Below are 72,089 nucleotides of genomic sequence, written 5' to 3' on the forward strand. Positions count from 1 at the left end.
CTGGGTGTCACCCAGTGGGGTTGGGGCCGGCCAGGTCTGTGTCTCCTGTGTTTTCCAAGTGTGTGTGGGTGGTGGGTGGAGACTTGACTCTAGGTCCTGCAGCATGCCCCAGACTCTGACAGGCAGGAGATTTTCATATACATTTTACTAATTTTCTTTCATCTATGACACTTCTATTATAGAGACAGGGCAAATAGCAATATTAAAATGTTTCCTCCAATTAATTCCCTTTTAATGTGCATGAATTTCATGCACCAGGCCACTAATCTATATATATAAAAGCCTAAGCGACTGTTACAACTGGAACGAATGGTCGTCAGTGCATTCCTGGGGAGTGCCTACTCAACCAGAAGCTGGGCTCGTGACTGGTGATCACAGCGGTGGTGGTGGGAGCCTCTTCCGACTCCGCAGCAGCACTACCAAGTGGCAGTGGCAGGTACATTGGGCTGGGATGTGCATGAGCAGTGGAGCGCTGGCTCGGGCTCCTTCCTGGCTGCCTACTGCTTGGCACACTGCTACATCCCTCAGGGGATGTCCAACTGCCAGTTTAGGCCTGATCCCTGCAGGCCTGGCCTAAACAGGTAGTCAGACTTCCCCCGAGGGGACCTGGATTACAAGAGGGTACAGGCCAGGCTGAAGAGACCCCCTCCCCCCTAATGCATGAATTTGTACACTGGGCCTCTAGTAAGTATATAAAAAGTAAAGTTTGGTTATAAAATGTAAAATAATATTTCTAGGAGTTATACTTTTTGGAAATTAAATCGTCAGCATGTTTCAAATTTTCTTTATATATAGTCCCATTTAGGAAAAATAAAATATATAGGTCCCAAAACTTTTTTAAAAAATATACTTTTTTTTATTTCAGAGAGGGAGAGAGAGATAGAAAAATCAATGATGACAGAGAATCACCGATCAACAGCCTCCTACACGCCCCCTACTGGGGATTAAACCTGCAACTCAGGCATGTGCCATGAACAGGAATTGAACTGTGACCTCCTGCCCACTGAGCCACACCAGCTGGGCAGCCCCAAACTCTTTTTTTAAAGCCAATCAGAGAAAGACAAATATCACTTGATCTTATTTGTATGTGGAATCTAATGAACAAAATACACTGACAAATAAATAGAACCAAAAGCATGCAAACATGAAACAAATTGATGAATCTCAGAGGGAAGAGAGAAAGTGGAGGTCAGGGGGAGGGCAGGAAGAGATTAACCAAAGAATTTATATGCATATATGCATAGCCCATGAACACAGACAATAGTGTGATGAAGGCCTGGGACAGGGCAAGAACTAGCAGGTTGGGGGCAATGCAATAGGAAAAATGGTGGTGGGGGGGGGGTCGGGGGGGAAGACATTTGTAAAACTCTCAACACTAAAGATTTTTAAAATGCATTATATCATTAAACCTCAAAATATCCCCTTAAGATAGGAATTATCATCTCCATTTCACATCTGGGGAACCTGGGTTTCAATAAGCTATGGCGAATTGTCCAGGCTGTTTCAAGGTAATCCAGTCAAGGTCAGAAGTGGGCTAGAATTAGTTCACTCCACTGGCACAACAGAATGCTCCTTCTGTGCCAGATGCTGTCAATGGTGATATGTGATTTTTGGACTGGAATACACTGTATTCCCCGAATTCTTTGTCGGTCAGAGTTGAAAAATGAATACACAGACTGAAGATGCTATAGCAAAGGTGGAGATTTATTGAAGAACAAGTACAGACTCCCACATGGGGAAGGGGAAAGAATCTCACAGCAAAGACACCCACGTGGGGCGGGGGGGGGGGGGGGGGGGGGAGGGGGAGTCCCATCGACTTCCTGTTTCCATGGTTTATAAAGGCTGCAGTTCCTGTGTCCTGATATCCCTTCTGATTAATCAATATTCCCTTTCGAATTGGTTACTATAGTAACTCCCAAAGCCCTCCTCCCTCATTGTCCTCTTATTCCTTCTGGGCTTTCTTCCTTCTTCTTTATTTTGTAAATATAAACATTTTGGCTACTCCCAGTTCCCTTGTCTTATGTAAATGTAACTGTTGCTGCTCCCTTTTCTTATGGAAATGTACCTTCTCCCACCTCTCTTGTGTTATGGAAATGTAACTTCTCCCAGTCTATAGTCTTGTGTCTTTTCCATAAACCCCCAATTCTAAAAATTCCCTAAACCTACCTATATCCCCCTAAAATTCCTATTTCAATGGTGCTGAAGACGCAAAAATAAGTAAGATGTGGACCTCTGTTCTTCCTTATCTTGGGTTTCCTCCTATGCTTGTAGAATTTTCTTTCTCACTTAGCCCACCACAGGTAGAAAGTTTTAAACCCAGAGCAGCACAATGGACTGAAAGGACCACTACATTCCTAGACAACTAGAGAGCCCATGGTTGTTTCACTCAGCAAAGCTCAATGAATTTCCAAACTGCTATGGGACTCATAGAACCCAGAGCCACTTATTGGTTCACTCAGTGATCACCTACAACCAGCTTTTGAGAAAAAATCCTAAAACTGATTTCTAGGATTTTTATTATATTGTTCTTAATCTCAGTGCCTTGTACAAGATAAAAATTTGCAATTAAAATTTGCTAGATGAGTCTTGGGTTGTTCATCACTGATTTAGACTTCAGACTCTGAAAACAGACTATAAACTCTATTATTTTTCTTAGAAGTTACTCTTTAAAAACAAGCAAACAAACAAAAATCACAAGCCAAGTCAAAGGTTATTTCACATATATACTAAGCATCATGCACTTTGGATATATCAGTGTAGAAAGGATTGCTTTCTACATCCCTGCAGTAAAAGGCATTTATGGTCCCACAACTATTCCAAGGAAATGCATTCATGTGATGATAAAAAGTATATCATCTTTTAAAAATTCATGCATACCATTTAAAAGTGATTGAGATATAGTTATCAATTTTAGAACAGTTTAGTTATGGGGCAAATGTGCATTTAAAAAGATTTATCAAAGGTTGCCAAGATTTATCTCCAACCACAATTTAAAATTGATTTTATAAAATTAATCCCAAATTAAATAGCATTTGGGATTCAGCAACCTATCATAGAATACGTTAGTAGCATTTTTCTGAAAATCTGATATAACAAATAAAATCAAAAGGTAATTTTCATTTAATGATCACTTAGGTCTCAGAGTCTGTGAAATAGGTATAAAAAACAAACAAACAAACAAAAACTTCCCCGGGGCTTAAACCATAAAATATCTTAGGCAATGAGGTACTAAAGTTAACAAACCACATAGTCACATCTTCCTTTGTAGTGAGAACCAAAAATGACACAAAATCTATTCTGTGATAATAATATCTTTCAGCTTTTTCATTATTCCCTGAAGATCTAAATATCTGTCATTCTCATACTTGCTAGAATCTTTCCATCAAATTAAAGCTATATATATATATATATACCTTTTCCACTTTATAATATTGCTCCTGTCAATCACACCTACCCCACTACCACAAATAAGTCAACAGGGGCCTCTGAAATAAACTGAGTCATTCAGGTAAGAACGAATAAGAAACATATGTAAGTTTTCAACACAAGAGTGTCTTTAGGATGTTCACACACACTCCTTATGAACATCAATTGAAGAGCCTGCAACCTGTAAAATTCTATTCAGAATTGATAAAAGTAGCACTGGTTACTAGTGAAGTTATCTTCATTTTCAGAGCTGGCATTTGCTTTCCTGTCAAATCTATTAGATTGTTTTGATTTAACACAATTGTTAGCATTTTAAAAATAACTATAAATTCCAAATTTTATTACAAGTTATTTAAGTAATGAGGAAAAATACCTACATGGTTAGGATGCTAAGAGGTTTAAATAGTAATATGCTAAATCCAAACTAAGTTCAATAAAATCGATAAACTTTAGACAGCATTATCAAGAAACAAAAGAGAAATAGGCCATAGATTACCAATATGAAAAAATGAAAGAAAGGACATAATTATAGCCCCTACAACTATTAAAAGGGGGATATTATGAAAAATTTATGCTAATGCACTTTTTAACTTAAAAAAATAAATGGACAAATTCCTTCCAAAATACAAACTACCTGAGTTTACTTGAGGAAATAAAAAAGGATAACCTAAAAAGTCTTATATTTATTGAAGAAAAAAATATATAATAAAATATTTTGGCAAAAAAAATCATCATCTTCAACAATAAAACTCCAGGCTTAAATGGTTTAATTGGTGAATTCTGCCAAATATTTAAGGATTAAAAAATATGCATACACCACAAGCTGTTCCAGAAAACAGGAGAGAAGGGACAACTTCCCAATTCACTTTGTAAAACCTGGTATTATTTTGATAACAAAACCAGATTGTGCTGCAGAATTTACCAGGCAACCAGAAAATACACGAGTACTGGAGATTCAAGAAAAACCCTTTATTTAAAGCAGCGGTGCTGGCTTAAGGGATTTGAAGATCCAAAGCCTGAACTTCCTATACAATGAGATTACTTCTTATATATATTTCTAAGTTTCTTTGTTTCCTAACTACCAAGCTTTTGTGGCGGGCTTTCACAGCCCCTACTGAGTGGGTTAGAATGGGGAAATTAGATTGTATCTAAATGCCTGGCCTGGGTGACACCAGCCAACACCCCCCCCCCCCCACAACCAAGCTGCCAATTCCCGACCTGTGGCCCCTACAAACTGGGAGCACCCAGGAAAACAGACTATTGCCTAAGGAAAGGGCAGTGACTTCATTATAGGCTAACAAGAATGTGCACTAGAACACCGGTCACTGGCACAGATTCAGATTGCTACCCCTCCCCCCACCCTGGGTTGCCCCCTATATTCCTCCTCAATTGAAGAGATTAAAAAGAAAGAACACTACATCAACATGTTAAGCTAATGATATTTAAGTATCCTTCATGAACATCAATGCAAAAAAATTCTTCAAAAATTTTAGCAAACATTCAGTATATACATGGAATATAGGAACCAAATGCAAAAGCAGATTATAAATCCACTAAAAGAAAATTTGAGAAAATCTTTGTGACCTTTGGTTAGGCAAAAATTTCTTAAGTAAGAAATAAAAAACACAAACCATAAAAAAGTTGATAAATTTCCTTCAAATTAAATATTTTTTCTTCAAAGGATATTTTTAAGAAAATGAAAAGATAAGTCAGAGATAACTCATAAAAGACTTGTATACAAACTATATAAATAAATCTTATAAGCCAATAAGAAGACGACAAACCACCTTATGAAAATTGGCAAAATATTTGAATACTTACATCATCAACTATATATATGAATGGCAAATAAGCACATGAAATATGTTCTATATTATTAGTTATTATGAAAATGTAAAGAAAGCCACAATTAACTATCAGTATATACTAGCGGCTACATTTTTTAAAAATCACTATGCCAAGTGTTGATGAAGACAGAGAACTCTCATAGATTTCTGTTGAGAATGAAAAACGGTACAGCCACTTACACATGTCATATGACCCAGGAATCTTACTCCTAGGTATTTATTTAAGAGAAATGAAAACATGTTCATATGAAGACATGTATCTTAATGTTCATGACAGCTTTGCTTATATTACTCCCAAACTCAGAACAACCCAAATGTAAATGAACTGCTAAATGGATAAGCAAATTGTGGTCTTGCCATACAATATAATACTGTTCAACCATTAAAAGGTATAAATTACTGATACATGCAATGACATAGATTAATCTCTAAAGTATTGTTAAGTAAAAGTAGACACAAATTCTGTATACCATATGATTCCATTTACATGAAATTTTCAAGAAAGAAAATTTATAGTGACAGAAAACAGGTCAATAACTGAGAGAAATGGTTTGGAAAAAGGATTGATTATAGAGGGGCAGCAGGCAAGATTCTGGGTTGATGGAAATGTTCTGTATCTTGACTGGTGATTACATAGGTATATGCATTTGTCAAAACTCATCAAATTATACACTTTAAATTGCTGAATTTTATTTTGTGTAAATTATACCTAAATAGAGTAGACTTTTCAGACTTTTTGAATAATAAATGCATTATTTAAAGGTCCCTGAGGTTGTCAAAAGTGAAATATTAGGTTAATGATATTTAAAATAAAAGGTAATAACCCTCCAAAAAAGTTGCAGAAATCATAAAGGATAGTTCATAAACATGTGGGACAAAGGGAACTTGCATAGAATTGAAGTTACAATTGGAAAATTAAATCACGGGGAATTTTGAAGGTAGGGCAATTAAAAAATGAGAGAGATCGGATGGGGAGTAAGACTGAGCAATAGAAATAAGAAAAATAAAGGATGGAAAGAGAAGATGAATTGAAGGTCCTCAACACTGTCACATAGTGAAGTTTGTAAAGCTGCTTCTAAATCCACTTTCTTGCATATTAATTATGTATAGATTCCAGGGGCAGGATATGGATTCCTTGATTTGGGTGGTTCTTGTTCTTTTCTGAAACAACAGGGCAAACTTCAGAGGATGCCAAATCTCTCTGCTTGTGTCAAAGTTCAAACAATGCTTAATTGTTTTACAGCTGAATGGATTTCAGGGAATGTTTCAGAATTAAAGGCAAGAAGTGCTCAGTGAAGGGCAAGCTTCAGATTCCACCTGCCCGTGTTGATAGATTGGAGGAATGGAATGCTTTGCTGAAGAGAAAAGATTGTTCAAAAATGGAAATAAGCGATTTTAAAATAGAATGTAGTGAAGAAAATGGTAGAAGGGAAGGCATCAAAGTGTCTAAAAAGAAAAACAGGAAAATATTTTGTCCAGCAATTTCAAAAGAGATCTATATTTTCAAAATAAAAAATAACTGGTCTGAGGATGAGCTCATTTAAAAGATCCTTAACTAGCTTCTAGAAATAGAAACCGCGAGACCAAGTAGAGAAGTCATGAGGAATGTCTCACAAACCAGGCAGTTGGTGAGAGCTAACATCTTTAGGGGCAGAGGTGAGAACGCACCCAGGAGAAGGGATGGGGTGGACAGGGCTGTAGGAAGGAATGTGGGAGTGGGAGAATGATAATGTTTAACCTCCTAAAGACCACAATAGAAGGCTTTTGGAACTATTTGTCACCCATTATAGGTGACAGGTTAAGGTGGAGGAGGGGTGTGGAGGTCAACTATAGTTATAGAAAACAGCTATAGTTATCAAGCTATCATTATAAAGAATGAGTCCATAAATTTGATTGTTTTGCTGTGGCACATAAACTTGATGCTCTGCCCCACTCAGTGTTCACGTGCTCACATCTTGCCAGTTTCTTCCCACCTCTATGCATTCTGTGGCCAGCGAAACCCAAACTCACTAACTTGTTTGTTCCTTCCCATATGTCATTTTGTCTTCTGCCTTGAATATATTTCCCTTTCAACTGTCACCTTTAGGGGGAAAAATGTCCAGATGTACCTTTACTCCAAAATAAATTATTTTGAGTTACTGTAATTCTTCCAATAAATATAATAAGTAACAACACTTCTATTGAGCATATGTTATGTTCTGAAACTGTAGTTGTTGCTTTACATATGTTATTCCTAATCTTTGTAAAAAACTGATAAGGTGGGTACAGTAATCTTTAAAGCAATCTGGGACACAGGGAGCTCTTGTAAAGTGCCTGAGGTTGCACACTTGGTAATAGTTGAGATGTGAGCACAGATCTGGCTTTAGCGAGCACATTCCTTTTCCATTTCACTGGGCTACAATTGGCACTAATCGTATATATCATAATTATTTTTTTACATGTCTACTGTGAGTTCTTCCTGGTTAGGACATGACTATACATTTTTGTCTCTCCCACACCAAATATAGTATCTACTCAGTGTTTAATAAATGTTTGATAATATATGAATAAAATAATGAATGAATGAGAGATGAATGAGAAGTTTCCATGAAAACAAAGCAGGAGATGTCAGTTATGTAATTAAAATGTGTAACAGCCTCAAGCTTTAAAAATCTAACTTAGTGTTTAAATCTTTTTGCAATCAGTTTAAAATAGAACACACAAATGTGCATATATCAAAATCCAACACAGGTAAACCACTTTCGCATAAACCTATGCTGCCAGTTAGACTTGTTTTGTTTTAGATCTTAGCAGAAAGCTTCTCCTGACACACCTGTGCCTTTGTTTGAACTTCACTGTATATGTGTCATTGGTTTTGAAGAAGGTTGCTTGGCATATTGATTTGATATTTCTACTTTTATGAAAACTCCAAATATGTACATGGTTCCAAATGACAGAGAGAGTGAACTGAATCACTGGGGTAATGAATCAGCAATTTGGGAAAAAACAGCAACATGATTTATCCAGACAAACTGTTACAGGCCCAAGGTTTGTGTTCCTGATGCTAAAAATAAAAAAGAAAAAAAAGCCAATACACAACAGATAAAGAGTTTGGAGCAAGGAAAGGTTTATTGATTGAGAAGGCCTAGCTCCAGAAGAAGGGAGAACTAATTCTCAAATCCATTTCAAGCAAGTCTGGACTCCAGGCATCTTTTATTGTCAAGGGAAGGTAGGAAGGGCAAGACAAGGAGTGCTGGCCCTAGACAGGTGGTCATGGAAAGAGATCAAAGGCAGAGTGCGACTTTCTCAGTCCCCTTGCTCCCCCATTGGTACATTGAACCCTGTTGATCTGAGTCCAGTTATAGAAACTCCTGTGAATCTTTGAAAAACAGTCATCGTGCTGTGAATATTTCCCCATCACTTTGTTGTCAAGTGGGCTATGCAAACCTCAAGGAAAATTTCTCCAATTAATTAGCTTATTGATAGCAGGAGCTATTAGCCTGCAGGCCATCAGAGAGGGGAAACTTTTCATTCTGTTATAGAACTAGCATAGTTCTTTATCTGTATGGATGGGAGCTAGGCTTTTTGAAATGAGCAGCCAACAGCAGCCTGTGTTATGTTGTATTATTATTTCCAATACCCACCTTCTCTTTACCTGTAAGAAGATCCTATATCTCAGCCCATTGCTGTCCTCTTTGTAGTTATTACATGTTTCCCTGCAGTTTTGACATCAGGCTTAGCCATTGGACTTGCTCTGGCCAATGACCTGAGAGAAGACATGCTATTTGCCAAGTACGAGCAGAAGCGTTAGGGCACATCATTTGTCTCCACTAGCTTTTTTGCTCTTCCCAAGCTGTGCAAATGGCATGTCCCATAAAGGGGTTGGAATAAGAAGCCACTTGGTCTTTTACCTCCTTAGTTAAGTTTATTCCTAGGTATCTTAATTTTTTTGGTGTGATGGTAAATAGGATTTCTTTTTTAGTCTCTCTTTCTGTAAGTTCACTATTGGTATATAGAAATGCCATAGATTTCTTGGGGTTAATTTTGTATCTTACTACATTGCCGAATTCATTTATTAAGTCTAATAACTTTTTGATGGAGTCTTTAGGGTTTTCTATGTACAGTATCATGTCATACGCAGAAAACTACAAGAGACTGAAAAAAGAGATAGAGGAAAACATAAACAGATGGAAGAACATACCGTGTTCATGGATTGATAGAATCAACATCATTAAAATGTCCATACTACCCAAAGCAATCTATAGATTCAATGCACTCCCCATTAAAATACCAACGGCATATTTCACAGACCTAGAACAAACTTTCCAAAAATTTATCTGGAATAAAACAAAAACAAAACAAAACAAAAAAGCACCAAATAGCTGCAGCAATCCTGAGAAAGAAGAAAAAAATAGGTGGGATCTCAGTACCAGACATCAAACTATATTACAAAGTCACTGTTCTCAAAACTGCCTGGTACTGACAAATGAACAGACATATGGATCAATGGAATAGAATAGAGAACCCAGAAGTCAACCCAAACCACTATGCTCAATTAATATATGACAAAGGAGGCAAGATAGTCTCTTCAATAAATGGTGCTGGGAAAATTGGACAGGTACATGCAAAAAAAAATGAAACTAGACCACCAATTTACACCATACATAAAAATAAACTCAAAATGGATAAAGAACTTAAACATAAGAAGGGAAACCATAAAAATACTTGAGGAATCCACAAGCAGCAAAATCTCAGACATATGCCGAAGCAATTTCTTCACTGATACCGCTCCTAGGGCAATGGAAACTAAGAGAAAATAAACAAATGGGACTACATCAAAATAAAAAGCTTGTGCAAAGCAAAAGAAACCATCAACAAAACAAGAAAGCCCACTGCATGGGAGAACATATTTGCCAATATTATTAGTGATATGCTGATAAGGGTTTAATCTCCAACATTTACAGGGAACTCATACAACTTAACAAAGAGGAAGATAAACGACCCAATCAAAAATGGGCAATGGACCTAAATAGATACTTTTCAAAAGAGGACATAAGGAAGTCCAAGAAACATATGAAAACATGTTCAAAGTCACTAATTATCCAAGAGATGCAAATCAAAACAACAATGCGGTACCATCTCACAACTGTCAGAATAGCTATCATCAACAACTCAACAAACGACAAGTGCTGGTGAGGATGCAGAAAAAAAGGCACCCTCCTGCACTGCTGATGGGATGCAGACTGTGCAGCCACTGTGGGGAACAGTATGGAGTTTCCTCAAAAAACTAAAAATGGAACTCCCATTTGACCCAGTAATCCCACTTCTAGGAATATATCCCAAGAAACTAGAAACACTAATCAGAAAGGATATATGCACCCCTATGTTCATAGCAGCACAATTCACCATAGCTAAGATTTGGAAACAGCCTAAGTGCCCATCAGCAGATGAGTGGATTAAAAGACTGTGGTACATCTATACCAGCGGTTCTCAACCTGTGGGTCGAGAACCCTTTGGGAGTCGAACAACCCTCTCACAGGGGTCGCCTAAGACCATCAGAAAACACATATATAATTACATATTGGTTTTGTGATTAATCACTATGCTTTAATTATGTTCAATTTGTAACAATGAAAATACAACCTGCATATCAGATATTTACATTACGATTCATAACAGTAGCAAAATTACAGTTATGAAGTAGCAACAAAAATAATTTTATGGTTGGGGGTCACCACAACATGAGGAACTATATTAAAGGGTTGCAGCATTAGGAAGGTTGAGAACCACTGATCTACTTAATAGAATACTACCCTGCTGTAAAACAGAAGGAATTCTTACCATTTGCAATAGCATGGATGGAACTGGAGAGCATTAGGCTAAGTGAAATAAACCAGTCAGAGAAAGATATATATCACATGATCTCACTCGTTTATGGAATATAATGAACAACATAAACTGATGAACAAAAACAGATCCAGAGACCGAGAAGCATCAATCAGACCTTCAAACCTCAGAGGGAAAGTAGGGGAGGGTGGGAGTAAGAGGAAGAGATCAACCAAAGGACTTGTATGCATGCCTATAAGCCTAACCAATGGACACAGACAACAGGGGAGTGAGGGCATGAGTGGGGTGGGAGGGGGGGATAACGGGAGGATAAGGACATATATGTAATACCTTAATCAATAAAGAAATTTAAAAAAAGAGAAGCCACTTGGATCTGAGCCAAGCAGAGCCAAATGCTGATCCACAAATGCTGACATGTAACTTGAGCAATAAATAAATGTTTGTTTTTGTGAACCACTGAGGATTGGAGTTTGCTTGTTACTGCAGCAAAGCTGACTAATAGGTAGGAATTTAATAAAAATAAAAGAACAGTGTTTTGGGTTTTTTTTAGGCAAATGGGAAGAATAGCCCTCAATAATGCTGGATAGAATTTAGAATTTTTTTTCTTTTTGTCCCAAGGAGCACTGCTTGGACCCAGAGTCTGAAATAAATCACTGCAGCCTTATCAGTACTTTATATGTCATTTCAAGGAGACAATGGCTTTCAGATCATTTATTGTTCTCAAATGACAGAACTCAAAAATCACTACCAAAACAAACAACAGAAAACCTCCCCCAGTCATCACTTGCCAAACAATACCAATGCATTTCAATTTAAGTCAGTAGGAAACAGGAGTGGGTCACCAACCCACTAGTTCTGCAGACAGCTAGATTCTGTAACCTATCCAGAGATAGTCTAGGGTACCCTGCTCTATCCTTTCTTTTATGGCTGAGGAAACTGAATTTCAGAGTGATTGACATGGTAAATTTCCAACATCACTGTAAATGGGTAAAGTCCTATCCCCTCCAAATTCGTATGTTGTAGCCCTATTCCCTAGTCCCTCAGAATGTAAATTGTATTTAAAGAGGTCATTACTTTAAAGTGAGGCCATTAAGATGAGCCCTAGTTCAATCTGACTGGTATCCTTATAGGAATCTGGATACACAAAGAGATACCATGGAAAGACCATGTGAGGACAGAGCAAGAAAGGGACCATCTAAAGCCAGAGAAAGAGGCTTCAGAAGAAATTAAACCTGCTGACACCTTGATCTTGGGCTTCTAGCCTCCAAAACTGTAAGACAATAAAATTCTGTTGTTTTAGACTGCTAGTCTGTAGTATTATCTTACGACAGCCCTAGTAAACTAATACAGTCAGAGTTAATAAGGAGCTGAGGTACATTTTAAATTTGATTTATTGAACTCTAAAGTTTTGGTCTTTTCTCACTAATGATTTCTGCCTCTTTTTAACCAATAGTAACTTATTATTTGTGTATATCTATATAGAAATAGTAATCTATTGATAATTATAGCTCAGTCAGTCCTATTGAGCATTTCCTGTGTGTTACTTAGTGAATGTAAACAAGCTTTGCATGCAAACAAGCTGGATCATACTATGAGAAGCAAATAAATTGCTATGCAAGGGAGCTCAACTGTTTTTTTGAAGTCCTATTTACCACTTCAGTTAAACTGCATTTTCTTTTGGAAAGATACAGACTCTACTCAAATGTGGAAACCCCGCCAAAGATCTATGAGTCTTGGGTTTATTTCTATCTTGATTCTTATCAATTTTTAAATTGCTTCTATCTGTCCCCATACTTGATACTGATTTCTTAAATTATATATATATGAACCTGTTTCCATTTCTTTATTCTCACTATCCTTCATAGTATCTGGCACATCATAAGCACTAAGGTTTTTTTTTCTTTTTTTCTTGAATTAAGGCTTTATAGCTGTTTACCATTTCTTACCAAAGAAAACTGACTTGATCAAAGATGATATAATTGACTTGAAATAGTTCTTCATTAAATGCATCATCCCAGAGTGAGCATTTCTCTTTCCTTGGAAAAGACAGGTCCACCTCAGGGTGTACCAAATAATTTTGAGCAATTTTTGAGGAAAGTTTTACAGAAATATAAAATATTATGAGTTAGATATCAGTGATCTTATTTCCACCACATTTTTGCCACCTGCATGGACTTTCTTTATATTATTTTTATTTTTAAAAATCTGTTATCACCACTCTTATCTGGGAATCAAGGAACGGTGAAAGTAGATTTTTTTTAAAAAAATTTAAGGACTAACATGACATAACATATAGTCATCTTTGGATAAATACTTGATGAATGAGTGATCAGAGTTAAATATATCAGGTAGTTTTTGCCGCTCCTTTTGTACCATAATTCCTTCTAGCAACCCTGTTTCTTTACTTATCTTCATCTAAAGTCTTCTTAAGTAAGTTTTCATCTTCACTGTCTCCACCTGACCATCTCCAATTTAGTCTTTTTCCACTCCAGACAGACATCCAAACTCACCACTGCACTAAAGCCTCTCATTAAGGTTATCAATGATTCCATGTTGCCAAATTCAATGAACACTTCTAATCTTTTTCATCTTCCAATGGCTTTTCACACAGTTAACTACTTCACCCTTTTTGAAACACCTTCTCTCATAGTCTCATAGGCTTCTGTAATAGTCATGTCTCTTCTTATTGTAAGTAATAGAAACACAACTCAAACCAACTTGTTTAAACATAAAAGGAATTTATTGGCCTTTTTTTTAAATCCAGGAATTTCAAAGAATGATGCTGGCTTTAGGCACCATTGGGTCTAGAGGTTCAAACAATATTATCAGAAATCTATTTATTTTTCTCTATCTTACATTTCCGCTCTTATCTTGTTTATTAGGCAGGTCAATTCACGTGGCAACAAAGAAGGCTCTTGGTAGTTCTAGACTTATATCAATCATTCTTCCCTTTACTGGTCTTAATTAAGGGTGTGAAAACCATGAATCTTTTTCATGAGTATTAGCAGAAGTCACGGAAAAGCTTCAACTGAGCAAACCTGCTGCCACATCCAACGTAGAATTGGTAAGGAGAGACGTGTTAGGAGAGAATCAGCTCCACCTGAATTGCATGGGTTGAGATGTAGAGAAAAATATTCAACCTAAAACTAAACAAAACAAAACACACATGTATCATAGCATCTATAACATTCCCCTCTCTCTCTCTTTTTCCTTCTTATATCCCTGGCTGTTCTTTTTTAGTCTCCTATATTGGTTTTACTTTCAAGTGTCTCACTAACTCTGAGCTTTGTTATGAGTCCTCTTTTCTTCTCTCTTCCTAGCTGTTGACTAGAATTCTCCTAGGTCTACAGTTTAAATTTACTCATGAAGCTGATGACTCTTCCAAGTTATGCCTCCAGAAACAATCTTTCCTCTGAGTATCAAATACAGGCTTCTAAGTGCTTATTTGAAATGTTCACATGCATCTCAAATGATGCTCTTGATTCCCTCCCCCCAAACTGTTTATTTTTCCCACTCTTTCAGGTCTTCTTAAATGACATCAACATCCACCAATTAGTTGTTCAATCCAAAAATGTAGAAAACACTCTTGTCTCCTATCTTTCCTTTAATTCCTATATCTAATACATCAGTAGATCACTACAAATTTTAGCTCCACAATACATTCAAATACATCCATCTACACTGCCATCAACTTTCGAAGCTACACTAATGTCTCACTTAGACAATAGCAATAGCCTACTAAATTAAATTGTAGCTTCTTCTATTCTCCTCTGTCTGTAACCCACTTTTCTACTCAACAATTGGAGTGGGTGTTTTTAGCATTGAAAGGGCCGGCGGGGCACGTGGCCCCGCAGGCATCCGGCAGGGAGGATGACGGGCAGCCATGGCCGAGGCAGCGCCTGACCAGATAGGTGCAGGCCCGCGGACGCCCAGAAGGACCCGGGCCGCCCTCCTCGGCCTCCAAGTCACTTTCGGGCCGAGCAGCGGGAGACCCAAGGGCCAGGCGGGGTGGTGGGCGGCCCGCCTCCCGGTGACGCCCACGGCGGCAGGCCTTGCATGGGAGCCGAGTGGCTGGCTTCCCATCCATTAAGGGACCTCCATTTTGTATGGAACCATGTGCTCAGCGAAGGCTCCTTCCCCCTCGGAAGGAGCCTCTGCTAGCCACACCCACCATTTCTCTGGACTAACCAATGGTAATCAAGGGAAGTGCACGCCATCGCTATGACCACATCCTGTGTAATGGGTCACCAGCTCGCACCTGGCCAATCGGCGGGGGGCACAGCCCCCTCTCCCACCCCTACTCCAACCCTCTATAAAACCCCTGGTTCGAGCAGACTGCTCTCTCTTTGCCACCTGCTGCTGCGTCAGTAAGGAAGGTAGAGGAGCTAAGCCCGGGCTTAAAATAAAAGACTCTTTGCTTTTGCATCGGACTGGCTGGCTCCCTGGTGGCTTCTTGGGAATCTTGAAATCTGGGCATAACATTTGGGGGCTCGCCCGGGGTTCCCAAGACCATCGAGGGACTCCCCATCCGTGAGTCTGACTGACCGCGGTAGGTGTCTGTGTCGTGTGTCTGTGTTGTTGTGTGATCTGTGTGAGCTCGTTTCTGGAATCTAAGTGCCTGAGGGGTCTGGCGGACGCGCCGTGTACGACCACAGGCCGGGGAGAGTTAGAAGACGTTCTGCTCCCCATGAGGGATGTGTATCCCCCTCATGAGAGATGTGTATTCCTCTCGCGGATTTGAGACGAGGCGGGTAGCTTCCGCCGGTTTGGCATAAGGCCATTGTCTAGCTTTCGGGTTTGGCCTCCATGGAATTGGAAGCCTGTTTTGGTTCTGCGTCCATGGAGTTGGAAGACTGTATTTCTGGGCCCGTTTGTTGTTTGTGTTTGTGTTTTCTTGGTTTTATTTTGTGGACTTACTGGACAGACGTTATGGGACAGACTCAAATTACTCCTTTAAGCATTATGGTCTACCATTTTAAAGAGGTAAGGGAAAGAGCCAGCGACCTCAGTGCGGAGGTTCGGAAAGACCGGTGGCAGACTTTTTGTTCCAGGGAGTGGCCGACCTTTGACGTCGGGTGGCCGCCGGAGGGGACTTTCGACCTCCCCACCATCCGCCGGGTCAGGGATGTCGTCTCCCGACTTAGGGGGGGACATCCTGGTCAACTCTCTTACATTGTTACTTGGCAGGACCTCGTGGAAGACCCACCATCTTGGCTCAGGCCCTTCCTACCTCCACGTTCTCCTGGGCCGAAGCCCATTCTTGCCTTGCAGAGAACGGAAAAGGAGGAGAAAAAGAAGAATCTTACCCAGCCTTCAGCCCCCCCGTATCCTGTCCTGCAAGGGGGGACTGAAGAAGAACTAATCTTTCCTCCCCCATATAGCCCATGGGGCGATCCTTCCACGCCGGGAGTGGCTGGGGGCGGAATTCTGGAAGGGGCTGGGGGCGGAGTTCTGGGAGGGGCTGGGGGCGGAGTTCTGGGAGGGGCTGGGGGCGGAGTTCTGGGAGTGGCCGAGATTCCGGTAGGAGGCCCGCCTCTCACCCGGCAGAGAGCTCAGCGGGAACTGTCTGCTGCAGCACCCGACTCCACCATCAAGACCCTGCCCTTACGGGCCGCTGGACCCCCGGATGCGGACGGCAACCAGCCCCATCATTACTGGCCTTTCTCAACATGCGATCTCTATAACTGGAGGGCACAAAACCCTAAGTTTTCTGAAAAGCCGGGGGGGCTTATTGACTTGCTGGATTCTGTTCTTTTCACCCATCAGCCCACATGGGACGACTGTCAGCAGCTTTTACAGGTTCTGTTCACGACGGAAGAGAGAGAAAGGATCCTCAATGAGGCTCGGAAAGTGGTTCCAGGCGTGGACGGAAACCCAACTGCCAACCAGGTCCAAATAGATGTCTCTTTTCCCTTAACTAGGCCTGAATGGGATTTCAACACGGCAGAGGGTAAGGCGAGGCTTTCGGTCTACCGTCAGACCCTAATGAAGGGTCTCAGAATGGCTGCTAGAAAGCCAACTAATTTGGCCAAGGTGGGGAATGTTCAGCAGGAAAGGGATGAGTCTCCAGCTGCCTTTTTAGAACGGATCATGGAGGCTTACCGCACCTACACCCCCATGAATCCAGAAGCTCCTGAAAACAAGGCAGCTGTGATCATAAGCTTTGTAAACCAATCGGCCGCAGATATTAAAAGGAAACTACAAAAAGTAGATAGGTTGGGAGAGAAGAGTTTACAGGATTTACTGGCAGTGGCAGAGAAGGTGTACAATAACCGAGAGTCTCCAGAAGACAGGCAGGCTCGCGTCGTGGCTGCCACTAGCAGTAGGCAAACTCGGGACCTGGCTAGAGTACTGCTGGCTACGACCATGGACTCCCCCAAGGAGCGAGACTGTCGCCTCCGACAGCTTGCAAGCAATAAAGGAAGAGGTAAGCAGACCACCCGAGAAGGGAGGCGGGGGCTTCGGAAGGATCAGTGTAGATTTTGCATGGGAATAGGGCACTGGGCTCGAGAGTGTCCGGAGAAGGCCGGTGAGAAGGGAGACAGGACCGACCGAGTTAAGGTCTTAGAGCTGGGTGAACTGAGTGATTAGGGGAGTCAGGGTTCGGACCCCCTCCCCGAGCCCAGGATAACTCTCAGAGTGGAGGGGACTCCTGTTAACTTCCTTGTTGACACCGGGGCACAACATTCGGTCCTCCGCACCCCGCAAGGAAAACTGGCAAACAGAAAGTCCTGGGTGCAAGGGGCAACTGGTATAAGCCAGTATTCATGGACTACCCAAAGAACAGTAGATTTAGGAACGGGCCGGGTATCCCACTCTTTCATGGTGATACCGGAATGCCCCTACCCACTATTGGGACGGGACCTACTGACCAAAATTGGAGCTCAGATAACTTTCAGACAAGGGGGGCCTCAGGTCACCGATGGGGAGGGCCGCCCCATTCAGGTCCTGACCATGAGGCTAGAGGATGAGTATCGCCTCTACCAGAAGGCTTCCCCAGTAGAGGGCAGTATGGACAAATGGCTACAAGAATTCCCAACAGCTTGGGCAGAGACAGGGGGGGTGGGGCTGGCTGCCCACAGGGCCCCAGTCCTGGTAGAACTAAAACCAGGAGAAGGTCCAGTAAGAATCAAGCAGTACCCCATGCCTCAGGAGGCACGGAAGGGAATTCAGCCTCATATCAGGAGACTGAAGAGCTTGGGGGTGTTAGTCCCCTGCCAGTCCGCGTGGAACACTCCCCTACTGCCGGTTAAAAAGCCACAGACAAACGACTACAGGCCAGTACAGGACCTCCGAGAAGTAAATAAAAGAGTTATGGATATACACCCAACAGTCCCAAACCCGTACACTCTCTTGAGCTCCTTGGCGCCCTCTAAAGTCTGGTACACGGTATTAGATCTGAAAGATGCCTTCTTCAGTCTACCGCTAGCACCTCAAAGTCAGCCCCTGTTCGCCTTTGAGTGGCATGACCCAGAGGAGGGCTTCAGTGGACAGCTGACCTGGACGCGCCTACCCCAGGGGTTCAAAAACTCGCCCACCATCTTCGACGAGGCACTGCATGAGGACCTGGGTGAGTACAGAAGGGAACACCCCAACCTGACCCTCCTCCAGTACGTAGATGACATCCTGATTGCTGCCGACACAGCCAAGGACTGTGAGCGGGGAACCCAAGATCTATTGGCCACCCTGGGGGCCTTAGGGTACCGGGCATCCGCGAGGAAAGCTCAGTTATGCCAAGAAAGGGTGAGTTATCTGGGATACATCTTAGAGGGCGGGCAGCGGCGGTTATCGGATGCCAGAAAAGAGACTGTTTTGAAAATCCCTACTCCCACCTCTCGAAGAGAAGTGAGGGAATTCCTAGGATCGGCCGGCTACTGCCGCCTCTGGATACCGGGTTTTGCCGAAATCGCCAGGCCCCTATATGAAGCTACGAAAGAGGGAAGGGCGTTTAACTGGACTGAGACAGATGAAGCTGCCTTTAGGCAGTTGAAGAAAGCCCTTCTAGGTGCTCCAGCCCTGGGCCTGCCAGATATTACGAAGCCCTTTCATCTCTTTGTAGATGAACACAAAGGGATAGCGAAAGGGGTCTTGACTCAAGCTTTAGGCCCCTGGAACCGCCCAGTGGCTTACTTGTCCAAGAAGTTAGATCCTGTAGCTGCCGGCTGGCCACCGTGCTTGAGAATTATCGCGGCAACCGCGCTCTTAGTCAAAGACGCTGACAAATTGACCCTGGGGCAGGAAATCAGGATTACAACCCCACATGCCATTGAGGGAGTCCTGAAGCAGCCTCCCGATAGATGGATGAGTAATGCACGTATAACCCATTACCAGAGCCTCCTACTCAACCCTCCAAGAGTGCGGTTCCACCCCAGTGCAGCCCTCAATCCTGCTACTTTGCTGCCCGACCCTGACTTAGATGCCCCACTACATGACTGTGCGGGAATCCTAGAGCAAGTGCATGGACTCCGGAAGGACTTGACCGACCAGCCCCTCCCTGATGCAGAGGCCACCTGGTTCACGGATGGAAGCAGCTTCGTGCGAGACGGGTGCAGGTACGCGGGTGCAGCGGTGGTCACTGAAACGGACACTGTGTGGGCAGAGGCCCTGCCCCCCGGGACGTCAGCCCAGCGAGCAGAACTCATCGCCCTTATTAAGGCACTGACGCTGGGGGCTGGGAAGCGGCTTAACGTTTATACAGACAGCCGTTATGCATTTGCTACAGCTCATGTCCACGGGGCAATCTATCAGGAGAGAGGGCTGCTGACGGCAGAGGGACGGACAATAAAAAATAAGCAGGAGATTCTCGATCTGCTTGCGGCCTTATGGCTTCCTGCCAAGTTAGCCATAATCCACTGCCAGGGGCACCAGAAAGCCGATGACCCGGTAGCAAGAGGTAACCAAAAGGCTGACCAGGCTGCGAAGGCAGTAGCCCTTACCTCGGTCCCTACCATGGCCTTACAACTCCCAGACCCGGGGGACCCAGTCTTACCAGACCAGCCCGAGTACTCCCAGGAAGAATTGCAACGTATCAGAAAGCTCCCCAGAGCCCAGGAAATAAAGGGATGGTGGTATACACCAGAAGGGGAACTTATACTGCCAGACCGGCTCGGGGACGCGGTATTAGAACATATGCACCGGTCCACTCACCTGGGAACCCGGAAAATGAAGGACTTAGTCCGACGTGCTGGGATCAAGATTCACCAGCAGAATACCAAGATAAATCAGGTTGTGTCTGCCTGCAAGACCTGTCAACTCACAAACACGAGAGTCGGATCAAACGAAAAAGGGACCAGGCTCAGAGGCATTAAACCGGGAGCACAATGGGAGGTCGACTTCACTGAAATTAAACCAGGGAAGTATGGTTATAAATACCTTTTAGTTTTTATAGATACCTTCTCTGGCTGGGTAGAGGCATACCCAACCAAGCACGAAACAGCTCAGACGGTGGCCAAGAAGCTGCTGGAAGACATCTTACCCAGAAGGCGCATGAGGACATTTGGCCGCGCCTCCGCGCCATCTACGAAACCAGCCCAACCCCAACTCCTCATCAACACAGACCAGGAGATTGGGTCTACGTCAGAAGGCGTCACCGAGAAACCCTTGAGCCACGTTGGAAGGGTCCCTACACCGTGGTGCTGACGACCCCCACCGCTCTCAAGGTAGACGGCGTTGCAACCTGGGTCCATCACACTCACGTCCGGTCAGCGGATCCATCCATGACCCAGAAGGACTGCATCACCAAATGGAGCATCGATCAAGATCAATGCAACCCGCTCAAGCTCAAGCTACAGCGTGCTTGACCTGCCTGATGCTGGTAACATGATTCGCGATCACTCCTGTTACCAGGAGCCCCCACAATACTGTGTAATATAATGCCTGCATCTTCATGGACATGGCTCCAAAGAGACAAGGACAATTTATAGGATCACATGTTTAGTGGCAGAAGATGTGAAACAGCCATGATACCAGTATTATGTCATATTAACCTTTGATTCTTTTGCAGGCTTGAACACATGTTGGCTGTCCTGGAAGGGTACTATGTGGGGTGAACCCCAGAAAGTAAAGGGTGCCTAGCTGCCAAGAGGGCAGGTGCCCAACTGGGCAGGGAACGGTGCCCATCAGGTTTCGGTCTCTGTTGAGAGACAGCTAACACTTGGCAGCCTGCAATACTGTCTTGCAGGCCTGAGTCATCATGCCCATGTCAGGGGTAGTAAAGCTGGCATGTTAGAATAGAAGGTCTGAGGCATGGTTATGCATAGAAAGAAGGTTTTATACCAACAGTTAGATCAGTATGTTTTTCTCCTTACGTAATTCCTCCGAAAATCTGGCAATACGTGAAGGGATTTATTCCCTCCTGGGAAGGCACTTAAGCATCCTGTATTGCCAAGAGGATCCCAATTGTCTATAGCTGTTGTCTGAGCTCTCCGTTCAAGCTGGGTTCATGAAAAGCTGGTACCATGGATCTGTCTCTTGCCCAATGGCGTAAGCTGGGCCCTCTCTGGAGAAGAAACCTGGGTTTCCCAAGATATGTGATCAATGCCGGGGCCCGCCAGCAGGCGAGGGGATCCCTAGGCAATTGCTGGGCATGGAGGCCACAGGGGCATAGGACCAAGGAGACAGAACTGAACCTCACATCACCCTGCTTGGCCCCAGAGGACGGCTGGTTAGTCAAAGACGGGTAAGATTCCTCAGGGAGGAACAACCTAAGACAGGCACAGTCACAGAGGGGCCAGCAGAAGAGAACTTGGGGTTCAACAGAGGTGGGGCACAGATCCTCACCCCCCCAATGGTGCAGAGGCTTGAACACTCGCGCCTTCTGAGGAAGGTCTCCTGTCCCCATGGCTACTTTTTGCTTCCCATGCCCAGCCAGACCAGGAACCAAATAACAGAGGAGACTTGGTCCAGCTGAAAATGGTACCCAGAAAAACGGAGGCTTAGTTTAACAGACTCCAAATTTAAACCTAGCCTAACAAACAGGAATGCTTAAGCCTCCTCAAGGAATCTTGATTTGGCTTCTTGATAGCCCTGGAGGAATTTTAAGAAGAAAAATCCTATTTCAATAGAATTTGTTAAATCTGAAATGGTTTCTTTCCCTTCCACTGAACCATTTGTTAAGCTTATAGGGATAGTTCAGTTGATAGTTCTGGTAGAATAGAAATGCAGTCCGTCTCATGATTGAGCCAGAAGTTCCAAGACAAGGGGGGAATGAAAGGGCCGGCGGGGCACGTGGCCCCGCAGGCATCCGGCAGGGAGGATGACGGGCAGCCATGGCCGAGGCAGCGCCTGACCAGATAGGTGCAGGCCCGCGGACGCCCAGAAGGACCCGGGCCGCCCTCCTCGGCCTCCAAGTCACTTTCGGGCCGAGCAGCGGGAGACCCAAGGGCCAGGCGGGGTGGTGGGCGGCCCGCCTCCCGGTGACGCCCACGGCGGCAGGCCTTGCATGGGAGCCGAGTGGCTGGCTTCCCATCCATTAAGGGACCTCCATTTTGTATGGAACCATGTGCTCAGCGAAGGCTCCTTCCCCCTCGGAAGGAGCCTCTGCTAGCCACACCCACCATTTCTCTGGACTAACCAATGGTAATCAAGGGAAGTGCACGCCATCGCTATGACCACATCCTGTGTAATGGGTCACCAGCTCGCACCTGGCCAATCGGCGGGGGGCACAGCCCCCTCTCCCACCCCTACTCCAACCCTCTATAAAACCCCTGGTTCGAGCAGACTGCTCTCTCTTTGCCACCTGCTGCTGCGTCAGTAAGGAAGGTAGAGGAGCTAAGCCCGGGCTTAAAATAAAAGACTCTTTGCTTTTGCATCGGACTGGCTGGCTCCCTGGTGGCTTCTTGGGAATCTTGAAATCTGGGCATAACAAGCATCTCCTACCTCATCTCTTTAGACTTTCCCAATAGTATCAGAGCCATGCTGGTCTCCTTGTTTCTCCAGTATACTAGTCATTATCTGCTTCAAAACCGTTACCTTTATTCTTCCAACACCTTGGAATGCTCTTCCCGCAGTTCTTTGAACTTTTCAGTTCTTAGTTTAAATAGCTTCTCTTTAGAGGGACCTTCCATTATCAGTCTATCTAAATTTAATTTTTCCTTGACTCTTTTAATTCATCACTCAGTGGAAAGAACAGTTCATGAGCATATGGACCTTATTTATTTTGTGTATCACTAAATTGCCAGAACCTAAGACAGTGCTTAGGCATTCAAAATATATTTGAATGACTAGAGATCCCCCATTTGTTTCCTTCAAAGACTTTATTACAGTTCCTTTTTTGCTTATTTATTTACTTATTTAATGACTATCTTTTCCACTAGAATGTAATCTCCATAAAGGCATGATAATCTCACTGTATCTATAATGCCTTATACTAAGTAGACACTTAGTATCAATATAATTATTGAATAAATAATTGAATCAATGCTTATTGATAATTGCTTCCTGAATTTAAGCAGAGACCATCATTAATAAAGCATCCATCTTGAAGCCCCCACCTGATATATTTTTTTAAACTAATAATGATGTAAAAGGGATACCTATGTCTTTGCCAACATTTTCCATTTTAAATTAGGCATTGGAAATGTTTACCATTAAGACTAATTTGGAATATGTTTAGGTAAAACTCTTTAAAAAGACATACAAAACCTTTATAACCAGATTCTTGCTTTCTTGGTCTCTATACTCCTACAGACACCCTAAATATACCAATAATACCAATCTCTCAATATTCCTTGGTCTTTTGTACCTCAATGTTTTTTTGCATTTTGTTTCCCCCTTCCCTCTCCTCCTTTCTTTACCTAGCAAATTCCTATTAACTAAGCATAAATATCTACTCTATGGAAACTCTCCCCCAATTTTTGCTCCTCCTTCTCTGCTTTCACAATCTTTTTAAATATTCTTATGATAACATTTATTAAATTGTATTTACATGCATACACATGTATGAATGTGTATGTACATGTATGTGTGTATGTGTGTGTCTTGTTTTTTAATTTCTGTTATCTTTCTCCTCTTCTGGATTTTCAAGTTTGTTTAACTTTCATAACTACTGTCTCATTGGCATATAGATGGTACCAATAAATGTAGGTGAAAATAAAATTAATATGGCTGTCAAATTTTATGCAAAATTAGTCAGGGATATTTGTTGTAGTCAATCAATTGAAGAAACAAAAAATAATATCAATTTACATTTTATGTTATTTCTAATTTTTCTCCCAAACACTTCCACATCAATTATCTCATTTTACCCTCATGACATATATATATATATATATATATATATGTAGCCCGGTGCACAAAAATGTGTGCACTCGGGGGGGGGGGGGTGTCCCTCAGCTATTAAACATTTATCGTCACAACACTGACCACATTGGTGGTGGTGGTGGTCTTGTCAGAATGTGCTATATTATGCAGATGAAAATCTATTTAAAGAGATTTGATCTAGATATTTTCAAAGATGGAAGAATTGTTCCTGTCAACTATTTTAGTTGATTCATATCTTCACTAATTGTCATCATTGCAAAGTTTTTAGTCCTCATATGGATTGCTGGATATAATAGGTCATGCGCTGTCCCTGTCCTTTGTAGCTTTTGTTACCTTAAGGACTCTAGTTTTCCATTTATACGTTTAAGTACCAACCTTACCGGCTTAAAAATTGTAAGCTTTTAACACTGCTCTCTCTGTTCCGTATCCTTCTGATGAAAAATGGAGTTGGGTTGTAGCACAGGAGAGAAATTCAGAAGGGGAATATTCAAGTAATGACTGCAGTAGGAGAAGAGGGAACCTATTTCCCTGGCCACAGGTGCTGGCGCCCTGGACCACAGGGCTGGAAGCTTCTCTGGGTGGCTGCAGCCTGGGACCTCAGGCGGGTGGCTTGTCCATTTCCTGGGCTGCAGCCAGCAGCAGGCAGTGGCTCCTGGACCAAAGTTGGGTGGCTTCTTCTTCTGGTGGCTTCTTCTTCTTCTGTGCTTCTAGGGAGGGCAGTCAGTTATGTGTATATGTGTGTACATGCAAACATAGGCATGTACACGTGTGTATGTGGACATCTGCTGGGCAAGTCAAAACCATAGAAGAGTTTCCCCCTATCTCTTGAATCTTCCAGAGATATCCCCGAGTTTTTTATTCTATCACTATTGGAGAGTCAGTATTTGCAGCCAGCCAGCCAGTAAGTCTCTCAGTGTCTATTTCTGACTTCTTTCCCTGTCTGTCTTCCAACCCCTAATCATATTTCCACCTGGATACATCATATTTACTCCCAATATGCTGTATAGAGAAGGAGTCAGGATGCTGTCTTCCCATGAATAGTACTCAATATCAAACCAATTGCATTTTAGTTGGGCAATGCCCCTACCTACCCTTCAAATCCCTTCCACCATGCATTTCTGTTTCCCTTTTTGTTTGTTGGATTGTTCTGCTGCTCCTTCTCCTCACCCCACCACCCTTGGATTGTAACGTAAAATTCTTTTTACCATGTCAAGAAATTATTAAAAATACAGGTACTTAAAAAAAAAATACAGGTACTTCTCCGATCACTGTGGGAAATGGGGGAGCAGGGATGAGGCAGCTGCTGGCCACCTGAGATCTACGTGGCAGCACGAAGAGGCCAGGGCCCAGTCTCATGGGTTTTACCCACGCAGTTTCGGTGCTCACGATCTATGTGGCTGCCAGGACCCGGTCTCATGGGGTTTGCAGTTTGAAAGGTGCTCACTGCCCACTATCTATGTGGCAGCCAGGACCCAGTCTCACCGGTTTTACCTGCACAATTTGAAAGGTGCTCATGGCACATACCGGTCAGGACCCGGTCTCAGGGGGTTTTACCCTCACAGTTTGAAAGGTGCTCATGATCTACGTGGCAGCCAGGACCCAGTCTCATGGGGTTTGCAGTTTGAAAGGTGCTTGCGATCTACATGGCAGCCAGGACCTGGTCTCATGGGGTTTTACCCACGCAGTTTGAAAGGTGCTCACGATCTACGTAGGGGTCAGGGACTCCTCTTCCCTGCCCCACCCGGCTTCTTCGATCACCGATCACGGGTGTGGGGGGTAGGGAAGAGGTGGTCACCAGCGCTTCCTCTTCCCTGCCCCGCAGGGCTTTTCTGATCACCGGCTGGGGGGTGGGGCAATGGCGGCCCAGTTCTTTGATTACAGCTGGAGGCGGGGAAAAGGCAGCCCCGGTTCTCCGATCACGGCTGGGGGGGCAGGGCAATGGTGCCCGGTTCTCCGATCAGGCCAGAGATGAAGCTGACTTTGCCCTGCCACCCGGCTCTTGCCTGCCGCCTGGGTTTCCAATCACCGCCAGCAGCAGGTGGCTTCTTCCATCCTTCCCCTTTCACCTCCCAGCATTGTGCCTACATATGCAAATTAACCGCCATCTTTGTTGGCAGTTAATTTGCATATTGCCCTGATTAGACAATGGGAAGAGTAGCAAAGGTACAGTCAATTACCATGTTTGTCTATTATTAGATAGGATATGTATAAAATCATTCCCATATTTTACTGAGGCAAAGACAGGTTAAGTCCTGGTCCATGGTCAACAGCTAATGGTTGGTATTAAAGTAAAAGAAGAAGAAGAAGAACAACACAACAACAACAACATGGGGCAAGGGGCAGTGGTGGGCTAGAAGGGGTCAATGGGGGAAGTGGGAGACATATGTAATACTTTCAACAATAAAGATTAAAACAAAGCAAACAACTTTCTTCTCCTGACTCCTGACCACCATAACATGAAGCATTCATTTTCAACTTTGGTTCAAGACAGAATCACTACCACTTGTAATGATATTATAGTGATTCTTAAAAAAAACAACCCATTGATTACCAAATAGAAAAAAATAATAATATTCAACTTGAATAGTAATCAAATAAAAATGATACAGTTTTTAATTATGAATTCAGTAATAAAATCTGTTGTGGAGGAAATGTGGTAAAATGGAAATTGTCTATTTTATTGCTAGTAATAAAAATTGATTTAAAAATACCCTTTGGAAAGTAATTTGGCTGCATTTTATAAGAATCTTAAATGATTTAAACACATCATACACACATTTCTTGGAATATATATTATGATAATATGAGATATAGCTTTATGCACAATAATGCTTGTAGACAATACAGCACTGTTTATGATAGTAGTAAAAACTGAAACAGCCTAGATATACAACAATAAGGAATGACTAAGTGATTTAAGATATGAGTGAATGTTATAATGGTAATAATTACATTGAAAACTAAATTTTAGTAACAAGAAAATTCTTATTTAATTTTAACAAGATACTATAAAGTAATGTTTCCATAGTCTTATAGTTGTAGAAATACCCATAGAATAAAAATTTAAAATAGATTAAAAATAAAAATGATATTTTTCTTTTGTCTGTGGGAAAAGGGGGATTTTTAATTATTAATTTAAATAATAGAAAAAGCAAAGTAATAAATATTTTAATGTTTTTCAATACATAATAAGCTTTAAAACACCATAGCACCATACTCACTACAACTAACAAAAAGGTTTAGAGATAAAGAAAATTTTAATTTTCCTACTGTCAAAGAAATTTGATTGCTCACTGAAACTGTTGTCATTTCCATGGGGGAAGGAAGGGTCAAATGCCGTAGCTAGCAAGGAAAGTCAGAGATGTTACTGGAATATAAGGAAGCATGTGGCTATAAAAAAACACATAGGAAAGAGATGCATACACACATTTACACACATGCATGCACACATTCATATATGTGTTTGCATCTAAAGATTCATCTCCCCAATGAACATCAAATGGCATTCAGAACAAAATTTTCCACCTGAATTATATAGTACTAGGGGCTCAGTGCACAAATTCGTGCACCTTGAAAAGAACTATGGGCTGCGAGGCTGTGGTAGGCACAGAGGAGGGTTTCAGCCCATCCTCCGCACCCCTGCCTGTACCCTCCCCTCCCCTGTCTGCTGGCAGCCCCATTCCCACCACCGCCACTCCCATGCACTAATGGCGCTGGCCCGCTCACACCCTCTGATGTCACGGAGCAATTGGGGCTGGCACCAGCAGTGGGTACAAGTGGGGTCAGCGCTGTAAGCAGGTATGAGTGGTGGCTGCTACTCTGATTACTCCTCAGGAGCACGGGGAGGTGGAGAAGCCCTCAGGGACGCCAAGTGATCGGGACTGGCTCCAAGCACGGGCAGCAGATGCAAGTGGGGCCGCCACTGGCAGTGGGTGCGAGCAGCAGTTCCAGTGCTGGCTGCGGGTGTGAGCAGGTCCGGCGCTGGCAGCAGGTGCAAGCACCAGGTGGGACCATGGCATGAGGGAGCAAACAATTTTCAGTAACCACCAGAGGCTCGCCCCAATGACAGTGACCAGCGCTCCACATTGGTCTGCCCCCCCCCCCACACTCCACCATCCCCCATCCCTCTATGGCCAACACCCGCCATGTTCCACACACGCCCCTCTGGTGGTCAGTGCATGTCATAGTGACCGGTTGTTTGGTGGTTCGGTTGTTTTGGTTGTTCCACCGTTCAGTCTATTTGCATATTAGCCTTTTATTACATAGGATTCCATGCCTCTTACTGCATTCTACCTTCTCTTATACTTATTGTTGTTTATACTAAACATCCTAAATTTTCTATCTAGTGACCACACAATGTGATCTTTGTAATTTCCCAGTGCCCCAATGTTTGGTGTGCTCTTTAGAGTTTCTGGAATTGAATTAGATAAACATTTCATAAAGTTTCATAGTATGGAGACTGATATGAAAGCAGATTTGTAGGAAGGTGAATGTGGTAATGATGCATGAAATAAATCATGGCTTTAGTCATTTGAGTACGTAGGGTCCTCTACAGTGGGCTACAGGACTGAACTAAAGCAAGAGTGATAATGAATAAATTTAACAACCTGAGCAGCATGGGTACTGACAAGCTGTAGAGATTCTGGCTGAACATGAGTTCTGGAGGGCTCCTGAAGCAGGGTCAGGTGTGAACCTTAGCCTGCTAGATGGTGTGAGGATGTTGGGGAGGTCCAGAAGGGAGGATAGGGTGGCCAGGTGGTGGTGTGCACTTAGGGGGCTCAGAGCAGAGGTAGAAGAAAAAAATTCAAAGTCAGTACAACCTGAGGTCTGCCTTAGATAGAAAGGGTGACTGCAAAGATCATATGAGAAGAGTGACTTTAGGAGAATTTAGCAACTGATTAGGAAACTATGATGTGAAAAATGGAAGTATTAAAGAAGCTTCTAGCAGTTGTTAGAGAGAATATTGTTTCTTTTAACAAAAAGAGGAATTGGAGTCAGCTTTGGTGATGAAAAATGGTATTGCTTTTTGATTGTAGGACATCTAAGTGGGACTAGTCAAAGGAAAGTTGGAGATGTACAACTCAAGGACAGACTAGCACTTGAACAGGCTAAAATGGAGAGTAACTTCCACCCACAGGTGTTAACTGGGGAGCCCAAGGAGGGAAACCACTGAAGTTTGAAAAAAGGGGAAAAGGAGAGATCTTAGCAGACACTGCCATGGATTGGTCAAATTTTAAGGGCATTTGAAGCCGTTTGTTTCCTTCTATTTTCCTGAATCTTCCATATTTTCCACAACAATCATGGGGGAAATATCTACTGTTAAATCTAATTTCGTTTTTACCAAATATATTATCTAGACCAGTGTATCTCAAAGTGTGATCTAAATAACAGGGCTAAGTAATTACAATTTTTATCGCCCTGACCAGTTTTGCTCAGTGGATAGAGCATCGGCCTGCGGACTCAAGGGTCCCGGGTTCGATTCCAGTCAAGGGCATGTACTTTGGTTGCGGGCACATCCCCAGTGGGGAGTGTGCAGGAGGCAGCTGATCGATGTTTCTCTCTCATCGACGTTTCTAACTCTCTATCCCTTTCCCTTCCCCTCTGTAAAAAATCAATATAATATATATTAAAAAAAATTTATCATTACTACTAATTTGGTTTGAGGCCTAATGAATCAGGATCTTAGTGGATGGTGCCCAGGAATCAGCATTTTTAACACGGGGACTCAAGCACATTGAAGTTTGAGAACCAGTGATTCAGAGTGCAGGCCACAGCACCTAGGGACCATTCCTTACCTCTGTGGCATTGATTCTAATCAGTGTGCATTGATTCCACCTGGAGCTCAGGGCCTCGCTCAGCTTCACTGAGCACAGAGCTTTCTCCAGCTCCAAGATGCTTTTTGGAATTGCTGCTGTGTTCTGTCTCAGAGAGATTACCCAGTAAACCATTTTGGTTAATGTGTAGACTTAGATAAATCAACTGGCTCATTAAAATTGTTTGCACTCTTTAGGGAATAGAGTTTTGATGTTTTCTTCTTGACCTGTCATCGTCTTTTACTTGTCTCATCTTGGTACAAAGTGTTCTTTTATTCTTTAATTTTCTCCGTTAATAATGGTCATAAGAGTGCAAAAACAAGCCTCATTTACAGAAACTTGCATCATTGCAAGCAATGAGATGATCTCAAAGTTGAATCAGCCTTTGAAGAAAAAAATCAGCCTTTTCTTCAAAGGTCTGCCAGCCTTTGAAAAAAAAAAGTGTTTAATGACTTTGTTTAACACACACACACACACACACACACACACGTGTGTGTGTGAGTGCACTGCACACAGCCTTTGTCCAGGACCTACTTACTACCCCTCGTACTAAATTAATAAATACAAAAAAATAATAAGGATATTTCTTTCTAAAAGTTGTGGCAAATCATGAAAAGATATGTAACTCCTGCTTGGAGGAAAAATATTTAAATTCAGATTTTGTGAGAGGGTCATTAAAATGTGTAAAATCATTCTTACTGGAAAAAGGCATTTTTTAAACCGAGGTTTTCTTTTATACTCCATTCAAATGTAGATATTCTCTTGAAGATTAAAACACCTTTTGAAATTGTATAGTAGGGAACTAAAAGCAGTATTGAAATCACACATTGAGGTATGCTAGCAAATCATGGTGAGGGTTATTTTCTCACATCCATGCCCTCTAGCAAGATCAGAGACAAGGTTATAAATTCCCAAAAGGAACCAGTTAGCTGTGGTATCCAGTGTGTGGTACTAATGAGGCTAAGGTCAGGGTTCAGTTCCCAAACAAGCTGGTTAGCGTGACAAGAGCGATGGCCTCCCCAACCTGGCTGTGAAAAGCATTAGTCACCTAGGGAGGTTTTTTTTTCTCTGTGTTATAAATTTCTGGGCCTTATTCCAGAACAACCAAATCAAACTTCCTTGCAGTAGAGCTAGGAGTCTATACTTTTAAAGAAATCCCCAGGTAATTCTTATGTCTGTCAGGACTTTTGAATCAATAACCCCAGAGGAGCCCGCCAAGTAACAAGTTTCCCAACAGGACTGCTTGGTGGTCTTTGCAGAACAAAACTGCAAATTCTAAAACTGCATAATGGAGAACCTTCAGAGTCTCCAGCAAGTGTGTCCTTCTGCACACATGGATTGGATTTCTTCGCAGAAGACATGAATCCATAAAGATTTCAAGTCTTAATGACAAAGGGCAAGCCTGGCATCTTAAGCAAAGCCTGTTTCACGTACACATCACTGAGTTTTTAAATGCTGGTGGACAGAACTCACCTTTCCTCATACAACCCAAGATATGCCGCCTCCTCTCCTGGGAAGCAGACACTGGTTCCAGGTCCATCCTGTGAAATACTCTGCTCTGAGAATAGGGATCAGTCCTCTGAATTTCCCAGATCAGCATCTGGAGGAATGAAAGAAAAGGGTATCTTCTCTGGCAAGTTCGGAAGGTTTTCATGGCTGGAGTATTTCCAAACACAGAAATCTGTCCCTGGCCAAGGACAAACCAGGGTGGTCCTGAGGGCGATCATGTGAAACCAAACCGAATGATAAATCCATGTCTCTGTTGAGAATTTGTGTTGGGACAGAGGGGCGGGGAGGGGGGTGGGGCGGGGAAGGTCTGAGGCAAGGCGGATGAAAAGAAAAGCCAGAAAAACTGGTATATGGAGTCGAAAACAAAATACCAGCAAAGTACCTAATTTTTCATGTTCTGGCCAGCAGCACTGGGGTAAAGTATATATAATCGGATATATTTGTTATATTTTTCAAGTCAAATAGATAACAAATAGCTCTCAGAGTTATACCCAAATGCATTGAGATGGAGAAAACCAATTTATCTTATAGCAAAAATAAAATGCATGTGTTGTTTTTTTTTCAGTTTTAAGGCAATTTTTTAAAAAAGTTTAGGTTTGACATAGCTCAATTTTAAAAGGTCCCTTCCAAGTTTGATGCTAGGATTAACCTCCTTTCTGTGAGAAATTGGACAGAAGCCTCAGACCCAACCCAACTGGCTCAGCAAATATTTCCTTAAGTGCAAATAACACACCCATTCCACTGTCAGCTAGAATGCTAACTCTAAAGCCAAGGAAATCCGTCTTTGCAAATTGTGGCAACTGAGGTTGACATTGACATTTGTCCACCATCCTGTGTGTTACATTTTGGGATTTCTTTGAAGATACACTTTCTTTCAATGAATGCCCCCTGTTCTAAGTAAGCGGGAAGGGCCTGGCGGGGAGGAAGCTGGCACAGCGCATTACACACTCTGAAAGTTGCCAGGCACCTACGCTCCTTCCGAGTCAATACTTTTAATACAATGTCCTTCTCTAGAGAACCTTCACATTAAAGGAGTTTCCACTCTGTTATTAGAGCAAAATGATGCATAAAAGTATCCGTGGGTTCTTCAGGGTCCTCGGGCCAGCAGGCTACAAAGAGAGAAGCCTGCTTGGTGTCATTTTGAGACAGTCGGTCAAATGGTCTTACAAAAAAGAGGAAACTGTGGGCAGATGAAAGTTCTGCTTATAAAGTGAATGTTACTACAGTGCATTGTGGTTATATTATGTGTGCCCAAAGGATAAAGAATTCAGGTGTGAAGTGGTGTGGCAAGAGTTGCAAATTAACTAAGCCTGCTTTGGGAGTTTTCCTTTAGTGTGCCGCAGCAACATGCCCGTGGCTCCGGGGAACTTTCTGATTAAGTTGAAACGCAACACTCAAGCCTCCTGTTAAATGTAGCACAGGAGAGGTTATTAAATATTTCTTGGCAATTAATTACCTGAGATACACCCTTTTTTCACAGCTTTGGTATCAGGTATGTGGGAGAGTTGAAAATACTTAATTGCACCTAATTTGTTGTAGTTTAATTACATGTCTCAGCATTGTATTGGAGTCTGCAACCTGTGTGAAGAATTTGTAAGGGGCTCCATCCTGACACTTCCAGAAGAAGGGATTTTTTCTTTTTTTAACTTTTGTACAATGATCTTAACTGACCTTCTATCTTTCATTGAAATTTAAGCAATTATGAAAACCTGCAAAATATGTAAAGAAAAAATTTTTCCTACCGATCATACAGTCTTTCTTTAATTAGATAAAGCCATGTTCCCCATGCCCATCCGTCTGTTGGCTCAGATCCTGAGAGAAGTTCCTTCTAAGATAGAAAAGAGAGACTGAGGGTAGGCATCCAGTTGCATCTGGCTCATTTCCACGGATTCTGCTGGCCACTCTGTTATCTTCAATCACCGGAGACCTGATTACTGCTCCCGATCTTGCTGACGTCCCGTTTTCTAGACCTCTTATTCAAGCATTTTCACCTTCTGGCTTAAAAACAGTCTTCTGGTTTCCATACCTTCTCTGCTTTGCTTCGTAGTACTTAGTAATACCTAACATCACATTATTTATTTTTTTAATGTCAAATAGTTTTTGTCCATCTTCTCTCACTAGAAACTCCATTAGAGAAGGAAACCTGTTAGTCTTATTGGCCTGTTAAATCCCAGCATTGTTGCAAGGCCTACCACAGAATTTGGGTTCAATAAACATTGGATGGGTGGATGGATGGATTATATCTCGACATTTTCTAGACTCTGTTCTGGATTGGTTCACATCCCTGATCAACTTCAAGAAGGTATTCTTCATGGAACCCAGATCACATATTTTAGACAGCTGCCAAAGACTTTGTATGCTACACATTGAAAACAGCAACAACAAAAGAGTTAAAATATTAAAATCTGCTAAGAAAGCAAAAGATGAAACTAAAATAAGAGTAATATCTGGGTGACAGTTGACCAGAAAGGAAAACAATGTATCACCTGATGAAACTGACTCTGGACCATGAGTTTTGGGAAAGCAGACTAACCATTAGAGCTACTGCTCCTGCCTTTGCCCTAGAGGCAATGGATAGAATGAACAGAAGATGAGTAATTGTTTTCCAGATCAAAATGAATCAATATCTTCCACTCAGCAGTACATCCAAATACAGAGACCAAGCATAAATAAGAGCAAAGTAGCAATAGTCAGCATTTTAAGCCAAAAGTTTTCACTGGATATAAGCAAATGTAGAAAGATGATGAAGGGCGCTTACAGCCAGGAGAAGATTTTACTCATTCTTCATAAGAAAACTATAAATGAGGCAATGCCCAATTTTATAGGAAACTAAAGCCCAGATCGGCTTATAATCTGTTTCAGTTCACACATAAATATCTGGTTTAAAACTGTATATGTGCTCTTTATACTCTACCAGAAAAGGTAAATGGGTACCATACAATCTTCAGTTCTGATTGATTGGTAGCAACAGCCTCAAGACCAGTGTTGACAAGTTCTCTGTGACCACAGCAGGATTAGCAGGAGCTGGTGGTGAGGTTGGTGCTGTCTGCTTGCAGCACAGCCAGGAATGACATCACCCCTGCAATGTGCCACCTCTGCACATGTCGTCTCATCATCTGAGCTTCCAGACAATATTTCTAAGATGTGGGGTAATTTGGGAGAGAAAGATACCAAATAAAGGATAATGCAAGGCTTAGTATAGGTAGTAAATCTGATGACATATTTCTTCTATCTAAACAGACAAATTTATGTTTTATGAGGCAAGTAGTGGGCACCTCTGCCTGAGTGTAAGATGAACTATTTATTCAAAATCGTCTTTATTTTAATTAATGATAATGGAGTACATACATGTAACAAGTAAAATGGTACTAAGTTCAATAAAGAGTTTAAATAATCTCCCTCCATTACACTAATCTCTCCCATTACCACCTCAATGAACTGGTGCATTTACTTCTACACCTTTTCTCTACATTTCTCCATGTTTGCTATGCTCTGTATACCACATAGAGTTTATTGTTAGTAACTAGGCCATTCTATCTATCTGTCTAGCTAATATTTTTCTATTTATTTCATCATTCTCACCTAATATTATATATTGCTAGAGGCTCAGTGCATGAAATTCATGCATGGGTAGGGTCCCTAGGCCTGGCTGATGATCAGGGCCCACCATGTTGGCAGGCCTCCCGCCTCCTCCTTCCCTCACTCCCTCAGCACCCCACTGCTGCTGCTGGTCAGTGGCCATGTTCCGCGCCACTCCCTGGTGGTCAGCGCACATCATAGCAAGCGATCAAACTCCTGGTATCCCAGTCGAACTCCTGAGAGGACAATTTGCATATTAGCCTTTTATTATATAGGATGTCGTGGTATAAATATACCATAACTTATTCTACCATTCTCCTATCGATGGACATTCAAGTTGTTTCCAGTGCTTTGACATTTCATATAAAGCTGTAGGGAACATCCTTGAACACACATTTCTATAGAAAACATCATCAAAAGCAGAATCACTGCATTAGAAGGTGTATCATTTTTAATTTAATACACATTGCCATATTACATTTCTAAAGTCTGTAGCAACTTATGCTCCTACAGCAATGTATGAAAGTGACTTTCCCTGTATCCTCTTCAGCACTTAGGTGTTACAACTTCCCTTTTTAATTTTTGAAATTTGAAGAGAAAAAAAATTGATATTTGGTTATAGTTTCACTTTGCCCTTTCTTGAGTAAAATTGAGCAGCTATTCATGCTTATTGATTAGATGTGTGTTTTTTCCTGTGAATTGACATTTTGCCAGTGTTTTAAAATCTGTGTGTGTGTGTGTGTGTGTGTGTGTGTCTAAAATGTGCACTCTGGTTTTCAAGTCTTGTACAGTAAGATTTCTTTTTATCAAAAATATTTTCTCACAAATAGTTCCATAAATTTTTTTCTATATCTAAAGTTTATTTCTTACTTTAAATTTCAATTTAAATTTCAGCTTTAAATTTCAATTCATCTCTAGCTTTTTAGTTTAGTTTTCTTTTAGATGAGGTTGCAAGGGAAACACTATTTATTAACCTAGAAAATACATATAAACAGATCATTAGAAAACAATGCAGAAGGAAATAGTAGGCATAAGGAATGTTCACAGAGGGAAGATGTTGAAGTAACTCAGTTTATCAAGTTTGCCTACTGTGCATCTTCAAAGGTATTTCAAGCATATGCAAATTATATCTGTATTCTCTCCTTTTTTCTTGACTCAATCCATCATTGATATTTCTAATGCTACTCTCTTGCTTAGTCCTTACCTCAAATAGTTTTATTTCTAGAGGAGGAATCTCAATTTAAACACCTTAAATATTAGGCAGGTAACATACATGAGTGAATCCAGCTATGGATTAAGAGTATGCCCTGCCTACATTAGTGAGCGTCCCATCGATCTCTTTTGATTCTTGCAACATGGGAACACATGTTCTATTTTCCAGATTATCTAGTTTTTAAAGAGAATATTTAAATATTGATTGTTATGTAAGCTTCTAAATTTTAAACATCCACAACTAATTTTATTTAAACAAACACATAAAAATACACACAACCCAGCACTAACATGTGAGACAAATGAAAACCATCTGTAGTCTTTATTATTTCCAGGCACTACCACTTTGCAACCTCAGGGCTTCTCCAAGCTCCGCTGACTTCAATGTGTTCTGCACACTCTGCCAGACTTGTCATCTCACACTCTTAATCAAAAAGCTGTCTGTTGCACTTCCCTGTTAATGAATGAAATCTCAAACTCTTAGTCTGACTTTCAATGTTGTCAGTATTTTGGCCTCCATCTACATCTCACACATAGCCTGTGAAAGTTAGTCCCTTTAGGCATCAAACAGAATGTCTAATACACATTTGTACAATGGCTGAATGAATGGCTCTTTCAGGAATAATGTGTTGACAGGATTGAGTATGGGAGTTAGCGAGAAGATTGGCATGATAGATAGGATTTAAATTGGGCAAAGCTTGGAATAAAGATAAAGAGCTTGGGCATTATTCAAGAGGCAAGATATGTAGTAGAAAGCATGTAAGATTGAAAATCAGAAAGCCTGAGTTTAAATCCATCTCTTTAGTTTTTCAATTGTGTGGTTCTGGATAAGTGACTTGTTAATAATTAGTATAAATTTCCTTATTTATAAAGTGAGGTGACTGGAGGTTTTAGTTTGAATCCAGTGAGAGGAAATTCAGAGAGGAAGGTGTTCTTTAAGTAATGTATAAGAAAGACAAATTTGATACTGTGGAGACTAATCAAGTTGAATTACTTTTTACACACTATTGTCTATTTAGATATACTCTTATACAAAATGTCCATTCAAGACTCTTTTTTTATTGGACGGTTTGTCTTTGTCTTTTGTATTTATGAGAGTTCTATATAGAATCTGGATATGCGTCATTTATCACATATATATTGAAAATATCTTCCACTCTGTGAATTAATTTTCATTATTTTAATTGTATGTTTTTATGAACAACAGTTCTTAGTTTTATTATAAACCAAGCCTTTTTTTTCTTGGTTTATGGTTAGTGATTTTTGTGTCCTAATTAAAAAATTCTTGCCTTTCCTCCCCCAAAGAAAAGAAAGAAAAAGAAAGAAAGAAAGAAAGAAAGAAAGAAAGAAAGAAAGAAAGAAAGAAAGAAAGAAAAATTTGATGGTGAAAAGCATAACAAGTCTTGAGATGGCAAAATCATTTTAGAGATCATTGCATTAGTCAAACTATAAAGTGATGGAGTCGGGACTACAAAAGTGGGATTAAGAATATAACTGAGCCCTAGTCAGTTTTGCTTAGTGGTTAGAGCATCAACCCATGGAACAAAGGGTCCTGGGTTTGATTCTTGGTACCTCAGTTGCAGGTTCAATCCCTGGCCCGAGTTGGGATTCAAGCAGGAGGCAACCAATTGATGTGTCTCTCTCACATCAATATTTCTCTCTCCCCCTTCCTCCCTCTCTTTCACTCTCTCCAAAAATAAATGGAAAAACATATCCTCACTCCTTGGGTGAGGGTAAAAAAATAAAAATAAATGAAAAGTTCCAGTCAAGATGGTGGTATAGGTGAACCCAATACTCACATCCTCCCACAACCACATCAAGATTACAACAAAATTATAGAACAATCATCATTCGGAACCATCTGAAATCTGGCTGAGTGGAATTCCTACAACTGGTGAATTAGGAGAAGCCACATTGAGACTGGTAGGAGGGGAGAGATGTAGAATGGGCTGGTCCCACACCCATGTGTGGTGGTTTAAAACTGGGAGAGCTATCTTGGCTGTGGAGTTCCCCTGGAGGAGTATCCATGGGTCCCACCCCAGGGTTCTAGAGTCAGGAGGAGAAGTCCCCATAACTTCTGGCTATAAAAATCAGCTGGAATTGTGGCTGAGTGAGATGGAGGGCTGCTGGACGCCCAGGCAGTTCCTCTTAAAGGGCCCACCCATGGATTTACTCAGACTAACTTCCTTTGAGCTCCAGGGCTGGGCAGCAGCTTGAAATAAACTGGGGACATTTGAGGAGGAAATGAATTGCCTGGCATCAGAGCAAGAATTAAGGTTGAGTGGAGCAGCTTTATACCAGACAAAACTGGTAGCATAGGCCATTGTTCCTTTTCTAAGCCCTTCTCCCACAGAACCAGCAGGTGGCTGCCATATCTGAGTCTCCATCAACCTGGCTCACACTGTTTGCCCTGCCCTGGTGATTTCCTGAGATCCTACCCCATCCAAACCTCAGGCTCATCCAAACCATTTCCAGTAGTTTTTCTGTACAAATGGCCTCTCTTGCCTCATATGTTGGACTTTCCTAAAATCCCTCAAACAAGCTGCATCTGGCTTCTGCATACTTCAGGCCTCTTGCTAAGTGGTCCCAGGCCCAGCACTAGTCATAGCTAACACTGTTTTGCAGCTTGGCTTCTCCTGGGCACCTCTAAGTCAAGCACAAATAGCAGTCATCTGCAGATTGTTCTGCAGCTTGTGCCAGGTGGTCCCAGGCAGGGCAAAGGTGTGGACAACCTTGCACCTCCCAGGAGACCCCAGAGTCAGGGCACCTGGTGGACAGCTTCGGACCACACCTCATTACAGCCCTTCCACTTCCCCTACTGATGCCTTGGGGTTAATCACTCCCAGTGATGCCAACAGCAATCAATATTCAACTACTACAGGAAAGTGCACACAGGCTATAAAGGGGCACACCTGGAGTGCCTATCTTGGCTGACTGGGTATGCTATGCCACTGGGCCCTACAGCGTACACAAGGCCACTCACTCTACCAAGTCTGGGAGACATAGCAGCTCTACCTAATACATAGAAATGTGGAGACAAAGAAACAGGTTTCAAATGAAAGAATAGGATCAATCTCCAGAAGAAGAACTAAAAAAATGGGGACAAATAAACTACCAGAAATGGAGTTCAAAATAATGGTTATAAAGATGCTCAAGGAACTTAGTGAGAACTTTAATAGTATGAAAAAGGACATAAAAAAAGAACCAGTCCAAAATGAAGGATATACTAACTGAAGTAAAAAAATAATTTACAGGAAATCTAAAGTAGAGAAGATGAAGCTGAGAGTCAAAGCAGTGATCTGGAACTTAAGGGAGCAAAATATATCCAATCAGAACAGTAAAAAGAAAAAGGAATCCAAAACTATGAAGATAGTGTAATAAGCCTCTAGGACAACTTCAAGCATACCAACATTCATATTTTTGGGATATGGGAAGGAGGAGAGAGAGAGCAAGAAATTGAAAACCTATTTGAAAAATAATGACAGGAAACTTTCCTAACCTGGTGAAGGAAATAGACATACAAGTCCAAGAAGTGCAGAGAGTCCCAAAAAAGAGGAACTCAAAGAAACCTACATCAAGACTTGTCATAAGTAAAATACAAGAAGTTAAAGACCAAGAGATAATCTTAAAAACAGCAAGAGAAAGGCTGTTAGTTACCTACAAGGGAGATTCTACAAGACTGCCAGCTGATTTCTCAACAGAAACTTTGTAGGGCAGAAGGGACTGGCCAGTGATGAAAAGCAGCAAACTACAACCAACATTATTCTATCCAGCAAAGCGGTCATTTAGTACCAAAGGATATATAGCTTCCCAGACCAGAAAAAGCTAAAGAAGTTCATCACTACCCAACCAGTATTACATAAAATGTTAAAGAGTCTTCGTTAAGAAGAAAAAAAGATAAAAATATGAACAGTAAAATGGCAACAAATACATATCAATAATTGAATCTAAAAAACAAATAAATGAACAAGCATAACGGGAACAGATTCATAAAGAGAACATTTTGATGGTTGCCAGGTGGGAAGAGGGTTGGGGGAATATGTGAAAACTGTGAAGGGTTTAAGAAGTACAAATTGGTTGTTACAGAATAGTCAGGGGTGTGTAAAGTACAGCATAAGGAATATGATCAATATCATTCTAATAACTATGTACAGTGTCAAATGGATATAAGATTCATTGGGAAGATCACTTAGTAAGTTATATAAACTCTAATCACTGGGGTGTACACCTGAAACTAATATAATATTATATATAATTGTAAAGTAAAAATAATTCAAAAAGAATAAAACAGAAGAAAGCAGATGCAAACAATTATATGAATAAAGAATTTACAGGACTTGGTGTCATTGGTAAGATAAGAAGGAGAGGAAAAATTCAGGGAGCATTATGTTTCTTAATTTAGGAGACAAGAAATAGCTTTAATACAGAGACTGGTAGGTGGTTAATTAATATCATGTTAAGACATTTATTAATAACCATAAATAGTTAAATGGAAGAAGCAGTAAATTCAAAGTAAGCAGAAAAATTTTAACCTCCTCCCATCCTTGCAATCCACCCCAGCGAACATCTCCAAGCAAAGTGACTTTGAAGTCAAAGGCTTTATTATGGCTTCCCTTTCCAACTAATCAAGTTAGAAGACTTCTATTAAATACATGTTCTTCAGATCTTAGTCTGAAGATCTGAGCCATAACACAATTGAATAAATACATCATTCCTGTAAATGTCACTTCTGTAAACATGTTTGTCAAATGTATTTGGTGTTGAAAAAATTGGACAGATACATGCAAATGAAACGAGGCCATCATCTTACACCATATACAAAAATAAACTCAAAATGGATAAAGGACTTAAATGTAAGACAGGAAACCATAAAAATATTAGAAGAATTCATAGGCAGCAAAATAGCAGACATATGTCTTAGCAATATCTTTACCGATACAGCTCCTAGGACAATGGAAACTAAGGAGAAAATAAACAAATGGGACTACATCAAAATAAAAAGCTTCTGCACAGCAAAAAAAAAAAAAAAAAAATCAACGAAACAACAAGAAAGCCCACTGCATGGGAGAACATATTTGCCAATGTAATATCCAATAAGGGCCTAATCTCCAAAACTTATAGGGAACTCATATATCTTAACAAAAGGAAGATAAACAATCCAATCAAAGAATGGGCAAAGGACTTAAACAGATACTTTTCGAAAGTAGACATACAGGAGGCCAAGAGACATATGAAACATGCTCAAAGTCACTAATCATCTGAGAGATGCAAATCAAAACAATGAGATACCATCTCACACTTATCAGAATGGCTATCATCAACAAATCGTCAATCGACAAGTGCTGGCGAGGATGTGGAAAAAAGGAACCCTCGTGCACTGCTGGTAGGAATGCAGACTGGTGCAGCCACTATGGAAAACAGCACTTGGGATTTTTTAGATCATAAATTTTTCAAGAAAAAGAAAGACTATAATTGTAATATTCATCTTTTTCCTGATTGCTTTCCTCCTCAGCACTGTTGCTGACCTGCCCTCCAAAATCACTAACTGCCTGACTGCCAATGAGTTGGATTTAAATAGTAAAGGTATTGGGGATGCAAATGATGGGAGGAAATTTGGATATATAATGTTATTTTTTAGTTTATAAAATCTTTGTGAAAGAATTTTTAGAACAATGTTGTTTAATATATTCGTTTCTAGTCATAGGTGGCTATTAAGCAGTTGAAAAGATATGCTGTTAAAATTAATTTCACCAGTTTCTTTACTTTCTTTAGCACAGCTATGAGAAAATGTAAACTATGTGGTTTATATCTGTGGCTTGCATTTCACATCTGTTGGATGATGCTCCTTTGAAGGTAAGGCTTATTCAGAGTTGAGGGCTAATTATCATGGCATGGGAGCTGCCGTATGCCAAAAATCCCTAAAAGTCTGTCAGCCAAATGATCCCTGTCTTCTCTTTTCTTATTTGATTAACTCCCATACCCAAGAGTGTCAGACTGCAACAAGAAAATGGGTATTGATATCATATATACTGATATCATACAGAAAGAAAGAACCATCTCTAGTCAAGAGAAAGATAAGGAGTTCTGTTTTGATCATGCTGATTTGAGGGGGTGCATTCCGGGAGAATGTAAAAATGGGAATTGGAGATAGGAAACTACAGCTGGAGAGTAAAGGTGGGGCCTGAGATGTCAAGTGAGGTGAACTGAAGCACAAAAGGGAAGGCCTGTGTTTAGATGTCCACATCTCCCAAGACTTGATGTTTGGTCATAAATAAATTCATTCTCAATTTCTGAGACTCGGTTTCTCCGTGACAAAGTAAGAATAATAATCTCTGTCCCTCAGTAAATATTACTGAGCCCCTATTAGGTGCCAGACACAAAGATAAACAAGGCCCATCTTTGACTTCCAGAAGCTGTTGATCTAGTCAGGGAAGCGATAGGAGATGGATAATAACTAATGAGCCCGTGTTAGAGTTGACCAGTCTGGGTAAATACTGAGGGACAGCAAGTTTAGTCTTGAGGTGTCAAACCTCTTCTCCCTGATAATGCATATTCAGACTTTTATATTCAGCACTGCTATCCCTCTTCTGCAACACCTTCACAATCACCTCTCGGATCTCAGCTATTCACCTTTGTCTACTAGCATCTATGATCTGTGGCGTGATTGTCTTTTCCTCTCTCTATTAGACTGTGAAATCCTTGAAGGAAAGATTTGTGATTTCTATCTCTAGATCCTTAGAACAGTTTAAGCACCAAATAAATATTTTCTCTTGCTCCTTTGTTCCCCTTTCTTCAATTAAAAGTAAGAGTTGAAGCCTTAAGAGCAGATAGGGCTGAGATAGAAGATAAAGAATCTAAAATGTAAAGGGCTCAGTTCTATGCTTTGGGGGAATCTCCATGGTAAGAGAAGAGAGTTCTATGTCATGGAATTGAAAAGAAATTCTCAAAAAGAGGGTGGCAAACAATGCTATCAAATGCTGCAGAAATTATCAAGGGAATCAGATTGCAAAATGGCTGTTGAATTTGGCAGTTGTATTATATTTATTATTGGAATTTAAATCAAAATAATATAGAATACTTTTTCCAATGGCTTCTTCAGTTTTAGCAATGATAACTCTGTTTTGCTTCTTTTTTGTTTTGTTTGTGTGAGCATTACAAAGATCTGAGGAAAGGATAAGATTCTTTTGCCAAATGAAAACAAATCGTTTGAAGTCTGGCGATGCCTACCATGAACACACAGTGACCTCCCAGCAGCAAAGGAAGCCGGCAACTCTCTTGTTAGCATAAGCCACGGCATGACTCTGAGCATTGTTAGGAAAACAGCTTCATTTTCTTCTTTCTGGTATTTCTAGCAGGTGGCTGAAGCAAGGATTTAAGCATATGAAATCCTCGATGAGTCACACATCCTCTCTTCTTCCTCATAGACACATTCTAACCCAAGGATCTTTATCTATCAAAATGCTGGGGTAGGAAAAGAGGCCTGACCTCACAGAGGCTTGACTCTGCGGCTGCCTTTGCTACTGTCTAACCAAGAGCAGGTCATTTCTGAGGGTCTCCAGTGCCTGATCTGTAAAGCACGCCTTCCTGCTGCTAGATTATAAGCTCCTCTAAAGAAAGCACCAAGTATCATTTCTTTTTATTCTCGTCCCTTAACATAATATTTTACATAAAGTAGATATGGAATAAGAAGAATTTTAAAGTGAGTTTAGACTCCTGATTTTAATATCCAATATGGAAGTTCTGGTATTTACTTAAAATTTTAAAATGCTTTTGAGCCTCAAATAATAGCCAGGTATATTTGTTTAATATTGCATTAACAAACTACAACTCAGGAGGCAACTCCAGCCCTCTTCCTGTTTTTTTATAAAGTTTTAATAGAACACAGTGAAGCCCATTCATTTACATATAGTCTATAGCTGTTTTCAAGATACAAAAGCAGTACTGAGTATTTCAACATAGACTGTCCAGCCTGCAAAATCTTTAATATTTACTATATGACCCTTACCGAAGAGTTTGACAATCCCTTATATATACTGTTGTCTATTTTGAATAACAAGAAAGCATGTTGGATAAGGTTCGGGTGGGAACCTGGAGATAGTGATAGCCACAGGCATTTTTCTACCTTTCAATGGGATGAACTGTAGTGGTCAGTCAATATAATTTTACCTAAGGACTTCCTTTATATAGAGGGGCTGTGTGCCTGAGAAAGCTACCAGAATGGAACACGGAGAAGTAAAGGTCAACCTTTACTCTTAAACACTGGCAATTCAGTCATGTCTACACAGTGGGACAAACAGCACACGTGGCAAAAAACTATTTTTGCCTGGCTAATTCCTCTTCACATTCAAGAGCGGACTGTGGCCTCAGCAATTCTAGGAAGCACCACTAGAAGCATATCTGGCATATTTATGGCATATTTTCATGACTGGCTCTCCTTAAGACTGTACGATTTTCAAGAGATCATCTTTCTGTTCCCAGCAGCAGCACTGTTCCTTTTACAGCATCTGAAAGATGCTCAATAAATGCTTTTGAACTAAATTGAACTGAACCTATGGGGTTCAGGTTGGACAAACACATCTATACCAACTGGATCGAAATCTTTCTTTTCAAAATCAGTGAATACATACTAGTTTACCAGATTTATTCCCACTAGTCCTCACCACTTTCCAATCTGATAACAAAATAATAAAACCATACAAAGATCAGGTATTTGCTGAGCATATACTCTGTGCAAGGCAAATGGAAGCAGACATAATTCCTTTTGGTCTCATAATATAATTCTTTTCCTACCAGATTCCCTTGAGGCCAGTTATGATCTCTCTTAATGCTGAGGGCATGCAAGTCTGCCATTATTGAAATGGTCAGATGCTTGTCTAGGCTGAGGAGTAGTAATGGTAATAAGGCAACCAGGGCCCACATCATTCAGTCCTCACCCAAAGAATCAGAGTGAAACAACAGTTGCCGTAAGTTGGCTGGGTAAAACATGCACCAATTAATGATGGCCTTACTCGTTCAGATAAAAGTTTCCAATTAATGAATCATTAAGACACACACTTTAGGACCATGGAAAATCATGAACCAAGCAGCATGCCCAGGAGCAATCTTCCAGTTATATGGCTGTGCTTAAATACAATGCTAATTTCTGAGAGCCTGTCGTTTGTATTAGCACTAAGATGAATCACGATGGATTTATGAATGTGATTCTGCATCGCCCATTACACAAGCTGTCCCCAGGGAAAGTGAGCCATCCTCAGAGCAACTCCTAATAAGCAGAAATTAAACGTTACTGTCCCTTGCCACCACACACACACATACACACACACACACACAAAAAAAAAAAAAAAAAAAGAAAGAAAAGCATGTCTCGGCGGAGGATAGTGGGTGGATAATTTGGTTGTACAAAGTGAGAAGGGAGGGAGACATGCATCTATTTTAAGCCTTTGTGGCCTAGGGAACCTGGGGTACAGCACTCCCTGTGCTCAAAGGCAGGAGCCCTCTTACACAATAAATAATTTAGAACCCTCACAGCAATGCCTGGTGAGGAGGCTGCTTCCTGCAAGCTGCCTCCTCTGCTATTCTTGGAAAAGCGATATATGACCCTGTAGCTCAGACAGAATTCCTGCTTTCCACCGCAGAGTTCTGACCAAGGCCCTCAGCCAGGGGACGTCAGAAGGAAACCAACACAATACTGTCATTGTGTGTGTTATTTATAGCTTATTGTTTTAAAAAATGGAAGCAACTGGATTCTTTGTGGCAAACTTAAGATCTCATCCATGAACTTGGCAGGTACTTTTACTGGAGCAGATTTAAAAAACAAATTCAATGTTTTGTACACTGTTCAAGGGAAACCGCCAACCAGCAACCCCTCTTTTCTGTTATGTTTTCCCTTGTGTCTCTTCAGTGGCTTCTGACATTCACTCCGAGTAATTTTGAAAGGCCAAATGGCTTTTCTTTTCCAACTAACCCCCAATTTTCTGTGCAAAACCTAAGGAAGCAAAAACTCAAATATTTCATGTTTGATTGATCTCTGATTTTTAGCCTGGTTTCTGTAACGCTAACCCTATGTAAAAGATTAATGAGATATGGTGAATACATAATGTACAAAATACAACAATGTATAAACCATAAAATGCCATCAAATCCCACTCTATGACTTTAGAACCAGACACCCATTCCTCAAGTCAACCAAAGCTACATTTTTGAGAGGGTGGTGTATTTTGTGTTTGTTTCTCAGATCTCAGGCCTCTCAAAAGTCTTATCTCCAGGATGTCTTTAATCAGTAAAGAACATTGGTAAGAGTGATGAGAAAGATGGACAGGCCAAGATTCTCCCATGCACTTACAGTTAGTAGCAACATATGTATTTTAGTGTGATTACTGCAAACTTTAAAAAATGATCCAAGGTCGCCGACACACACAGCTGAATACTAAGGTGCTATCACGTTATTTGCTGTAGGATGGAAGTGAGAGCAAATTCCTTTGGGCCTTGGAAATGTATGTGCCACCTGAAATGGCTCCATAAATCTGCCAAGTAGGTAGCAGGTGTTCTCACCCCTTGCTCTGACTCTCCCTTACAACACTTTAGAAAGAACAAGCAGGAAATATCCTTTTACAATTATATTTACTGATGCGACCAAATGCTTATTTGCCTCTAGGGGGCATTTCTAAAGACTTCAAAGGAAAGTATTTCAGCTGTAATGGCTGTCGCACCAGATGGCTCAGAAATAGGAATAGAAAAGAAATAGGAACAGAAAAGAAGAGAAAAAAAGAGAGTCACTTTGATCGAGGTGGCATTTATTGCCATGAACAGAAAATAAGTCAAACTGGTTTCTGAATTGAATTGGAGGATGAGAAAGATTTTTTTTTAACTTTATGTAAAAATTGTTATCTAACTTTTTCTGGTTAGACCTAGCATAAGTGCCATAAAAATAAGTATCATTAGAAAGAGACTCTCAGCACCAAGGATAATATTACAAAGGTCACGTTAATTCATAGAAGAGTGTGGGGAAAACTTAGCCTTGATTGAAATAAGTGCCTTACATCTTTAAGGTCAGCATTCACTTGGAAAAGAAGGAAGATGCTGCAGTAGTCAGAAATGATTGCATATCAAAAGAGATATTCTTCTGAATGAGCTCTTTAAAATCCTAGTATTAATATTATGATACAGTGCTACATCATGTTTATTATCTTCTAGGGTCTGTTGCTTAAACTATTAGTTTTATTACATCCTCAGTCACTGTTAATATCTCACTTTGTTCTTCAGTATTCTTTATATTTCCACAGTGCCTTTTACCTCCCAGCACATTCAAATATCAGTAAACTAAGCTACCCCAAACCCGTGTGTGGGCAGAGGAGTCTTATTATCCTCATTTTGAAGCTATAAAAGGCAGGTTCAGTGAGGTGAAGAGACTTGCCTAGCCAGCCAGTAGCAGAGGCAGAAATGGTCTCTGTTTATGATGCCTGGTTATCTGCTTTTACTAGCAAGCATGATAACTACTAACCTCTAATCTTCTAAACATGAGCATATTATGTGGAGTGAGGATATCAATACTGAGGTCCATTGGAAGAACTAGTCAAATTTGTACAATATATATCCACTTTTGCTTCCTATACATCCCCCCCCCCAAAACAACAACCTGATTTTCATTGAAAAACTTTGAGAGCCCCTTCCAAATATATTAGTCTTGGCTCTTATGTCTCAATGGGCAGCATGGTATCTAAAAGTGCAAATCTCTCTCTCTTTCTCTCTCTCTCTCTCTCTCTCTCTCTCTCTCCAATAAACATTTTTTTAAAAAAAGAAAGTAATCTTTGATAATAATAAAAATAACATTCCCTCAGCTCTTGAACTGATGCCTATGTGCATTTCTCATTTAAAGTTGACAACTGGATGGGGGATAACTATTCTTGTTCCCATTTGAGAGATAAGAAAATTAAAGCATATAGAAAGGTTAAGGTGAATTGTGCAAAGTCAGACAGCTCATAAACAAGGGAGTTCAGACTCGAATCCAGGCAGTCTGTCTCCGGAGTTTATGGTCTTAACTGTGTTGCTATAATTACCCCATTGTCTGGATGCGATGCCACTTACCTTTTCCTCCACATTAGACACTGCACATTCTCTCTGGCCATACGGTGAATGTTAGTGAGCATTGTGCTTGCATTATATGTCACCCCAGAAACTCTAAGGAACATAAGAGTAAGGCATACCGTTTATCCTCAATAACTATATGCCCTTTGGTAAATGAGGAACTAATTGTTAAAAACTTATTACTCCCATATTGTAATTTTGGGAGTACAAATTCCCAAGAGAGCCCCACAGTGTACTAAATGCACAGTGGCCCTTTTTTTAGATTTGATTATTTTTTCCCCTTTATTCTTTCCAAATATCCCCTCGGATGAGCTTCAAATTCTGAGTGCCCCTCCCCCTCATTTTAGTGACATTGGCAAATAAGAGGACCCATGTCTAATCTCTCCATGTCAGAATTTCTGTGCCTCTTTGGATCATTCGTGTGTCTGCCTGAACAGCTGTGATGGGTACAAAGTCCAATAACAGAGGCAAGGACATCGCAGCTGAGGATGAGTAGCTGAAACTAATAGAATTCCTATATTTAATTCATAGTCTACTTCTTCCCTTTCTACTCTCCTAACCCAATGGACAAAATAATCACCACTTCCACTGAATGTTTATATTGAGTTTGACACTATGCTCAAAGCTTTATGTTCATTATCTCATTTATTCCTCCTCCAAACTCTATAACATGAGATTATTATTTTTGTTTAAGTATGAGAAAAATGAGCCACAGAGGCATTGAATAAATTCCCAAAGAGGACACTGCTGCTGCTAAGTGTTGGTGCAGGCATTTGATTCACCCAGGCAATCTGGCTCCAGAGCTCAAAAATATAGCCTGTATATTACTCCTTCTCCATCTTTAGATTCCTAGAAAACACCCTACTATTTAAGACATTTGTACACCAAGATATGTTTTATAATATTTTAGAATAATTGCAGGTAGTGTAGGCATTTTACAACTAGTAGCTAAAGCAAACATGAAAAAAAAATGGCTTTTACACAAAAAAGCACGAGATTTTTCTTTTGCAACAAAAGGTCAGTGGGCTGCATTGTGTTAACAGCTATGGAATGAAAGTGGCCATACAGAAATCCCCATAGTGCCTGGAGAGAAGAGGAGGGAATTAGGTCACCTTAGTGAGCATCTCAAGAATGATCATAAGCAAGAAAAAGCTGATTTCCTATATTTGTAAGATTGATTCCAAATTCTTCATAGGTGGAACCCACTCCCTGAAAGACTGGAAAAAAATGGGAGAGGAGCTGATTAAAAGGTATATATCTCAGATATGTGGATTCAGGTGATTAGCAACTAAAGAGATGGCCTTTAAGGCCTCAGGGGAGGTTGAGTTCATCCTTGGTTATCATTTTCTCCTGAATGTGTGTAAACTCCCTGGGAGAAGAAGAAAGCTCTGTGCAAGACAAAGGCACAGGAGTTGCTTTTCTCTATCAGATGGATGAAAAGGAACTCTAGGAATTCTTTATAGTTAACTATTAAAATTGGTTTTTCCTTTTTTCCTTTTTTAACCTCAATCTCTAAAAGCAATCAAGCAATGAAACTTCTCCCTATGTGGACAGGAAACACCAAGGTCTCTCACCTTATTCTTTCCTCTTCTAAAAGGCAGTATTCAGAACAATGGCTTAAAAGAAAACCAGCTTACATTTATTTGCCAAAAAAGGATCTTTGGACTAGGTTAGGTTTTCAGCTTTGGTGTTGACCCCAAAATGTAAGGCATTGTTCAGGCTCTATGAAAGAGGGTTCAGAGTAAAAGGCGGCATCGATGTATGAGCAGCTTTAATTCCTTTCCAAAGACTGCACCTACTGCCAGATCCCTGCAGCTTGGAAGGGAATTACCTGGAGCAAAAAAAGGAGATCAAGGGAGAAATAGATGTGGGGGAAGAGAGGACCAAAAGAACACAGAAATGTGGAGAGGGGATTAAAGAAAAAAAAAGAAAAGATTCATAGAAATCATTTCAGGGTAGTATTATGTATGGAAAAGGAAGGAGGAAGAGAAAAAATAAGATGTCTTAGGTGATATTTCACTTTTGTCAACCATGTATTCAACCAATTAGTCAAAAAGGTCATCATCCAGGAAATATGCTAAACATTGGAATTCAAAAATGAGTGGGACATAGCCCTAACCCTACAGAATTCACAGTTCAGGTAGGAAGACAAACATGTTAATAAATAATGGCTATATTATTCTTACTTGCCTCTGTTTAATTCTGTACTTTGAATACAGCAAACTTGATGCCATAAAGGGGCTTTTGCCCTTGCTGGTCCTTCTGTTTAAAATGCTCTCCATACTTATCTTTACATGGCCAACTACTCCCTGTTATTCAAGTCTCATCTTCAACCAACCTCACTGAAGCAGCACACTAGTCTCTTTCTACACTAACACATAGTATCTTCTCCAGGAGTCATTTTAAAAAAAAGATTTTGTATTGATTTTTAGAGAGAGAGAATGGGGGGGAGAGAGAGAGAGAGAGAGAGAGAGAGAAACATCTATGTGAAAGATAAACATTGATGGGCTGCCTCTTTCACACCCCTACTGGGGATGGAGCCCACAACCGGAGTATGTGTCCTGACCAGGAATCAAACTGGCAACCTTTCGGTGCATGGGACAATGCCCAACCAACTGTGCCACACTGGCCAGGGCAAGAATAATTTTTAACATCTGAAATTATCTTAATTTTTATTTTTCCACAGGTTTAAAGCCTATCATCCTCTACTAGGATATAAGGTCTTTGAGGAAAGGGACTCAGTGATAAGTCATTGATGAATTTATTCATTGATTATTTGACTATAAGGTTGACATATTATAAGAATGTTAAAAAGCATAGATAAGCCTGGGATTCTGTGGTACGAAAACCTCCATTATGAAGACATTAAGAAAGGCTTTTCAGAGGAGGTGATTTTGTTGTTATTGAATATTTAAGGTGGAATAGGTGTTCAACAAGTGGGCAAAGGATGCATAGCATTCCAGGCCAAGAGCTCATGTAATGACAGTCATAAAGGAGACCTGCTCCTTCTGAGGACTGCATATAATTTAGCTTGTGTGAAGTACAGACAATACTGTAAGAATGTGACAGCTACAGCAGAGTAATTAAAAGCATGAGGTCTAAAGCTAGACTTTCTGAAAGTAAATCCTGGTTCTTCTACAAGTAATTAGGTGATGTCAGTCTTCTCTGTGCCTCAGTTCCTTTATCTGTAAATGGGGACTCATTTATGTCATGTACCTTATGAGCGGTTTGGGAGGATTAATGTTACTGAAACTCAAGTTCGCGTGCCCGACCCTTCAAAAGGCCAAAACTCAAAACATCAGAGTTTATAGCAAGAAACTTTTGTTTATTGATTGAGAAGGTTCCAACCTAGAAGATAGGAGACCTAATGGTGCTTCAAATCCATCTTGCTTACTGGACTAGGTTAAGGGTTTAGTTTTTTTCTTTATCTTTATTATTGAAAGTATTACAGATGTCCTCTTTTTTCCCCCATTAGCCCCTTATAGCCCACACTCCCTTCCCCATTGCCCGAGGCCTTCACCATACTATTATCTGAGTCCATGGGTTATGCATATAGGCTTATAAATTCCCTGGTTAATCTCTTCCCACCCAACCACCTCCACCTTCCCTCTGAGATTCAACAGTCTATTCCATGCAGGCTAAGCGTTTTAAGGGGCTGGGGAAAACAGGTATGTGGAAGCATTTGTGGGGCAAGGTTTAATGGGAGGACTTGGAACTTTGCCATTTATGGTAAAGGGGCATCAACACGAGTTCTTCTTGGACATTGAACCCTCTGCTTCTGAAAGGGGTCTGGTGTTCAAGTGCCTGTTATGTCCTTAGGTAGGAGGAAACTGGTTCTGGGTGAAGCTGGAGGTTAAAGTTCTCTCCTCTATGCATGCTTTGTTTGCATGACTTGAGCTTTTTTTGGTTTATTGTCTCTAAAAAGCAACTCAGTAGCTTGTTAAACATGATAGGACCATTTTGAGCTGGTTCTGCGGTTACACTGAGTCAGTTAACATATGTAAAATATTTAAAAGAGAATAAGTGTTCAAAAATGTGCATATTATCATTATCGGCAGGGTTGATGGAAGAAAGTAATGATAGCACTATTTGTGTGATAATGTAACTGGACAATCAACGGGTCTGTGCTGCCTGTCACCACCTGAGCCAATTAAGTTGAGACGGGGTTGAATCATTATGAGCGTTTATCCCAACACTGCCGGCAATATGGGAGAGCAGCAGGTCATCCACTAAAATCTGCTCTGCCTCTCCCCATAAGCCAACTGCTTATACTGAGCAGAAGGACAAAGATGACAAGGGGACATAGGGTATGCAAAATGGGCAGTTAACCATTAATGTAAGGTGGAAATTTGTGAAGGCCTGCAGGTGTGCAAAGGCTGAGGGTCTTCAAAGGGCTAGTGATATGCAAAGGGCTTAGGATTTCAAAGGGCTAGCAGCTCTGGTTTCTGCAACAAGGTTGTTAATCTTTCCATAATAGGCAGCTCCCTGTTGTGGAAGATGGACTACAACACTGAGCCATGTTAGAATGTGCCTTCCTTGATCAGAGCAAAACAATCAGAGTTAATAGAGCATGATTAATATTTCTTACAATTATAGCTGGTCCCCAATGTCCTATTTCTGCCCCTAGCAATAACCTTATTTTATTCTAAACACTTTATACAGATTAATTAATTTAATTCATATATACTTATTAGAAGGTACTATTATCACCGTCTAACAGATAAGGAAACTGAGAGATAGAGAGGTCAGTAATTTGTCCAATGTCACACAGCATTCAGCAGCAGAGCCAGCATCTAAATCTTGGAGGTTAGGCTTTGGAATATTGCCTTTCCCCATGACACTATGCCACCTGTTGGAACACTCAATTCATAGGGATCCTGAGAGGAAAAATGAAATAAAGTATATAAGCGGCTTGTCATGGGGCCTGGAATCTATAAAACACTCAATGCAGTATACATGCATTTAGAATATATATATACAGAACAATAGAGCTATACTTAGGGTAAGTCAATATTTAGAAAATACAGTTGTCTGGATTTACTGGACGGCACAACAGAACCTGGAGAGGACAATGAAGGAGCATCTCAGCAATAATTGGCTGCTTGAACTACCGGTGAGCAGACAGAGGGAAGGTGGAATAGCCATAATCACTTGCTTGACCTTGATTTCTGAGGGGAGTACCAAAGGCTTCTTATGCATCGATTTCTGCCCAGCTGTACTTCTTAACTAATTAACTTTAAAAGATCTAAGTCAATTAATTATAAAGTAATGGGTTGTCACTTCCAGCTGCCAATTTATTTACATTGCAAATTGTAGCTAATTAGTTAGCTTAGTCTATCTCTTCCTTGGAAGCATACTATTTGCCTATTTATATAAATTTATGTACGTAAGTTCTGTGAAAAATAAAATATACATTATTCTGTAATAAATTATGAAACTAGTCCTTTGTGGACATTTACCATAAAAATGCCAGATTATCAGAGAGAAAGTACCTTTAGCATACCTAATTAAAGTTAACAAAAAAAAAATCAAGCAAGCAAATTTGACAAGAATTCCATAATGGGGCATGATAAATATCTTTAAAATGCTATGGAAAGCTAGCAAAAAACCTGCTGACTTGGTGCTGTTGCGAGAATCTCAACCTTTAGGAAAATGGAATAAAAGCAGAAGTAAAAGTGAAATTTCATTTATTCCATGTGAAAGATTGAGCAGCCTTAACACAAGTGTGGAGAATGTATTTTCTTTTACAAAGAAGTTATCATTTCCCTTTATCTCGTTCTTCCTTTCTTTCCATCTTCGAAGAAAAAGTGTTCCTAAAGCTCAAACCGTCATCAAAGCTCTGAGTCTCATTCTTTCCCACTCCCCTGAGATTGTGCTGCATAAACAACTCCCGTTTTCTTTTGCACTATCAATTGCTGCCTCTTTTGGCCTCTTCTCGGCCTCCTAGCGTGCTTGTATCCTTCAGTTACTAAAAATGGCTTTCATAAAGCCTAGCACTGACAACAACTCCCTCACCTTACTTCTCAGCTCTTGTGTCCACTTCTTTATCTCTGTAAAGCCTTTCTAGGAAGATAATCTACTATACTTTGCAAGGATGTAGCATATTGCTCATAATTCACAAAAAGACCTTTGCACAGTAAATACCCAGTGAGAATTAGCTACTGTTGCTGTTTTCACTGTCTTTCTAAGGAATGGTACATCATAGGACTTTAAAGTGCAGGATCCAAAATCAGACACTGTGTTAGCATAGGCACCTAGTTACTTGTTGACAAAGAAAAGGAGAAAATGGAGCCAGACATCTAATTAAGCAGGATTAACTAGGAAGCTAGAGCTTCCAGACACTCCAGGAAATAGCCCCATTGCCCCACCATGAGTATTAACATCCCTCTGTTCCCTTGAGCAGGAATGACCCAGTGGGCAGGAAGAACTGGCTTTTTCATCTCCCCTGGGGACAACTGGCCCTTTCTCCCAGATGACCAGGGGAGGGAGAACCAGTAAAGGGGAAATTCCTCTGCTGAGACTTGTGCAGTAGGAGCCAAAATGGGGACCATAGAGGGGAGAATCTAATCTGGAGAAAGGATTGGATAGGATAAGGGCATGAAATTCCAGAAAATCTGGAAAAGCATTGGTGAGGGACAGCACAAGCCCTGCAAGAGACAGGAAAGAGATTGGTTAGTTTCAAAGAAAGCTAACCCCTTCCCAAACCCAAGATAATATAACCAAAGCGTAACAAAGGTGGGGCTTCCTTCCTTCCCTGATTGGTTCCACTATTCTCTCTCTGTAGCAGCTGCAGGCCCAAGTGCAATGCTGGTTTTGGCTCAAGCACAGCCTTAGTGGGACATGCATATGTGGAAATGAGACACAGAGAAGTTCTGAATCACTGGGCCCTGGCCCTCTTGGGCCTGATAGGGGTGGGTGCAGGTGCAGGCTTGTGGCCCTGGAGGCTAGACTTCTCCTGCAACGAGACAAAACTGAGCCACCTGGTCATGGATGAGACACCTGTCCTTTGTTTTCACTCCAATAAACCTTACCACTATGCCTCAAGTCCTTCTATGCATGGGCCCTGGAAAAGCTTTTCTTGTGACTCTGTGGAAGAATCCTAGTTCCACTGGCAACAGTTGCATCTCAAATCCTGGCTCTACTTCCTTATAACTGTACTAGAGGCCTGGTGCATGAAATTCGTGCACGGGGGGTGTCCCTCAGCCCGGCCTGAGTCCTCTCGCAATCTGGGACCCCTCAGGGGATGTCGGGCCTAAACCGGCAGTCGGACATCCCTCTCGCAATCCAGGACGCTGCATGCACCAGTGACCATACTTTTCATACAGGTGGAAGGCATCTTGCTGTTGTATGGACAGCTACATTTTTTTGCCCTGATTATAAAAAGTAGTACATAACATGATCCTTCTGAGGAAGTAATACCATTTTCCCCAGCTTATGGGTAGAAAAACTGAAGCAGAGAGAAGTTAAGTAATTGGCTTTGTCACACAGTTATAAGTGTCAGAATCAGGGCTGACCACAAAATGTGCAACCCAGAGTCCATGCATGTCATCGCTACATCATCCTGTTTTTTCAGTGTTAGAGTAGCCTTGCCAGGTTTTAATTTTTAAATCTAAGAGACTATTCCCAATATATAGGATAGGATCCCTAGGCTGGGCCAGCAATCAGAGCCATCTGTGGGGTGACCAGCAGGCAGGGCAATTGGGGTACCCCCACTGGCACCTGCCTTGGCTGGCGGCCTGGTGCCATCCACCAGCTGGCCACACCCCCCAATCACTGCCACTGCCAGTTGCCTCCCTCTTGGGGGGCAGATGCTCAACCGGTCGGGGGCAGCTCCTGCATTGAGCGTCTGCCCCCTGGTGGTCAGTGCGCATCATAGCAAGCAGTTGTTCCGCTGGTCATTCCACCGTTTGGTCGATTTACATATTAGGGTTTTATTATATAGGATGACCTAAGTCAGGCTACTTAATTTTTGAAACTTTGACTTCGTAAATATAAAATGTAAATCATAATTATTGCCAGCTCATAAAGTTGATGTAGCAACAAATTAAATAAAGTAAAGCATAATGCTTATGATTGTCCAGAACACCGTAAGTACTCAAATAAGTAAATAAATATCCAGTATAATGCGGTAAGTGTATATTTTTATCCATTTCTCTTTCTTCTAATAAGTACTAAACATTTCCTTTGGTCAAACAACTTTCTCCAATGATCAGTTCAATAGGTTGGCCTCTACCCCTAACATCAGAGATGAAACGTGACTCAGGTCTGGCCAATCAAAGCACTAAATTCCCTTTCTGGGAATGTTACCCAGGGCTGTTAATCAGATCACTGAATGTTCTTCTGGGCATGTGACCCAGGTCTGATCAGTCAGAACACTGAATCTCCTTCATTGGTCATGTGACCCAGCTTCACCAATCAACATAATCCCTCTACATCAGGCTCCTTGTTTAGTTTACAAAAGGAACTTGGTCAAGTTGTTTCCATGAGAGGGAATTCCCAGATTTTTGCAGGAATCCTATATAATAAAATTCTAATATGCAAATCAACCAAACTGCAGAACAACCAGTCACTATGACGTGCACTGACCACCAGCGGGCAGACACTCAATGCAGGAGCTGCCCCTGGTGGTCAGTGCACTCCCACAGGGGGAGTGCCTCTCAGCCCAGCTCACAGCTTGTGAGCCTCTCCCGCCTCCGCAGCAGCGATAAGGACCCCAAGGGGTCCCAGACTGTGAGAGGGCACAAGCCAGGCTGAGGGACCCCTCCCACCAGTGCACAAATGTTGTGCAACGGGTCTCTTGCTATCAATAAGATGTCTCTTTCCTACACAAGAGGATGTATGTTATATGGAAAGTTTCTGGAATCATCTTGCCATCATGTTAACCTGGGAAGGAAGTGAACCCATAGAGGGAACAGAGCTAAATATCCAAAAAATCTAACATTGTTTGAGCCCCTAAATCCATCCATGACTGATTCCAGTCCTGCTCTGATATTTTTCATTCATTTATCAATACCTTTTTTTTTTTTCTGGTGTAAGTTATAATGCATTTTTCTGACACTTGCAACTGAAACTGGTCTAAATGCTTACCATGTTTTAGCATGGCTAGTTGTTGAAGGTAAAGACCCCTTTTACTTATTATTCTAGGGCTTTACTAGAGCTCATTGAATGCTCAATACATAGCTGTTGTTCAGAGGTGAGAACACTCTGTTGGTGGTGATAGAGGGGTACACTCTGCACTCAAAATGTACCTCTTTATCTCACTCACTCTTTAGGCAGCACATGGACTGTACGACTACACAGATTGATGTATGTGCCAGCCTAAAAATGGCGTTAATCACAAAAGCCAAGTGAGGAAAAAAAATATTTTTTCTCAAGTCCATAACTTCTCTGGGGCTTAGAAAATTGTCTGCCCTTGAAATGTGATCTCTTCTAGCTGCTATAGAAGGAAACAAATAGCTGGTTTAACAAAATACTTAATTGAGCTGTCTAGAAGATAACTATGTCAACAGGAATTTCCAAACAGCATAATATCTCCTGTGACAATGAGAATTGCATGCTTCTGGTTTTAAAATGACTTCTTTCGTGACTTTTTAAAAATTATCTTTCAGGACTAATTATTTTATTCAAAAGCAACATTTTCCCAACTTTATAAGGGGAACCCATGTGGTGAATGGAATAATGAAAAACTTTACTTTTCAACCAACTTTTCAAATTTCTTAGTTCTGGAAACTGAGATACTTGTCAGGCGGTCCTGTCTGCTAAACTATACCTAAAATTAACTTAATGGTTTTAAAATTGTCAAAAATTATTTCTGTTCCTTCTCCTGGACATCAGGGTGAGGAAAAGAGATAGGCACATGGATGAGTAAAAAGAACAAAGGATTCAAAGACAATATGTATTTAGTTGAAAACGCTGGGTCTGCTAGGAGGAGGTGGATAAAAAAGAAACATTAAACAATTTTTGTGAATTGGTTATGTGAATTGAAGGCACTCAGACTGAATGTTTCTTTAAAATGCTACTTTGATGCAGACGGCGACAGATACAAATTCTGAGAAATAGCTCCTCGGCACATGCCACCCAGAGCCCTGCAGGCTTATTCCCATCCCTTCTGTCGCTTTGCAGCACAGGAACACAACAAAGAGAACTGGGACCAGTTAGAAAGTCACGGGAACCAGCACGACAGCCATGGCAGGGCCCTTCCTATGTCTGGGACACTTTCCAGGCCTGAAGGGTTTTCCCTCACGAAAGGGCTAGTGCCAAACAAGAAGCCTGCTCCTCCAGGTGAGAAAGGCTGGCTTTTCAAATTGGCATCTGCAGCTGCTGGGCCTTCCCCTCTTTGCTAGCCAGGGCCCCTTCTCTTTCTTTTAAAAGCTGGCACCATTTTAATTATTTTTGTGAATTTTGCCCTCTATTAGCTGCACCATGCTGAGATACAAAGGGAGAAAAAAGTCTCTAATCTGAGTATTCATTAAGCAGCTGTCGTCACTTATTTGGCACCGTAGATTCCTGAAACTTGCTGGTTTGGTATAAGAAACTATAATATGCAAGCCGGACTGGTTTTTATTTGTTTCACTCTGAGACCAAGTCACTAGGGAGCATAGACATCCAACTAAAGATTACATCGATAATTGTTGGTTTTTTTTAGAATGGCATTAGTTCATTCAACAGATATTGACTACTCTATGAGAGCTCTTATGATGTAGCACAGCTGCCATTTCATGGAGAAAACTGTGCAGTGAAAATATCTATTTTTTCTAGGATAAGTGAAAAAGGCCAAGAGCTGGTCCCTTTTAATATTTACATATTTATTTATAATCCACATACATACATACATGTGTACATACATACCATTGCTCTTCTTTCTCCTTTTCAGATTCTAGCAAGGAGAGAGGGAAAGGCAAATCATTTTTCCGCATTGCATCCACTCTATGTGCAGTGTAGAGTCAAACATCAGCAAAGAGAGCTTGTGGAAAGTGGGAAATCATGCATTCCTTCTCTGCTACGTCACAGTTTTATGTTTATGATGAGTACCTACGATCCCACCATGGCCAACCTGCCCCGCATTAAAGAGCAGAAGAATTCCTCAGCCAAAGCATGTTATTAAAAAATTGTTACCAGCCTGGCTGGCATGGCTCAGTGGTTGAGTGTCGACCTATGAACAAGGAGGTCATAGTTCGATTCCTGGTCAGGGCACCTGCCTGGGTTGAAGTTTGATCGCCAGTGTGGGGTGTGCAGTAGGCAGCTCATCAATGATTCTCTCTCATCATTGATGTTTCTATCTCTCTCTCTCTCTTCCTCTCTGAAATCAATAAAAATATATTTTAAAAAATTGTTACCATTCTACTCAATCCCTTTAAGTCAAGAAAAAGTTGAGAAGTAGACTCTGGTCTGTTTTAAAGACACAAATCTAAAGTGTTGTTTTTTAAAAAAATAAAAATAAATAAGGCTCCCCCCTTCTGACTTTCAAATAAATATATGAAAATTACTTTTAGTTTTACATTTTATGATGAGCTCTAAATGTCAGCTTTCTAAAATAATATAACTTAGATTTGTTTGTGAAGAAATAACGGTGGCACTAGGGAGCTGCCCAGGTAAGGCCGAACACCACCCAGAGCAGAACATTTTCTTCAAACATCAAGCAATCATCCCACAAAAGATGTGCTGAAATGAGGACTCAACCAGGGAGCCGGAGTCATCTCCATTGGTGAGAAATTGGCACCAGCTGCAAGCTGAAAAAAGAATCCTACAGTTCCTTTTCCCAAAGGTCACTCTTGGCCACATTTTGTCTCTGAAGACAGAGAACTGAAATATTTGTTCTCGTGAATTATTTTTTTGTTCCTTTATTGAAATTCAATAGAGTAAAAATAACCACTACCCATTATCCCTTGCCTGTCAGCTCTACCTGGGCTGAGGTGGTGGGAAAGGACAGGAAGAGCTGTTACAGATGTTGAATAGAAGAAAGCCCTTTTTGGAATGTGTTTGCATGACTCATAAAGCACAGTTATTCTTAGCTTTCCCGTCACAAGGGATAAAGTTCTTTGTCCTTATGCAGGTTTCTACTTAAAGGGAAAATCCAAGGTCCATTCAAAGCTACAGTGCAATAATCAGCTCTCATTACAGTACCTGCCCCAAACCCCTGGAGTTATATTATATCACTCTTTACAATGGCTTAGTGTAGTAACAGTGATTTTAATTCAGTTAAAGGAATCATCAATTTAGCAGTACAATTTAATGCAATTTAATATGTTTCACTATATAGAAAATTCATCACCTTTTTAATCACCTCTGTAGAATCATATCTCATAATCAAACTTCAAACTAATATTGATTATGCTTTGGTTAAGCCAGTGTTGATTCCCAGAGTCAATAAACCAATAACATTTGGAAGCAATTTTCTAAAGGAAAGCACTACCCTTTGATGGATTACATAGCAAGAGGTTAAAGAAGACTAAATGAACTTTGGAATTCAAATGTAGTGTCCACAACAATAAAAAAAAGAATGGGTGGGAAATGCTTATAATTTGTTAAGTTAAAAAAGTATATAGATAGATTAATACATAGACATGATATAATTACAATTTTGATCACCTGGAAAAATATCAGAATTACATTCACATGTTACTACTGGATGGTGAAAGCATTTATAGGTTCTCTTGATTTTCCTTTTTAATAATTTTCCATGCTTTCAACATTTGTCAATTTTATAAACAGAAAAATATAAACAATAAAAAAGGTTGTTTGGTTAAAAAAAAAGTATTATCTCTCCAGTTTGCTTCTGAATTAGTTTCTTACACATTCTTAAATTTCGCTCCTTTTCCTCTTGATCATTCTAGTCTGCTTTTTATTCTTTCACCATTGATGAAAATGTTTATAACACTTTCCTGGTGCCAAGCTCTATGATGGGCATTATGGGCAAAGTGATAGAAGTACTGGAGGAACTCTTAATCTAAAAATGGAGACAGATGAGGAAAACGTTATAACACATAGCAATGAGGGCTCTGGGGATGGGAGGGAAGCTCACAAAGCTGGGTGAAACTAGCGTACAGGTTACCAGAGCTCTGTGGGGCCAGAACATGCCTTTAATAAAGGATTATCCCTCTAATTCATAGAGAAGACACCGTTTGTATCCATCAGTTATCCTGGCGGCCAGTGAAAGGTGAGAAGAGGGTGGCCTTTATATGTGCTTCTTCTTCTGACCAGAACACTTCCCTCTTAGGTCTCACTTCATCAGCTCTCCCAAGAAGCCTTCCCTGAGCACCTTTCTCAAGTCTGGATTGGGGCAGTTTCCTAATTGGCTGCAATATCACCTTGAACTTAGCCCGGAGGTGCTTCTAATGGGATGGAAACTGACTATACCCAATGACTGAGAAGTCTATCATCTCATTCAGTCACACAGGTTGGTGTCCCCTGAGGTGTGGCTAATTCTTATGTGCTCTGCATTTTTTGTTGTATTATAATGTAGATATAAAATATTTAAATATAAGAAAAGAAACAACTCCCATTTACCCATCTCTCATTTTACATAAAGAACTGTACCTTACCTTGGTCATTATTGCCAATATGCACATTTCATCTTGCCCATTTTTCTCCCTATTTTGGGGAGCAAAATGCTGAATTGTTTATCTCTCCCTTGCTTTTTTTTTCTGGTTTTACTACATATGTTAACATCCTTAAGTTTATTTTTTCATTAAACATTGTGTTTCTGAATTTACCCAAATGGTTGTGTATAACCAAAATGTATTATTTTTCCTCAAACACATAGTATTTTGTTATATAAAGATATAAGAATTTATCATTTTTACTAATAATGGGCATTTGGTTAATTTCAATGTTTGGGTTTTTGTTTGTTGGTTGGTTGGTTGATTGGTATTTATAAACAGTATTTTCTAGTGAATAGATGCAACAATTTTTCTAGAATATATACCAAAGATTCAAATTGCCATATCAGAGGGTATGTACATTTTCATCCTAACAAAAAAGGTTAAATTTTTTCCAAAGTTGCTATACCCATTAATACTTCCACTCTCACTATATAAGTATTCCAGTTATTTCACATATTCACCAACACTTGAGAAAGTTCATGTTTTTCCTTCTTAGTAGACATGAAATGATATCTCATTTTTTAATTTAATTTGCATTTCCCTGATTTCTAATGAGGTTAAACATATTTCTTAAATTCTGATCATTCAGGATTACTCTCTGCAAAATCATGTCATATCAAGTTTTTGTCCATTCTCCTTTCCTTTTGGATTGTTTTTTGGGTGCAAGATGGGTAAGAGTTTTTAATATTTTTAGTTGACAGCCAATTGCATTCTTTTGTTTTGCAAATATATTTTCAGATCTGGATTTGTTTGTTTTTTAAATTTCTCTTATGGTAATGAGCATAAGTTCTAACTATAGTCCATTTTTAAATATTATCTGTAATTCAATAAGATAATATTAATATCTTATTTAATATACATTTCTTTTTTAATATATTTTATTGATTTTTTACAGAGAGGAAGGGAGAGGGATAGAGTTAGAAAACATCGATGAGAGAGAAACATTGATCAGCTGCCTCCGGCACACCCCCCACTGGGGATGTGCTCGCAACCAAGGTACATGCCCTTGACTGGAATCGAACCTGGGACCCTTCAGTCCCCAGGCTGATGCTCTATCCACTGAGCCAAACTGGTTAGGGCTACATTTCTTAGAGACATATCTTATACAGTCTTCTCAATGCTTTATTGTTTTGACTCTCACATTTAAATCCTTAGTTTACCTAGCATTAAGTAAACTCACCTTATCCACTTAATTCTGATTTGGAAGGAGATGACTCTATATACGCTGTGATTTTTATATGAAAACTAATGGTCCAGCTCTACTTATTAAGAAATATACACTTTCCACAAGAATATTGATACTGTCTCTATTATATATCAACTAAAGGCCCAATGCACAAAGTTCATGCACTGGGGAGGGTCCCCTCAGCCTAGCCTGCACCCTCTCCAATCCAGGACTCCTTGGGGGATGTTTGACTGTGGGTTTAGGCCTAATCCCGGGGATTGGGCCTAAACTGGAAGTCGGACATCCCTATCACTATCCTGGACCATGGCTCCTAATCGCTCACTTGCCTGCCTGCCTGATCACCCCTAACTGGCCCTTCTGCTGGCCTGATCACCCCTCACTGCCTCTATGTGCCAGCTTAATCTTCCCTAACTGCCCCCCTGCTGGCCTGGTCACCCCTTACTGCCCCCCCACACTGGCCTGGTTGCCCCCAACTGCCCCCCTCTGCTGGCCTGGTGGCCTCTAACTTCCCCTCCCTTACTGGCCTGGTCACCCCCAACTGCCTCCTCACTGGCCTAGTCACTCCTCCCTGCCCTCCTATGCCAGCTTAATTTCCCCCAACTGCCCCCTCTGCTGGCCTAGTGATCCCCAACTGCACCCCCCGCCTCCGCCAGCCTGGTTGCCCCTAACTGCCCCCCCCCCACACTGGCCTGGTCACCTCCACCTCTTACTGCCCCCCCCCCCCACTGGCCTGGTCACCCCTAACTGCCTCCCCCTGCCAGCTTGGTTGCCCCTCATGCTCCCGGCCTGGTAACCCCATGCAGCCTGTTTGTTCAATCCTTTGGTCATCCCTCACTAACCCCCTGTCGGCCTGATTGTAGGCAGCCATCTTGTGATGGCATGAGGGTTAATTTGCATATTACCTCTTTATTATATAGGACTAGAGGCCTGGTGCATGAATTTCTGCACCAGTGGGGTCCCTCGGCCTGGCCTGCAAGAATCAGTCTGAAACCGGCTCTCTGACATCCCCTGAGGGGTCCCAGATTGCGAGAGGGTGCAGGACAGGCCAAGGGATCCCCCCCCCCCCCCCCCACTGCACGATCGGGGCCGGGGAGTAACCACAGGAGGGCTCTAGGGCCTGTCCAGCCCATCTCGCCGGTCCCAATAGGCCGGACCTCAGCAGCAAGCTAACCTACCAAAGTGTCTGCCCACTGGTGGTCAGTGCACATCATATGTAAATTGACTGTCACTTTGCAACAAAGATGGCGGCACCCTGTCCCCTCAGGTAGCTGTTGAATGGTCAAATGGTTGTACAGTCACTTAGGCTTTTATATAGAGAGATTTTCCATACTGTTAAGGGTGTTTCTTTATACCTCTTTCTGTTCCAATGATCCATTTGTCTGTTTGAACCAATACACACCACTTTATCAGTCTTTTTTAAAAAATAATTTTTTTATCGATTTCAAAAAGAGGAAGGGAGAGGGAGAGAGAGATAGAAATATCAATGATGAGAAAGACTCATTAGCTGCCTCCTGCACACTCCCTCCTGGGGATTGAGCTAGTAACCGAGGCATTTGCCCTGACTGGAAATCTAACTGTGACCTCCCGCATCATAGAATAATGCTCAACCACTGAGCAACACTGGCTAGGCTACTTTATCAGTCTTGATAATTGATATTGGAACTTCAATCATTCATCTTTTTCTTCAGGAGAATTCTAGCTATTCTCAGGCTTTTATTTTCAATATACAATTTTAAATAAATTTGCTGAGTTTTATAAAAATATTCATTGGGATTTTAAAATTTATATATTTATATATTGAGGTTTGAATTCACAAAAGTGATACAGTATGCAGCAAAAATATGTTTACAGTTGTTGGTTTGGAGAATAATGCAATAGATAATAAATAATAATACAAGAATAAACTCTGTTTCATGTACTTGCAATTGTAAACCTACTTTTGCCTTACCCTGTATGTCTCTCTGTACAAGCTTATTTAACATCCTATCTAATAAAGACGGAATATGTAAATTGACTGTCACTTTGCAACAAAGATGGCGGCACCCTGTCCCCTCAGCACCACTGGAGTCCCCCAGTCCTTTAAGCCCTCGCTATGGGTGCAAGCAGCAAGAAGCACCCCAGTCCCCCACAGCAAGCAGACAGCAGGGTGCTGCTTGCCCCTTGCTGTGGCAAGCACACAGCAGGGCCCCTGCAGCGAGCATACAACAGGGCCCTGCTTGCCCCTGGCCACTGTGGCAAGGGGCAAGCAGGCCCCCACAGAGAGAAGACACCAGGGCCTGTGGTGGTGTCGAGCAGGCAGGTCCGCACAGAACCATGGGAAGTGGGCCTAAGCTGTCAGTAGGACATCCCCTGAGTGCTCCCAGATTGGAGAGGCTTCAGGTCAGGGTCAAGGACTCCCTTCCCTGTGCATGAATTTCATGCACCAGACCTCTAGTATTTCAATAAAATTGTATTTTCTTCTATTATAATCTAGCAAATATTATGTTATACTTATTGTTGGCTACCTAATATTTCTTAGGCATATTGTAAATGGCATATTATTATTACTATTATATTTTCTTATTGTTGCCTGTGTTTTAAAAAGTAATTGACTTTTGTATTTGATTTTGCATCCAGAAACATTGCTAAATTTTATGTTCCAAATATAAATATACTAGTGGCCTGGTGCACAAAATTCATGCACATTAAAAGGGAATGAATTAGAGGAAATATTTTAATATTGCTATTTGCCCTTTCTCTATAATAGAAGTGTCAGAGATGAAAGAAAATGAGTAAAATGCATATGAAAATCTCCCTCCTGTCAGAGTCTTGGGCATGCCACGGGACCCAGAGTCAAGTCCCTGCCCACCTGCGCATATTTAGAAATAGTGCAAGACCCAGAACCAGCCAGCCCCACCACCGTCAAGCCCCACAGGGCAGGGGGCACAGCCTCAGTTCCCCCAGCCCAGCACCAGGCGGTGGGGCACAGCCTCAAGTCGCCCTTCAAGCCCTGCAGGGTGGGGTTGTGGCCTCAGGTTCCCCTGCCCCAGTGCGAGGGCGCAAGGGCTCGAGGGTGTGAGGGGCGACAACCATTTGCCTATTACCTCTTTATTCTATAGGATTTGCAATTCCTATGCATGTCACTTCACTTTCTTGCCTTATTACCTTAGACCAGTGGTTGGCAAACTCATTAGTCAACAGAGCCAAATATCAACAGTACAACGATTGAAATTTCTTTTGAGAGCTAAATTTTTTAAACTTAAACTATATAGGTAGGTACATTGTTATTAACTTAATTAGGGTGCTCCTAAGGCCTAGGAAGAGCCACACTCAAGGGCCAAATTGCCGCACATGGCTCACCAGCCGCAGTTTGCCAACCATGTCCTTACACACAAAATTGAATAAAAGTGGTGCTGGAAGGCAGTCTTGTCTTTTATGATCTAAAAGGGAACAACTTTAGCTCAGCATGGCTCAGTGGTTAAGTACTGACCTATGAACCAGGAGGTCACAGTTCAATTCCTAGGCAGGGCATATCCCTGGATTTCAGGCTCCATCCCTAGTGCGGGGCATGCAGGAGGCAGCTGATTATAATTTATGTTTTTGTCTCTCTCTCCCTCTCCCTTCCTCTCTGAAATCAATGACAAATAAATAAAAGGGAACAACTTTAGCCCTGGCTGATGTTGCTCTGTGGTAAGAGTGTTGGCCTGTGCACCAAAGGGTCTTGGGTTCAATTTCCAGTCAAGGGCACATACCTGAGTTGCAGGTTCTACACTCAGGGTGATTGCAGGAGGCAATTGATCTCTCTCTCTCTCTCTCTCTCTCTCGCTGTCTCCCCCTCCCTCCCTCTCTTTGGCTCTCTAAAAATCAATGGAAAAATATCCTCAGGTAAGATTTAACTAAAAAATAAATAAATAAAAGGGAACATCTTTAATATTCTGTTATTAGAATATATTGAGTATTTTATCCTTACTCACAAGGTGTTTTTATCAACCAATGTTGAATTTCATCAAGAGCTTTTATGACTCTACTGAGATAAGAATCTAATTTTTCTCATTTACATTATTTATATTAAAAACTAATATAACAGACTTTTTAATGTTAAATGAGACTTGCATTATTGGAGTAAACCCAAATTATTCAATACATATTAACCTTTGGTTATATTCTCAGTTTTGGGGTTTTTTTGCTACTACAATACACATAATTTTTATATTCATGTTAATGAATAAGAGGAGATGGTTCTATAAATTTTCTTTTTCTTTCTGTCCTTGAAAGGTTTTGCTAGAATCACTTAGTCTTCTAGAATTATTTGGCGGGGGGGGGGGGGGGGGGGGGGCGAGTTTTCTCTTTTTCTATTTTGTGTTATCTACATTATTTTCTGTAAGATCAAAGGATTTGCTCTTTGAATGTTTGATAAAACTTGCCTACCAGACTATCTGAATCTCGTGTTTTAACTTAGTGAAGGTTTTTAATTATATTTCAATATATTTTATTTTACAGTTACAGTTTACATTCAATAGTATTTTATATTAATTTCAGGTATACAACAGAGTGAATAGACAGTCGTATATTCATCAATATTTCTCTGCCCACTGATTTTGAGCTAAACTCTAAGTTGCTTTGGAAAATGGAATGTGAGCAGAAGGAACAGGATGCCAGTTCTTTTACTTCTGCCTCTGAGTGAAAGCTTTAAGAGGCATGTGAATTGCTGGCACAGAAGCAGGACTTTCAGCCACATAATGGGAAGCAGCGGAGCAGAGCCCAGGCCATTTAAAGCCTCTAGCTGAACTGTGGCTGACCCAGGATTCTGTGTAACATGAGTAAGGAATAATTTTTTACTGGTAGAAGCACTAAGCTTTTGAGCCCATTTGTTACTATAGGAAAGTTGACTGAAACAGATATTGGCATCTTAAATTGAGGTGCTCCTGTAACAAAAAAAATCAAAGTCTGCATTGACCTTGGGTCCAAGAGATAAATTGTAAAGAAACTGCACTTGGAGGCTAGAAAAATGGGGACCCACAGTATGCATTGACAAAACATTCAGCAAGCTTGCAATAACATAAAAAGCAGATAATGTACTTAATGAATGAGTAGCTTTGAGGGAAGAGGTTTCAAAACAGAATGTTACTAGTGTAACTTGGTTATTCCCCACCCCTAGAATTGTCAAATGAACTCAGAAAAGAATCCAGCTGCTCTGCAAGCAGGGAAGAAGGAAAAATGAGAGCAATGGGGAATTGTAGGTGTTGCAGAGTTGGAAATAGAAGTGTTTCTGTTAGTAAAAGATAAATGGAAATGCTTTGAGCAACAAAGGCATCATTTAGGCTCAGATGAAGATACATGCCCAAATAAAAGGCATTGCCATTCACAAACTTTGTTAAAAAATACTGAATGGCCCTAGCTGGTTTGGCTCAGTGGCTAGAGCATTGGCCTGCAGACTGGAGGGTCCCGGGTTTGATTCCAGTCAAGGGCACATGCTTGGGTTGCAGGCTTGATCCCCAGTAGGGGATGTGCAGGAGGCAGCCGATCAATGATTCTCATCATTGATGTTTCTATCTTTATCTCCCTCTCCCTTTCTCTCTGAAATCAATAAAAATATATTTTTTAAAAATGCTGAATGCTTAAAGTGACCTCTGGACAATCAGGTTAGCTGCATAAAATGGCTTAGCAAAGAAAGAGATGCCCACAGTCTCTTTAAAGCCTGGTAGCTCAAGTTACCTGTAAGTCTAGAGAGAAAGACATATCTCAAAAGAACACAGGAGGTAGGGGCGAGGGGGCGGGCTATTTGCAAATGTTTCTGATTGAAATTAAAAATAAAAATTTAAACAACATTTTTGAAAGAGTTCTTTCCAAAAGTTCTAATAGTCTGAATTAAAGAAACTATTAAGGCATAAAACAACCTTAGGGACCCCTCTTTTTCACAAGGACAAAACAGGCTCAGCAAGCTGCTCCAGCCCCAAAGTTGCATATTATCCTATGCCCTTAAGAGATGGGTCCAACAAATATAACAGAAAAAAAAGGCTTTTCCAGAGAGAGGAACCTAGGGAAACAATGGAATGAGCAAAATAAAGGCCTAATCAAGTAACATCCTTTTCTAAGGGAGTGTTTGTTGCAGTTACATTTACTGTCCTATGATTATATATTTGAGAGAGGTGCCCTTTTATTTGCTAGATCTCCAGACATTCACCCAATGAGAAAGCTATTATGAGACCCTTGGTTTTGAGCTTTGTGCTGAGATTGCATAAAATATTCAAGGTTTCATTACTAGGGGTGGTAGTGACCATCTTTTGAATGAAGAAGGAAGAAAACTGAATATTTTTAATCAAGATAGCACACATTAGTGTATTTCCTTGTAATCGATCTCAACCTGTTGACTTTGGGCTTGGGCATGGACTTGCTTTCACAATGAGCCAGTTGTGCTTAGATACTTTCAGTTGCAAATGAGTTTCCACCATTTCTGTTGCTCTCTATTTCACCTTAAAAATAAAAACAGACTGCTCCCCACAGAGTGCCTTTTATCTTGGCTCTTGGAATGAGGAGACACATGGCGCAGAGCCACAGGCCAGAGTAACATTGGGGCAGGGCAATAGCTGACTTCCAGCTACACACTGCAAGTCCATGCCCAATGTGAGAAGGAAGTACATTTTTGTCATTGTAAGACACTGAGATTCACAGCACTCTATGGCCACAGAAAACCTAAAAGAGATACTTAGATTATTACTTTCCATACTTTCTTTTCTTTTCCCAATTAAAGAATTTCAGGTTATGAAATTTTCTAAGTACTGCTTTTAGCTATATTTCATAAGGTTTGACATATGATATGCTCATAATCATCCAGTTCTAAATATTTTATAACTTCTGTTTCCATCCTTTGTCCCTGTCTAATTTAAAATGATTTTCCCAATGTTCAAATGTTTGGGAGAGATATGGTTATTATTTTTACTGATTTCTAATTTGATTGCATTTTAGTAAGAAAGGGCGATTCAGATTATAGCAATTCTTTAAAATTTCTTGAAGCGTTTATTAGGGCCCCGTGAGAATCAATTTTAATAAACGTCACAAATGCAGTAGAAAAGAAAGTATGCTGATACAGAGGCCAAAACCAAACAAGCATATTACAACAATACAACAACAACAGAACACACATCATTTGTATTCTCAAAGTCATGGATAAGTATGCTTCCCTAGTTACACTTTCCCATGTGCCCCTAGGAAAGTTTCGTCTGGAACCGTATCTAGAAAACCCTTTGCCAAGAGGAGGTTTAGTGATACGAATTTTTTAAAAAATCATTTCTTCACTTAACCAAAGGATGGTAGGGCCGGGGTGGTGGGTAGAGAGGAGATCAGTGGGAATAACCACTGGCCTTGGGAGAGGACATTGCGTACTGGAACAGAATGGGGATCTGGAGATGTTTCCACAGCCTTTCCATCATCCATCTCACCTCTTACCCCGCCCCCGCCCAGCAATTGAAATGAAAGACACACTTAATGGCAGGCACAGTGTGTTAGGGAACAAATGAGAAACCAGCAGACCACACCCAGTGGAAGGAGGACAGTAAGTATCTCCAAGTTTAAAACAAGAGTCTGTCTGGGCTCTTAGAGTGATCACTTTAGTATCCCTGATTGGAATGTGTATGAATCATAAATGCAACTAAGATTACCAAGTAGTGCATCAGTTTCCTAGGGGAAAGGATAGTTGAATGCTTACAGTGTTTTCACACCTGCTAATTATGTAAGTGTTCTTTTGTTCCAGTCAAGACAACATTATGCAGGCCCTGCTAGTCAGACAATAACCAGTCATACAAAATCCTTTTCAAAGCTGTTAGCATTTCCTTAAAAACTTCTTCCAGTTCTGATGTCATTAGGAAATGAGAAATTTAACTTTTATAATCCCATGAGATTTCAGCGGTTAACATTTTGATAGTTTTTCAGGTTTCCCCCTTTATTAAGAGAATATCACTTTTAAAGAGTCATTACATTCACTTATGGTAGCCTCCCCTTGTCCATGGAGGATCCCCAGTGGATGCCTGAAACAGGATGTATGGAACTATATATCTACTAGAGGCCCAGTGCACAAAATTCATGTACTGGGGGAGGGGGGAACCCTCAGCCTGGCCTGCGCTCTCTCACAGTCCAGGACCCCTTGGCGGGCCTAAGCTGGCAGTCAGATATCCCTCTTACAGTCTGGGAGCCCTTGCTCCTTACTGCCAGCCTCTCACTGCTCCTTACCACACAGCTTGCTGCTCCTTAGTGCTACCACAGAGGCAGGAGAGGCTCCCACCTCTGCGCTGTGCTTGCCATCTGTGAGCCCAGCTTCTGGCTGAGCAGCGCTCCCCCTGTGGGAGCACATTGACCACCAGGGGGCAGCTCATACACTGAGCATATGCCCCCTGGTGGTCAGTGCGCATTATAGTGACTGGTCATTCTGGTCGTTCCGCCATAATAGTAGCTTAGGCTTTTACTATATAGACTAGAGGCCCAATGCATGAAATTCATGCACGGGGGAGGGGTCCCCTCAGCCCAGCCTGCACCCTCTCCAATCTGGGACCCCTCGGGGGATGTCCAACTGCTGGTTTAGGCCCAATTTATCTTCCATAAACTGGCAGTCGGACATCCCTCTCACAATACGGGACTGCTGGCCCCTAACTACTCACCTGCCTGGCTTCCTGATCGCACCTAACTGCCCCCCCTGCCAGCCTAGTCACCCCCAACTGCCACCCCTGCTGGCCTGGTTGCCCCTAACTGCCCCCCCCCCCCGCCAACCTGGTCA

This window comes from Myotis yumanensis, unplaced genomic scaffold (genome assembly GCF_028538775.1).
Source record: "Myotis yumanensis isolate MYYU_CA2020_CCGP unplaced genomic scaffold, mMyoYum1.0.hap1 SCAF_3, whole genome shotgun sequence".
NCBI lineage: Eukaryota > Metazoa > Chordata > Mammalia > Chiroptera > Vespertilionidae > Myotis > Myotis yumanensis.